The sequence below is a fragment of the Vicia villosa genome, linkage group LG3 (genome assembly GCF_029867415.1).
Source record: "Vicia villosa cultivar HV-30 ecotype Madison, WI linkage group LG3, Vvil1.0, whole genome shotgun sequence".
Taxonomy (NCBI): Eukaryota; Viridiplantae; Streptophyta; class Magnoliopsida; order Fabales; family Fabaceae; genus Vicia; species Vicia villosa.
Genome location: NC_081182.1, coordinates 16,405,693 through 16,477,781, shown reverse-complemented (window position 1 = coordinate 16,477,781; position 72,089 = coordinate 16,405,693). Strand labels below are relative to the sequence as shown.

At 35.4% G+C, this 72,089-nt stretch overlaps 3 protein-coding genes and 2 long non-coding RNA genes across 6 annotated transcripts; 2 read left to right on the top strand and 3 right to left on the bottom strand.

The window, feature by feature from the left end:
* The first annotated feature begins 28,524 nt into the window (after positions 1-28,524).
* On the top strand, positions 28,525-29,331 carry LOC131660439 (uncharacterized). Its single transcript, XR_009300840.1, has 3 exons — positions 28,525-28,651; positions 28,731-29,036; positions 29,113-29,331. It is a non-coding gene; the product is annotated as an uncharacterized LOC131660439 (long non-coding RNA).
* Positions 29,332-29,466: 135 nt separating this feature from the next.
* Positions 29,467-37,463, top strand: LOC131657637 (uncharacterized). Its single transcript, XM_058927010.1, has 8 exons — positions 29,467-29,531; positions 29,611-29,897; positions 30,001-30,192; positions 30,279-30,389; positions 30,489-30,564; positions 35,556-35,624; positions 37,096-37,369; positions 37,435-37,463. Exons 2-8 carry the CDS (start codon positions 29,737-29,739, stop codon positions 37,461-37,463), a joined length of 912 nt encoding a protein of 303 aa, XP_058782993.1. The 5' UTR covers positions 29,467-29,531; positions 29,611-29,736.
* An 845-nt stretch (positions 37,464-38,308) lies between these two features.
* Positions 38,309-40,757, bottom strand: LOC131660438 (protein SRG1-like). The gene is made up of 4 exons (XM_058929687.1): positions 40,408-40,757; positions 40,078-40,325; positions 38,839-39,166; positions 38,309-38,679 (listed from the first exon to the last, which is right to left on the bottom strand). Exons 1-4 carry the CDS (start codon positions 40,702-40,704, stop codon positions 38,443-38,445), a joined length of 1,110 nt encoding a protein of 369 aa, XP_058785670.1. The 5' UTR covers positions 40,705-40,757; the 3' UTR covers positions 38,309-38,442.
* A 541-nt stretch (positions 40,758-41,298) lies between these two features.
* Positions 41,299-43,006, bottom strand: LOC131655003 (uncharacterized). The gene is made up of 3 exons (XR_009299621.1): positions 42,891-43,006; positions 42,705-42,789; positions 41,299-41,358 (listed from the first exon to the last, which is right to left on the bottom strand). It is a non-coding gene; the product is annotated as an uncharacterized LOC131655003 (long non-coding RNA).
* A 5,060-nt stretch (positions 43,007-48,066) lies between these two features.
* On the bottom strand, positions 48,067-52,044 carry LOC131660435 (zinc finger protein GIS2-like). Of its 2 annotated transcripts, none has more exons than XM_058929685.1 (4): positions 51,887-52,044; positions 50,269-50,487; positions 49,902-49,994; positions 48,067-48,921 (listed from the first exon to the last, which is right to left on the bottom strand). In XM_058929685.1, the coding sequence occupies exons 2-4, from the start codon at positions 50,397-50,399 to the stop codon at positions 48,318-48,320; spliced, it is 828 nt and encodes a 275-aa protein (XP_058785668.1). In that variant the 5' UTR covers positions 50,400-50,487; positions 51,887-52,044; the 3' UTR covers positions 48,067-48,317. The 2 variants fall into 2 exon arrangements, with proteins under 2 accessions (XP_058785668.1, XP_058785667.1); XM_058929684.1 differs by having other exon boundaries at positions 50,269-50,662; positions 51,887-52,039.
* Between the last annotated feature and the right edge of the window lie 20,045 nt (positions 52,045-72,089).

Genomic DNA, 72,089 nt, shown 5'->3' with positions numbered 1-72,089 from the left:
TGGCGACTCTTGCTTACCGTACATTTCGATTATTAAAAAGTCAGTTCACCGTATTACAGAACTGGCGACTCTGCTGGGGAAAATTTCGATTAAGAGGGGTTACCTTAAAAGTTTAGGATTCATTTTAAATGTTTTCTATTGTTTGCTTTGTTTGTTTTATTTTTCAGGGGCGTTTTGGGAATTAACTGAAGGACGAATCCTATTCCCGGATTCAAGTACATCTAAGATAGGAAGTGGCATAGTCATGGCGACCTCCCTTGTGTATGCTTGGGATTGGTCAATATGAGAGTTCACGCTTGAGTTAGGCCTCTATGGGTGTTTACATGCTTCTCTTGTATGAGGGAGGTTCGTGTGGATACCTGTGGGTGAGTCGGAGCTCAAGGACCGTTAGTTACCTTTAACCCATCCTGGCTTTTAGGAACGTAGTGGGGGGACTACTCTTGATGTATGTTGAGAGCATAGTCGCTACCCGATACTACAGCTCAGATAGGCTCTTTCTCAAAGTATCATTGCATGGTATGTATGTATCATGTTCGAGGGTGCTTTAGGAGGGTCGACAATTCTGAGTCACTTGGTAGAACCCGTTGCTGAAATTTCCTTATCCGTAGAAATACCTTTGGGAAGGACACCTGATCAAACTCCACGCAAGCCTTAATCCAAAAATTGTGTGATTTGTGTGGATTTACCTGTGTATGTGCATCATGCATACATGCATCATTCATACATGGCATGACTAACCCATTTCAAGGAATTGGAGGTTTTTTAACCGTATGTTGTTTTGTAGGTTGTTTGAATATGGAAACAAAAGGCCGTAAACCGTTCTTCCTCAATTTCAAGAAAGTGCCAACACAATTGAAGATTTTCTGCGACAACATCTCTGGTTCTCTCAAATTCAGTGATTCTCTCAATACACTCATAAGTTTGGTACGAACTAATGTGGATGAAGTTCTTCTCAACACCATGGTTCAATTCTATGATCCGTTACTACATTGCTTCACTTATAAAGATTTTCAGTTAGTACCATCCTTGGAAGAATTCTCCTACTTGCTTGGACTCCCTGTGCTTAATAAAATTCCTTATACTGGTAAAGAAGAAGAGCCTAAGTTGGAAGTCATTGCTGCTGCCCTGCACTTGCCGAGATCAGAAATTGAGAAGGTTTGGATTAGTAAGAAAGAGTATTCTGGATTACCCCTTGATTTCCTCTACGAAAAAGCGGAGATTCTTGCTAAAGCTTCAAGTATGGATGCCTTGGAAGCTGTGTTGTCTCTCTTAATTTATGGACAAGTTTTGTTTTTCCATTATGACAAAATTGTTGGTGTGGCTGCTATCAATATATTCCTTAGCAAGAATCCGGTTCCTACTTTACTTGGTGACTTGCTACATTCTATTCATTTCCGAGCATCAAAAAGGAAAGGTTGTGTCCTAGGATGTGCTTCTCTATTACATAAGTGGTTTATTTCGCACTTACCTCTCTCCGTAAGAAAGAATGAAGAAGGATTAACTTGGGCTCAAAGAATTATGAAGCTTTCTTTCGACGACATCCTATGGTACCAAAAGAAGTTTGAGGGAACCTTGCTATTTGATAGTTGTGGAGATTTCCCTAATATACCTCTTCTTGGTGTTCGTGGAGGAATAACTTATAACCCCATTCTAGCTCGACATCAGTTTGGCTTTGCCTTGAAGGATAAACCACGTTCTTTGTATCTCAGTGCAGAATATTTCCATTATGATTCCGACAAAGAGAAGAAGAGAGACCTTTTCATCAAAGCTTGGATGAAAGTAAAGAAAGTTGGCGCAAAGGATATAGGAAGGAGAAATTACATGCCATGGGATCCATATTTCCAATGGGTTTATGATCGAGTTATGGAATTTGGGATGCCTTATCCATCTGATACACCCATAGTTCCAAGGGTAGCTCCTCCTGCTGCCCCAATTGCATTTGAGCCATACATTCCTGCTCCAAATGAAGACCTGGTTGCAACTGTTAACCGACTGAAAAGGGAAAGGGAAGACTTTGAGAGACGCTTACTAAAAGTGGAAGCTGAAAAAGAGGTGTTAATACAAGATGCCAAAGAGAAAGAGACTTTACTTGATTACTTTTCCCGCAAATGGAAGATTGAAGATTTTGTTTCTCCAGATCAGATTAATTCATGGGAAAACGAAATTTCTAGGCTTGTTCAAGAAAGAGAGGAAATGATCAAGGCACACAAGGAAGAAGTCCGAGTCCTAAAGAGGAGGCGTCGTCAGGAAGACAAAAATCCTGGGATTTAGTGTCTTTATTTATTATTAATTTCTTTATTTTAATGTAACTTTTGGGGTTATGACCTTACAATTTAATTAATAAATAATGTTTTTTTTTTTTTGTTTCAACACGAGTTAAAATTCTTTCAATTCCTTGAAAACATTGCATATGCATAATCATATCATTCATAAACATCGCATCACAGGTTTCATAAAGACAAATGCCTCATCTTTATGCTGTTTATTTCAGTAAGAAAGATGGATCTCGAACAATCTGTCAAAGCTCTCCAAACTCAGAATGCTGAATTTCAAGCTCTGATTCTGAACCTGGCCAATGGACAAAATGAACTGAAAGCCCTTCTGACTAAGAAGGAAAAGAAGACTCAGAAGCCCAAAGGAGTGATCAATCTGGGAAGAAGGTTCAAAGGTCGTCCCAGGAGGGCCGAGGATGCTGAAATCCCTAAGAATGAAGAAGATGAAGAGAGAGACGATATCAGTATCAAGAACAATCAGGGAAGCCATGTAGGTTCTGATGGGGAAGAAGAAGAAGAAGAAGAGTATCCTGAGGACGAGGATGAATCTGATGAGAGGTATAGGCAGTTAGAAGAGCGTCTGAGAAGCATGGAAATTCAAAAGGTACCTGGGCTGGATTTTGAAGAACTGGGACTCGTTCCTGGAGTCGTTATTCCGCAGAAATTCAAGACACCCGCTTTTGCTAAGTATGATGGAATCTCTTGTCCTAAGATGCATCTGAGGTCTTATGTGAGAAAGATTCAGCCTCACACTGCTGATAAGAGGCTCTGGATCCATTTCTTTCAAGAAAGTCTATCTGGAACTCAACTCGAATGGTATTATAAGCTGGAAAGTGCTAGTATCCGCACTTGGGAAGATTTGGTTGTGGCTTTCTACAAGCAATACCAATATAACTCTGATCTTGCACCGACTCGCATGCAACTTCAAAGCATGTCCATGGGTCCTAAAGAAAGTTTCAAGGAGTATGCTCAAAAATGGAGAGATTTGGCTGGAAGAGTCCAACCCTCTTTGAATGATAGGGAGTTGGTAGACATGTTCATGGGCACGCTAACTGGGCCGTTCTATAGTCACCTGCTGGGTAGTTCTTCTTCTGGGTTTACTGATCTCATCCTAACTGGAGAACGTGTGGAAAATGGTATTCGAAGTGGAAAAATCCAAGTGGGTTCTGCCTCTGGTACCACAAGAAAGCCATATCAAGGAAGAAATGAGTCTAATGCTATTCATAGTCAAAAGAGTCGTGGTAAGGAGGATCAGAATCAATCTGTTGGTGCCGTCCTTATCTCTGCGCCTATATCTCAACAAGTTCCTAGACAAGACTACCAACGCAAGACTGATAGACCAAGGAGGCAATTCACCAAGATCAACATGCCTTTATCTCAAGCCCTACAATATCTGCTGAAAGCCAATCTGATCACCGTAAAGGATCCTCCGAAGTTTCCCAACACTGCAAGCCCGTCTTACGATCCCAAGGCTACATGCGCATATCATTCTAATGCTACTGGACACAATGCCGACAACTGCTGGGCATTGAAAAATAAGATTCAAGATATGATAGATGCTGGTGAAATTGAGTTCGACACTCCTGCAACTCCTAATGTGATCACTGCTCCCATGCCTAATCACAACAAGATTGCTAATGTTATGGATGGCTAGAAGGATGAATCTTTAGATCATTAGATTTACTTTCTCTTGCAATTTCTATTCTGTTTGTTTAAACACTCAAATTATGATAGACATTATTTGTTTTAATAATCATCATCAGTGCATTGCATATGTTTGTCTTGAATAAATTATTTCGCTATCACTCTTTTTAAAATATGTCTTTACTCTGCATATGTTTTGTGATACTCAACTCCTGCTAAGCTGTAAACCTTTTAAGGGGAGGATGACGAAAGCGATACCGCAACCTCATACAGTATGCTTTTGAGCGGACTATGCTGACGATGTACAGGCATTGTTTCAATTCCTAAACAGTGGAGATATAAGGATGTTAATCCCTCGTCAACCCCTTTGAGCCTAAGAAGTAGAAGTTTCCTTCTTGTACTAATTAAAACCCTTGATCATAACCTGGGGCAGGGTAGTTCTCAGTTAATTTGGCTGTGCATTCTATTTTAAGAGAATCATTCAGTACACCTTTCAACAAAGGTTTCAATCACAAGCGTTCGTCCGTACACATTAAAGAAGTGTTGGAGATATCAATCAAAAGCCCATGATGGTTCATCAATCATTAAGCAAGGCAGTCAGTATCTTTCAAAAAGAAAAAAATGAAAAAAACATATATACAAAAAAAAGCCTGCTAAGTCAAAAATCAAAAAGAAGACTTAGGCAAAAATCAAGGCATCCCGCTGACTGTAAGCTCAAAATAGACAGTTCAGACAAAAGTTAGGGATATCAAAAAGATGAAAAAGAGAAGTAAATAAATTCCTGAACGACATAATGTAATGTTGTGACTACCAAAAGGAAGAAGTGACTGCCATCTCAAAAATTCTCTTTGCTAGTGAACCATCATAATTATCAAAGGTGCAAATTCAAAAGTCTCTTGGGACTTGAATGCATAAGTTGAATTAACTGAGCTTAGGACTGAAGAACATCACGAAGAAGGGGATGGGTATAAATAAATTTTGAGCCTTTATCCTTTGTTTCTTAAACCGTGAACCGAGCCACGTTACAACCCTTGAAAGTCCTAACTGAAGCATGGTTGGTTCGAAAGCGTACTGTCACCCAAAAGGTATCCTGACTCCTTAAGGTTTATCACAAATGCTGAGTTGATATTTTGTTTTTACAAGCATCAGGTTTTTACAAACATCTCATTGTTACAAATACCATGTCTTTATAAATATCACGCTTTTACATCTCTTGTTTTAATGTTTTTTCAAAAAAAACTCAAGACAAACGTATGCATTGCATCTCATGAATTCATTATTAAACAAATTCTGCTACATAATTTCAAATGTTAGCATCAGAAAGAACTTGCACAGGGTACAACTAACGACTAGAAGTTATCCCGATAGACAAGATTACTCCGAGAAGCAACGTCTCCTACGTATACAAGGGGCATGGCATGTGTTGCCCAAGCAATCTGGGGCAATCAAGTCAAGATTCCGAGAATCTCTCAAAGATGCCAAAAACAATCAGGGGCATGCATCCAAGTAAATCTGAATCTATTTCCAACCAACATGGGGCATTGTCTTGAGCCTATGATTACTAGGGGGATATCGCCCATAGTGTACATCTCGCAAAGTCCTCGTGAGGCGAATCTTTCTAAAGTTCCTACTAACTGGGGCAAATCTATGCAAGTCCAGTTCGACATCTTGACCAATACTCAGTGACGTGTCCTAATCAAATCCAGGAATGGTAGATACTATAATACTGGGGGCAACATTCAAGATATCCACGTCGTCTCACAGAGCCGGGTTCACGAGATCATATCCCCACAGAGTAATCATTAAGAAGATATCTTCAAATGCTCCCGTCCCGACAAAGACATGGCTCCCCAACAGAGTTTACATCTTCAACACTATCGGTTCTCCAACACTTTGTTCTTCTCCAACACGGTTTATTAATATCTCTAAATCCCCCAATCAGGGTACATCAAGTTACTGATCACCCCCAAGCAAGAAATCCTAAATCCACAGCTGAGCCTCTCCAAGAAAAGATCAAAACATCAAACTCACAATGACACAGAGATTTATCTTCTCAATCAAGATGCTTCGAGAAACATAAATCATATCCATACATCATATGCATCACATGCATATTCATACCTTGCATGCATTTATAATTCATACATAACATATAAAACGCCCTATTTATTTGTAAGAACTCCATCTCATTCATTACATACATCATGAACATTGCATGAAACTGACATTATTACCAAGTGAATATTATCTGACAGGTACATTACAAAGATTCGAATCTTATTCAAAGCCTAACGCACGGCACTCCAGACATCTACGGATGCAAATTGGGTAGTCTAACGCACGACTTATCCATCAACCTAACGCACGGTTTTCCAGACATCTGAGGATGCAATTGAGAATAGTCTAACGCACGATTTATTCTCCGACCTAACGCACGGTTTTCCAGACATCTGAGGATGCAATTGAGAATAGTCTAACGCACGATTTATTCTCCGACCTAACGCACGGTTTTCCAGACATCTGAGGATGCAATTGAGAATAGTCTAACGCACGATTTATTCTCCGACCTAACGCACGGTTTTCCAGACATCTGAGGATGCAATTGAGAATAGTCTAACGCACGATTTATTCTCCGACCTAACGCACGGTTTTCCAGACATCTGAGGATGCAATTGAGAATAGTCTAACGCACGATTTATTCTCCGACCTAACGCACGGTTTTCCAGACATCTACGGATGCAAATTGGATCTGATCTGACATACGACATATCCTTCAGCCTAACGCACGGTTTTCCAGACATCTGCTGATGCAAATTAGACCCAGTCTAACGTACGACTCAACCAGAGTCTATTCCTCAGAAACAGTCCAACATATGACACATTCTAACTCTCAAGCTTATCAAGTCAGATGGCATCTTTAAGCCCATCTCCGACAAAAGTCCCTACTCCAGCTAGGGCAAATTTCTTGGTATTCTAGTGTTCAATCATCTTCCACCTTCAGATACCGACTGGCACGCAGACCACTCTACATCTTCAGGTCTAAGACAATTGAACAGGGGCAGCTGTCATACCCCAAAATTTGCCCATGTTATTCAGAACACAAAGCTCCAAAACACAGTCTCCTACACAGAAGCTCCAAATTAGGGTTTGACTAATTCTAGGGAAAATCAGTGAATCAATGGATCAAGGTGGTTCAATAAGGTCCCTAATATCCCAAAGTATCTCCATATAAAGTTTCAAGTCAAACAGAGCAAATTTAGTCCCTCAAATCCTGATTAGGTCAACAGTCAATCCTCAAGGGCAAAACAGTCATTTCAAGTCAAGATACAGTCAAAATTCAAGATATTTGGTCAACAACATTCTCATAACCCTAAAATCATCATTTGATCAAAGGTTGATCATGATGATGCAAGGAAAGATCAGAAAAGTCAAAAGTCAAAAGTTACTATTTTTGGCATGAACTGAAAAAAGTCAACCAAACTTTGAAAATTCACCAAAAATTCATACTTCATCAGAAAAATTCCCACCAAAGCTCATTTTGAAGGGAATTCACTCCTCTATCCAATGGTACAAGAATCAAAAATCACAGGTCAATGGTTTAAGAATTATGGCCTCATACATTATAGGTCCTTCTCAAAAGTCAACAAAAAGACACTCTTTTCAAAAGGACATAAAATGAGAATGGAAAAGGATTTTGATATGAGACCAAAGACATTGGTTAGAGGACTCTCCAAGGTTTCCAAAATGTCCTAGAACACCTCCATACCTCAAAAATTGAGGGAGATACATCTTGTCAAAGTTAGGTAATTTTAGAGAGAAAAATGTGAAAAATTCGAAGTATTTTTGCAAGTAGGCCCAAGTGATTTTGATTCAAACTTGCTCCCTAATTCATCCCAAGCCCAAGAATCAATTGCCACGAATTTTATTGGATTATGTGATTTAGTATGAATTTTTATTCATATTAAAAGGATTTAAAAGTCAAAATAAATCATATAATTACAAGAAATATGATTTGATTCTATTTCCAATCAATTTCAATCACCATTAATCATGAAAATATTTCAATATTGCATCCAAATTCGTGCAAATCAAATTGATCATAAAAAGATTGAAATTAGGCCTAATATGGAAACCACCATGAATCAAATTTTTGAGATTGCCAACTAATGATTCTTGAAGATTCAAGTCAGAATTAACAACCCTAATCATTCACCTATATAAACACAAGCCTAGCAGATCATTAGGGGACGAATTCTTTGCCTCAAGAACCCTAGCCCGAGCTCCAAAAGTCAATAAAATCTCAAACTCAAATTTGGAATTACAGGCCTATTCAGGGACTTTTCTCGATCCTAATACGCTCTTTGGTGTTCATTGAAGCTAACTGGACAATCGCACGCAAACAACAACCCCAGAACTCTCTCCTATAAGCAACGGTATGTAGCTCTCAAACTTGAACCCGATTATGATCATTCGAGCATTATTTATGAAAATTAGTTGCATATATGTGTTCATGATGATGTATTGACCCTATCTGGAGCTTTAATTGCATTACTGTGCTTGTTTGATGATGTTAGCCATGAACGAACATTAGGGTTTCCGATTAGGGCTTTCCTCATAGAGTAAAATTAGACCCTATCTCCGGTATCAATGAGTTCATGAGACCTGGACGATCCGAATGGCGGGGTCGCGAAATATTTTTGGTGTTGTTCTGTGGTTTTCGTTTTGCAGGGAGCTATGGCAACGGTTTGAGTTGGCCGTAGGTAAAAACCAGGCTAATACGACGGACAGGGGAAGAAGACGACTGCGTGTCCTTTTCCCATTGGTTGGGAAGCGCGCGCTAGGTTTGTTTTAAATCCAACGATCCAATGCATTAAGGCGTACGCGCGTGTCATGGATCCTCTCGCATCCAACCGTCAGATCTCAACCTTCCTCCATCCAACGCACATCCGACTGCAGCTCCATGCCATGCGCCTTCAGCCTCACCACACACGATCAGAAGTTAAGTTTTTTTGAATTTTTTTTAATTTTAATTATACAGCCACGTTTTTTACTATATATATATATATATATATACTTTTTTATTAAATTTGTTTATATACATAAAAAACTATTTAAAAAATCTTAGAAAACTTTTCATATATTTATTTTATTATTTAAATTATTTGTTTATTTAATTAAATTAATAAATCCATATATACTTATTTATTAATTTTATTTATTTGTTTTAATTTACCTGTAAGTCTTTAAAAAAATCATAATTATTTTATTTAAACTCCAAAAATTTTATAAAAATTATTTTTATTCTCGAATTATTTTTTTTTTTGATCCCGATTAAATTAATTAGGTCGCAAGACCAATAATTAATTTAAATCGTTTATATTTCATTATTCGTACCCTAATCAGGGTTTACGAGATCATGCCATACATTGATTTTTTTTTTTTTTTTTTTATCTTCTTTTTTGCTTAAGCAGGGTTAGCCATATGATTCGCCTCGAGTGCGCGCCTTCAACAAACCTCAGAAGTTAAGTCAATTTATTTCTAAACTTGATTTAAATCTTATTTAGATTTTTATTGTTATGGTTTTCCTTGCGTTCACTTCCTTCTATTTTTTCTGCCTTTGCCATTGTTCAGGGTTTACCTCCGAGGCAACCTCCGACTCTAACCATATCAGATCAAATACAAAGCTAAGTACCCTCACCTCTTTTTAACTATCATTTTTATATTTGTTTATTCTTTATTTTAGGTTATTCTCGTTTGCCTCCGAACTGATAATGCACTCACCCATCTGTTTATTCTTTCTTTTCCAATTTTCAGGGTTTGTCAAATGCCAAAGCCACGTCATTGGTAACCCTAAATTTTTTCTTCTTTTTTATTTTATTACTTATGTTATCACTTATGTCAAACCCTGATAAGGGATCCGCTGGTTACAATTCCCCTCTCCTCCGCTGGTTTCATTTCCCCCTTCCCTTTATTGCTTTATATTATTATATAACTGCGTGGTTAGTAAAATAGGGAGTGCAACTCTAAATCAATGAGAATAACTAAACACAAGATAATATAATCTGAATTGAATCACATGATTGGTGCACACACGCACACTTTTGGGTAACCCTCTCTGTTGCCTTGTTGCCTTGTTGCCTTGTTGCCTTGTTGCCTGTTGCCTGTTGCCTTGTTGCCTTGTGTTTTTTTTGCAGAATAGCCAGTCCCTCGAATATGAGGATACCTCAGCCATGTTGCCTCGATAAAAGGTCATGAGACCCTAAAATGATGCTGCCTTCGATACACTAACATGACCTCGACCCTCGGAAGTTGCCCACGAATAAGGCTGAGGTATCTTCTGGTTGCCTACAAAAAAGGCTATTCTGATCATTCCCTTTAGACTACCTGCCTCTCTATGGCATGGGTCAGTCTTTGGGCGAATGATATTTCGACGACCCTTCAATCTCCAAACGAAAGGCTTCCTGCCCTCTTATGGCAAGGATAGACCCTTTCACTCTGAAAGGCAAAAAGGGACCTATCATCTGAGTTTAAGGTAATTGCCCCTAATTGCCTTGCAATGCTCAAACTTTTTTTTTTATATATTCTTTCTCATATTTTTTCAAAAGGGCAACGCTTATTCACAAGCTAAAGTCCCTATCTCTTTCATCTACCTTTTCTAAACAAACGAGCAAGCAAAGCAATTAAGAGCCCATGGAAAACCATGGATGCAAAGGGTGCCTTACACCTTCCCTTTGCATAAATTACCCCCCGAACTTAGATTTCTTTTAAAAGGTTTTTTTTCTGTTTCTTTTTGCCTTTCCGGATCTGTTTGGATAAAATAAAAGTCGGTGGCGACTCTTGCTTACCGTACATTTCGATTATTAAAAAGTCAGTTCACCGTATTACAGTAAGCGATGCAGAGAAACCGTTGTATGATGGTTGTTCAAAATTCACAAGATTGTCTGCGGTGTTAAAGTTGTACAACTTAAAGGCGGACAACGGATGGTCGGATAAAAGTTTCACAGAGTTATTAGCCCTTATGAAAGATATGCTACCAGAGGATAATGTTCTTCCCAATCGAACGTATGAAGCCAAAAAGATGTTGTCCTCTATTGGCATGAGCTATGATAAGATACATGCATGTCCAAACGATTGCGTTTTGTTTCGAAACGAGTATGCAGCGTTGAATGAGTGTCCTAAATGTGGTGCCCCTCGATATAAGAAAAAGTTGTCTCCTGCTAAAGTCTTATGGTATTTTCCTATAATTCCGAGATTTAGACGCATGTATCATAGTGAGACCGATTCAAGACACTTGACTTGGCATGCAGATGAAAGAATTATTGATGGAAAGTTGCAACATCCGGCAGACTCACCACAATGGATGAAAGTTGATACTGATTATCCTGAATTTGGAAAAGAAGCAAGAAACCTTCGGTTGTCATTGTCTACTGATGGAATGAACCCGCATGGTATTCAAAGCATCTCGCATAGCACATGGCCTGTGATTCTTATGATCTATAACCTACCTCCGTGGCTATGTATGAAGCGTAAGTACATGATGTTATCTATGCTAATTTCTGGGCTTAAACAACCAGGGAATGACATAGACGTATACTTGGCACCGTTAATCGAAGATTTAAAGTTTTTGTGGGACAACGGTGTGGAGGTTTACGATGGGTATAGGAAGGAAAGTTTCAACTTGAGGGCGATGTTGTTTGGAACAATTAATGATTTTCCAGCATACGGAAATCTATCCGGGTACAGCAATAAAGGTCAAAAGGCGTGTCCTGTTTGTGAAGACGAAACCGATACGACACGATTGGAGCTTTGTTAGAAGAATGTGTTTCTCGGCCATCGTAGATTCTTAAATCCTAATCATCACTACCGTGGGTGGAGAAAAGCATTCAACGGAAAGGCCGAACATGGTACAGCCCCGCCTTTTTTGTCAGGTGATCAAATTTTTGAAAAGGTGAAAGATGTGAGCACTCAGTTTGGCAAGCCTTTTGCACATTCACTTGTCAAGGGTGGGTGGAAGAAGAAGTCCATTTTTTTGAACTTCCATATTGGAAGTCGTTGTACGTAAGACATTTCCTGGATGTTATGCATATTGAAAAAAATGTATTTGACAGCGTCATAGGTACGTTACTCAATATACAAGGAAAGTCTAAGGATGGCCTTAACATAAGGAAGAACATGGTAAACATGGGGATGAGAACTGAATTGGGACCCGTGACGAAAGGAAGACGAACATATCTGCCACCTGCTGTTTACACTCTATCTAGAAAGGAGAAGAAAACATTGTGTAAGTTCCTCAGTGAAGTTAAAGTTCCAGAAGGCTACTCTTCAGATATTAGAAGACTTGTGTCCATGAAAGACCTCAAGTTAAAGAGTTTGAAGACGCATGATTGTCATGTTATAATGGAACATTTTTTACCAATAGGTATACGTTCTATTCTGCCAGAAAAAGTAAGAAGCGCAATAACTAAGCTGTGTTTCTTCTTCAGGTCAATTTGCAGTAAGGTGGTCGATCCCGCGATCTTACCAACATTGCAAAAAGAGATAGTTGTTACTTTATGTGATCTTGAAATGTATTTTCCTCCCTCGTTTTTTGACATAATGGTTCATCTAGTCGTTCATCTTGTGAAAGAGACACAACTGTGCGGACCAGCTTATATGAGATGGATGTACCCTGCTGAACGTTATATGAAAATATTAAAAGGGTACGTGAAAAACAGAAGTCGACCGGAGGGTTGTATTGCCGAACAATACGTTGTTGAAGAAGCGGTTGAGTTTTGTACTGAATATCTGTCAAATGTTCAATCAATTGGACTCCCCAAATCTCATATTGTCGAAAAAAAAGAAGGAAAAAGGCTAATTGGAAATAAAGTTGTGACAGTATCAATGGTCGAACGGGATCAAGCGCACTTGTATGCTCTGCACAATGAGATTGAGGTTGAGCCGTATGTTGAAATGCACAAGGTTGTTCTCCGAGATTTAAATCCAAATAGAAATGAGAACTGGATAGTACGAGAGCACAATCGAAGTTTCATACCGTGGTTTAGGGATCATATTTATTCAAAGTATCATTCAGATCCTGCTTCAGTAACAGAAAGGTTGAGATGTTTAGCCTATGGTCCAACTGTAATTGTGCTTTCTTATAGCGCATACGCTATTAATGGATACACATTTTATACCAAAGAACAGGATGATAAAAGTACTATGCAAAATAGTGGTGTTACCTTGGTAGCTGAAGCAATGCACATATCAAGTGCGAATGACTTAAATCCGAAATTTGCAAAATTGTCATATTTTGGGGTTATCGAGCGCATTTTGGTGTTTGATTACGCGAAGTTTCAGATTCCTGTATTTGGTTGCAAGTGGGTTGAAAATAATAGTGGCATACGAATGGATAAGTCAGGATTTTTGCAAGTGGATCTCAATAGGGTAGGGTACAAAGATGAGCCTTTCATTCTAGCCTCTCAAGCTAAACAAGTGTTCTATGTCAATGATCCGACAAGTACGAAATGGTCTATAGTGCTTTTATCTAACAAAATAGTTGATGAAAAGATTGAAGATCAATGTGATATTGGTGTTGGCATTGAATCTTGTACAAGAAACGATCAAAATGAGAATGAATCTTGTACTAGAAATGATCATAATGAGGGTATTTGGATCAATCCAACCGTCCGCGTTGTTAAGAGACGCGTAGAACACAATCCTACCAAGATAAGAAAGAGACGTTAGTGATAAAGGTAATAGTATACATATTCCGACTAATTTGTTTTATTCAATTTGTACCGATTGTTTTAATCAATAGTATTGTACTTATTCAATTTTGGTGCATATTCTCGTTTTGTACATAACTTTTGAACCATGTATCCGTTTGTTGACTTCTTTACATGTAACTATACTATTTTGACGATTCCGGAGCTGCTCATGCACTTATCTTTACATTTCGGGACTGTTTTTTTATCGGTTTTGCTTCTGCCCGTAATCAAAAGTCGGGCTTAGGGTCTGAATTTCGGAAAACCGACTTTATTTTTGAGTCCGTGGGGACGTTTTACCATAGCCATGTAAATTTCGTTCAATTCCGACAACTTTATTTTTTGACGCTTATTTTGATTTGTACCGATTTCGTTTCCGATTTACTTGTACATGCATGGTTTGACTTCCATTTTACTTGTATAGATTGTTAGCTTATTAATAGTGTACTAATGTGCTTTAGTTTGTTTGATACAAGTTAAATGGCTCCGGATAGAGATGCTCCACCTGAAAACTCACAAGAAAGAGATGCTCAAGAAAGAGATGCCACGGATACAAATGCTCCACCTGATACTGAAGCAAAAGAAGTTGCACGAGGCATCACTATCATGAAGGGAATCGTTCGACATAGAGACCAAGGATTAGTATACCGATTGGAATGGAATTCTGATAAACAAGCAATTGGTCCTAATTCTGCAAAGTTGACAAGTTATATTGGTACACTTGTTCGTATGCATATTCCGGTCTCCGTAGCTAAATGGAATCTGAAAAGCGAAGACTTGGATGCGAAAAAAAAAGCGATTTAGGACGAGCTTCAGGTATATATCATATATGGTTAATGTAATACGGTGAACTGACTTTATCGAAATGTGCGGATAGTAAGAGTCGCCACCGACTTTTATTTTATCCAAACAAATTCAGAAAGGCTAAAAGAAACAGAAAAAAAACCTTTTAAAGAAATCTAAGTTCGGGGGGTAATTTATGCAAAGGGAAGGTGTAAGGCACCCTTTGCATCCATGGTTTTCCATGGGCTCTTAATTGCTTTGCTTGCTCGTTTTCAGAAAATGTAGATGAAAGAGGAAAAAATGGACTTTAGCTCGTAAATGAGCGTAGCCAGCTTTTGAAGAATTTTGAGAAAGAATATAGAAAATAGAGCATGGCAAGGCAATTAGGGGCAATTACCTTAAACTCAAATGATAGGTCTCTTTTTAGCCTTTCAGAATGAAAGGGTCTATCCTTGCCATAAGAGGGCAGGAAGCCTTTCGTTTGGAGGTAGAAGGGTCATCGAATTATCATTCGCTTAAAGACTGACCCATGCCATAAAGAGGCAGGTAGTCTAAGAGGAAGGATCAGAATAGCCTTTTTTCCGTAGGCAACCAGAGGATACCTCAGCCTTTTTCGTAGGCAACTTCCGAGGGTCGAGGCCATGTTAGTGTATCGAAGGCAGCATCATTAGGGACCATGACCTTTAATTGAGGCAACATGGCTGAGGTATCCTCGTATTCGAGGGACTGGCTATTCTGCAAAAAAAAATACACAAGGCAACAGGCAACAGGCAACGGGCAACAGGCAACAGGGAGGTTACCCAAAAGTGTGCGTGTGTGCATCAATCACGTGATCATATTCGAATATATTATCTTGTAGAATTAGTGATTCTATGTTCAATTCAAAGGTTGCACTCCCTAGGATTACTAACCACGCATTTAAATAATATAACCAAAACAGATATAGGGGAGGGAAATTGTAACCAGCGGATCCCTTAATAGGGTTTGACATAAGTAATAATTAAAAAACATAAGAATAAAAGGTTAGAGTTTAGGGTTACCAAAACGTAGCTTTGGCGGTCGACAAACCCTGAAAAGGCAGACAAACAAAAATAGGGTGAGTGCATGACTAATTCAGTGAATATTAGAGTTAACCCTAACTTAATAAAAAAAAGTGGCAAAAAGAAATTAAATAGGAATAAGAACTTAGCTTCGAATTTGATCTGATAGGGTTGATAGTCGGAAGACGCCTTAAGGTTAACCTGAAAGTGGCAAGGCAGAGGCAGAAAAATTGAGTGTAGGCAATGTTCATGTAAGGAGACAAACCCTAAAAACAGGAAATAAAATAGATTTTTAATTTTTAGAGTCGAATACTTAGCTTCGAGTTTTTGAAGGCGCGTAATCGGAAGGTATTTGTAAAGACAATCCTGAAAAGGCACAGAAAAAAACAAACATTTTTAGTGCATGGCATGATCTTCGTAAACCCTGATTAGGGCGCGAATTGACTAAGTTTAATAGAATAAATAAACCCAACCTAATCAATTATTGGTATTCTACCTAATTAATTAGATCGGTAAAAATACAGTCTCGAGTAGATTTTCTAATTTTAACAATTAATCAAATAATTTAAAACAATTTAGATTAATTTAAATATTCACCCATATAATTATTAATAATAATTAAAATAAATATTTTTTATTTTAAATAGTTTTTATGAAAAAAAGAAAATTAGAAATAAGTTTTATAAAAAGAAACCTTAAAAGAGTTTTAAAACTAATATCAATTATAACCAAAATAAAAAGAAAATCAAATTATATAATTAAAAGAAGAATAACTCAGCTTTTGATCAGGTGCGGTGAATCTATAAGGGCGCATGGTGGTCTCGCACCTTCTGGATCCTTGGATCAGTCTCGAATGGAAATCCGGCGGCCAGGAATGAGGTTGTGTGATGAACTCTTGTAGATCATGCACATTGGATCGTGATAAGCCTTAATACAGAAAATAAGCAAAAACAATTGTATGGGGTAGGAATCGAACCGTCATCCCCATGCTTAAGAAACTAAGGCGCGTTCCACTAGGGCACTCCCTATCCGCTGTCAAACAAGCAATCAGGAAAACATATAAACAATTAAATTAATATTTAAATTAATTTTTGCGCGCCCAGCACTCATCTTCTTCGCTGGGATTCTGAAAGAAAAGGCAACACTTTTGCCCACGTTTTGCAAGCGTAGCCGAAAACCTGCAATTCATACAACTCACAATACAACGCATAAATCAACCATACAGACATGGATCGATTGCAATTTGTGTTTCGATTCCACTGGTACCATCAATCCGACCCAATTTTACTTAGAACATGGGATCCTAATTAGAGTTTTCAAAACCCTAACAATGGTGTAAACCTATTCACGTGTTCATCCTTCAATCAAACCTTCCAGAAACATTATATGCACCAAGATAAACACATATATGCAGCCAAATCATGTAAATGACGCGCGAATTATTGAAATCGAAGTTAAAAAAAAGAAACGCAAACCGTAGAATTTGTGAGTGTGTTCGTGACGCGAGGAGGCTTGGTAACAATCTGGAACCTTTCAGTGAAGCTTCAGGGACGTGTTTAAATGTCTAGAACGCCTTGAATCTTCTTCCAGCTCTCAAACCGAATTCCCTTGTTCTTCAAATTTTTTTGAGTTGGAATAGGATTCTTTTAGTCCGAGTCCTCTCTTTTTGCTGCAGAATCCTCTCCTCTTAGGGTTTGGTGATGTTATGCTTATATAGTATAGTACATTAGGTCAATTAATCTGAATCAAATCCAATGAAATCCTTGATTGGCAATCTTGAAAAATATGGCTCATGTAAGTTTCTAATTTGGTCAAGATTTCAATCCAAACTTTAACAAACTTATTTTCACGAATTTGTATTGATTGGGGAATATAATTGATGGTTAGATATGATTCTTTTAAGCTTTTGAATCAAATATTTGATTTTCCTTTAATTTATTTGATTTTATTTAATTGAATAAAAAAATCATAATAAATTAAATAAATCAAACAAATTTGTGGAAATAATATTTTTGGTCTTGGATAATCATAAGGATGAGGATTGGATCATAAATAATTTGGGCTCATTTGAATATATTTGGGATTTTGGGCCTTTTTCTTTCATGCACACCCTTAACAATCAATGAACTTGTACATCTTGCCATTTCCTCATACTTCCATATTTTTTCAAGTTATTGAACTTTTTAGAAACCTCAGAGAGTCCTCTAACCAATGTCTTTGGTCTCATATCAAAATGATTTTCCATGCTCCTTGTGTGTCCTTTTGAAAAAAGTATCCTTTTGTTGACTTTTTGAAAAGGACCTATGATGTTTTGGTCCATATCTCTCAAATGAAGCATTTTTGGACTTGGCATGTGAGAGACAAAATTGTAGAGAATCAAATTTACTTCAAAATGAGCTTTGGATGGAAAATTTATGATGTTCCGTGTGGGAGTTATGGCTGGTCAAAGTTCAGTTGACTTTCTCCTATGAAAACCCTAATTTAGAAATTTTTGATTTGTTGATTTTTTTGATCTTCCCTTGATGAACCATGATCAATTCTTGATCAAATGGTGAATGATACTTCAATATGAGGATCTTGACAAAAAATCAGGAGTTTTGACCTTACTTTGACCACAGTTGACTTTTTTAGGTCAACTAGTCGACTGTTGATTTTCTGAACAGTTAAGTGACCAGAACTTTGAGATAGGCCTTGATACTTGTCATAGAGGTACTGTAGAATATATTGAGCCATGTTAGATGTCTTGGAGCCATTGATTCACTGCTTTTCCTTTGAATAAGTCGATCCCTAGTTTCTGTGCTTTGCTTAGGAGAGTGTGTCTTGGAGCTTTGTGTATTGATTTGTATCTGTGTAAGAGAAATTGTATGGGCAAATTTTGGGGTATGACAGCTGCCCCTGTTCAATTATCTTAAACCTGAAGATGTAGAGTGGTTTATATGCCAGTCGGTATCTGAAGGTGGAAGATGATTGAACACTAGAATACCAAGAAATTTGCCCTAGCTGAAATAGGGACTTTTGTCGGAGATGGGCTTAAAGATGCCATCCAGGCCTTGAGAGAAAATTTATTGGAGATTGATCATGTCAGCACCGTTCGTAGTAACTGAATTAAATCTAAGTCTTTTGAGCTATTCATGGAGGATACTCGAAACTAAGTATCAGAACTAAATCGTCGTCTTGATTATCTCTAAACTATTTTCGAAATAATTATCACAATTAAATCTTTATCTTGATTATCTCTGAACTATCTTCGGAGGATACCCAAAATTAAGTGTCAGAATTAAATAACTATCTTGATTATCTCTGAACTATCTTTGGAGAATACCCAAAATTAAGTGTCAGAATTAAATAACTATCTTGATTATTTCTGAACTATCTTTGGAGAATACCCAAAATTAAGTGTCAGAATTAAATAACTATCTTGATTATCTCTGAACTATCTTTGGAGGATACCCAAAATTAAGTGTCAGAATTAAATAACTATCTTGATTATTTCTGAACTATCTTTGGAGGATACCCAAAATTAAGTGTCAGAATTAAATAACTATCTTGATTATTTCTGAACTATCTTTGGAGAATACCCAAAATTAAGTGTCAAAATTAAATCTTCGTCTTGATCATTTCCGAACTATCTCTGGAAGATATCCAAAATTAAGTGTCAGAACTAAATCTTTGTCTTGATCATTTCTGAACTATCTCTGGAGAATATCCGGAACTAAGTATCAGAATTTAGATATATGTGTTGATTATCTCTGAGCTATCTTTGGAAGATATCCAAAATTAAGTATCAGAACTAAATCTCCATCTTGAATGAGCGTCAGAATTAAATCTTTGATTTGATTATCTCTGCACTATATCTAGAAGACAATGTTTATTTGATTGTAGAAGTAGGCTGAAAAAGGAACATTAGTTTTATGCAATGTTGTGATGCATGTGTTGTAATGAAAGTGTTATGCATAGGCAATGAGGCGTATGTATGTTATGTATGAATTTACTATGACACATGATGTATGAAAGTGATTTATGCTATTTGGAGTATCTTGAGAAAATAAATCTCTGTATCTTTGTGATTTTGTCGTTTGATTTTGTCTTGAAGAAGTACAACTGGGGATTTATGATTCTTGCTTGGGGATGATCAGTAACTTGATGTACCCTGATTGAGAATAAAGACATTAATAAACCATGTTGGCGGAGAGCAAAGTGTTGGAGAACCAGCAATGTTGAAGATGTAAACTTTGTTGGGGAGCCATGTCTTTGTCGAGAGTGTTTGAAGATATCTTCTTAATGATTACTCTGTGGGGATATGATCTTGTGAACCCATCTCTGTGGGGAGACATGGGTGAAAGTTGCCCCCAGTATTATAGTAACTACCATTCCTGGATTTGGTTAGGACACACCACTAAGTATTGATCAGATGTCAAGCTGGACTTTCATAGATTTTCCCCTTCTAGTGAGGACTTTATGAAGTGTATATTGTAGGCGACATGCCCCTAGTAATCGGAAACTTAGGATGATGCCCCTGACTGTTTGGCTTTTGAGAGATTCTTGGAATCTTGACTTGATTGCCCAAGATTGATTGGGAAAAACGTGTCATGCCCCTTGTATACGTAGGAGACATTGCTTCTTGGAGTAATATTGTCTGTCGGGATAACTTTCAGTCATTAGTTGTACCCTGTGCAAGTTCTTTCTGTTGCTAACATTTGAAATTATGTAGCAGAATATGTTTAATAATGTATTCATGAGATGCAATGCATACGTTTGTCTTGAGTTTTTGAAAAACATTAAAGCAGGAGATGTAAAAACATGACATTTGTAAGAACATGATATTTATAACAACATGTCGTTTGTAAAAGCGGGACATCAACTTGGCATTTATGGTAAACCTTAAGGAGTCAGGATACCTTTTTGGTAACAGTATGCTTTCGAACTAACCATGTTTCAATTAGGACTTTCAAAGGTTGTAACGTGGCTTGGTTCACGGTTTAAGAAACAAAGGATAAAGGTTCAAAGTTTATTTGTACCCACCCCTCTTCGTGATGTTCTTCGATCCTAAGCTCAGTTAATTCAACTTATGCATTCAGGTTCCAAGAGATCTATGGATTTGCGCCTTCGATAATGTTGATAGTTCACAAGTAATGAGAACTTCTGATATGGCAGTCATTTTTTCCTTTTGGTAGTCACAACTTTGTGTTGTTCAAGAATTTATTGACTTCTCCTTTTTCATCTTTTTGATATCCCTAACTTTTGCCTGAACTGTCTATTGTGAGCTTACAGTCAGCGGGATGCCTCGATTTTTGCCTAAGTCATCTTTTTGATTTTTGACTTAGCAGGCTTTTCTTTGTATATATGTTTTTTTTTCATTTTTTTTTCTTTTTGAAAGATAATGACTGCCTTGCTTAATGATTGATGAAACATCATTGGCTTTTGACTGACATCTCCAACACTTCTTTGATGTGTGCGGATGAATGCTTGTGATTAGACCCTTTGTTGAAAGATGTACTGAATTATTCTCTTAAAATAGAATGCACAACCAAATTAATTGAGAACTACCCTGCCCCAGGTTATGATCAAGGGTTTTAGTTAGTACAAGAAAGAAACTTCTACTTCTTAGGCTCAAAGGGGTTGACGAGGGATTATCATCCTTATATCTCCACTGTTTAGGAATTGAAATAATGCCTGTACATCGTCAACATAGTCCGTTCAAAAGCATACTGTATGAGGTTGCGGTATCGTTTTCGTCATCCTCCCTCAAAAGGCTTACAGCTTAGCAGGAGTTGAATAAACACAAAACATATGCAAAGTAAATAAGTGATTTGAAATGAGTGATAACGAAATAATGTATTCAAGACAAACATATGCAATGCATTGATGATAATTATTAAAACAGATAATGTCTATCATAAGTCGAATGTTTAAACAAACAGGATAGAAATTGCAAACAAAAGTAAATCTAATGATCTAAAAAGTTCATCCTTCTAGCCATCCATAGTATTAGCAATCTTGTTGTGATTAGGCATGGGAGCAGTGATCACATTAGGAGTTGTAGGATGGTCGAACTCAATTTCACCAGCGTCGATCATATCTTGGATCTTGTTCTTCAACGGCCAACAATTCTCTGTGTCGTGCCCAGGACTATTAGAATGATATGCGCACCTCGCATTGGGTTTATAACTAGGAGCAGAGGTGTTAGGATTCTTAGGAGGATCCCTCAGGGTGATCAAATTTGCCTTTAGCAGATGTTGTAAAGCTTGAGCTAGCGACGTGTTGATCTTTGTGAATTGACGTCTGGGTGTAACTTGTTTGTCTTGACGACCTTGTTGAGGCGCCGGTGTGGAGCTCAGAACTGCCCCAATATGTTGATCATGGTTTATCCTTTTCTGCCCATACACAGCATTGGAATCTGATCTCCCATTGAAATGCTTCTTTGTAGTACTTGAGGATGTAGCCACTTGAATCTTACCACTTCGGATGCCATTCTCGACACGTTCCCCAGTCAGTATAAGCTCAGTGAATCCAGATGATGAATTTCCCAGCAAATGACTATAGAAAGGGCCAGTCAGTGTATTCATGAACATATCTACCATCTCTCTGTCAGCCAAGGAAGGTTTGACTCTTCCAGCTAGATCTCTCCATTTCTGAGCATACTCCTTGAAACTTTCCTTAGGTCCCATAGACATGCTTTGTAGTTGCATGCGAGTTGGTGCGAGGTCAGAATTATATTGATATTGCTTATAGAAAGCAACAACCAAATCTTCCCAGGTACGGATGTGGGTACTTTCCAGTTGATAGTACCATTCGAGTTGAGTTCCAGATAAGCTCTCTTGGAAAAAGTGGATCCAGAGCTTCTTATCAGCAGTATGAGGTTGAATCTTCCTTACATAAGACCTCAAGTGTAGTTTAGGACAGGAGACTCCATCATACTTAGCAAATGCGGGAGTTTTGAATTTTGGAGGAATAACGACCCCAGGAACGAGTCCAAGCTCTTCAAAATCCAGCCCGGGTACCTTTTGAATTTCCACGCTTCTCAGACGCTCTTCTAACATCTTGTATTTGTCATCGGGATGTTCGTCCCCATGGTAATAGTCCTCTTCTTCTTCAGAGAGTTTGGCAGAATCTTGGTTACTTTTTGCATCAGTTTTGACACTAGCATCATCATCTTGCTCATCCTCGTCACTGTCTTCAGATGTTTCAGCATCCCTGAGTTGCAAGATCGGTCCGAGCTTTTTCACTCGAGTCTTCTTACCCTCTTTGGGAGTTTCAGCTTCTTCAACCTTTTTGAGAGGACCTTTGAACCTTCTTCCCAGATTGAGAACACCTTTAGGTTTCTTGGTCTTCTTTTCCTTCTTAGTCAGAAGGGATTTCAGCTCATCTTGCCCCTTGGACAAATTCAGAATCAAGGCTTGGAACTCAGTGTTTTGAGCTTGGAGATCCTTAACTGATTGTTCGAGATTCATGGTGCTGAAATAAACAGCGAGGAAGGATGAGAGACCTATTGTAAGAAACATGTTATGCGATGTTATGAATGCAAATGCAATGCTTTCAAGGATCTATAGGAAATTTAGTTTGCAACGTTTAGACATTGAATCAAACACAACTATGTCTAGAGAATTCTGACTTTCGTCTTTGGACGTCCTTCTTTGAGAATCAAGCTCACCATATCGAGTGGGTCATCGCCTCTGATTCAGGATACTTCTGAATTTGAAGGTACATGGCTAAAGGAAAATAAATCCTCTTGCCCCTTGATAGGTATCGAGTCTCTGAATTGGAAGGTACGTGGCCAGAGGAAAATAAATCCTCTTGCCCCTTGATAGGTGCGGTGTCTTTGAATGGAAGGTACATGGCCAGAGGAAAATAAATCCTCTTGCCCCTAGATAGGAATTTAGTCCTTGATAAGAGCACCTGAAATTGTGCGCCCTAAATTCCTAAGATCCTTGAAAGGGTTAGTTAAATCATGTTATGCTTATGATGTCATGATGTTATGCGAATGCAGCTCATAAGGCATAGCGTGAGATAGTAAGGACAAACAAGTCCTTTTAATAGAACCTGCAAGAAACGAAGGTTAGTAGCAAACACAGGCAAGTCACGCAAGTCACACAATTTTTGGCTTAAGGCTTGCATGGGGTCTGATCAGGTGTCCTTCCCAAGGGTATTTCTATGGATAAAGAGATTTCAGCAACGGGTTCTACAAGTTATCCAGAATTGTCAGCCTTTCTAAAGCACCCTCGGACATGATACATTCGCATCATGCAATGATACTTTGAGAAATAACCTATCTGAATTGTAGCATCGGGTAGCGACTAGTTCTTAACATTTGTCAAGAGTAGTCCCCCCACTACGTTCCTAAAGGCCAGGATGGGTTAAGGGTAACTAAAGGTCCTTGAGCTCCGGCGCACCCACAGACACATACATAGACCCCCCTCATTTGAGAAAGGTGTGCATATGCTATGGAGTCCTAACTCAAGCGTGAACTTCATATTGACTCATCTCCCACATATGTGAAAGAGGTCCCCATGACTATGCCACTCCTAATCTTAAGTGTTCTTGAATCCGGGAATAGGATTCGTCCTTCAATTTTCCCAAAACAGCCCTGAAAAATAAAACAAGCAAAGCAAACAAATAGAAAACATTTAAGTGATTCCTAAACTTTTAAGGTAACCCCTCTTTTATCGAAATTAATCCCCAGCAGAGTCGCCAGTTCTGTAATACGGTGAACTGACTTTATCGAAATGTGCGGATAGTAAGAGTCGCCACCGACTTTTATTTTATCCAAACAAATTCAGAAAGGCTAAAAGAAACAGAAAAAAAACCTTTTAAAGAAATCTAAGTTCGGGGGGTAATTTATGCAAAGGGAAGGTGTAAGGCACCCTTTGCATCCATGGTTTTCCATGGGCTCTTAATTGCTTTGCTTGCTCGTTTTCAGAAAATGTAGATGAAAGAGGAAAAAATGGACTTTAGCTCGTAAATGAGCGTAGCCAGCGTTTGAAGAATTTTGAGAAAGAATATAGAAAATAGAGCATGGCAAGGAAATTAGGGGCAATTACCTTAAACTCAGATGATAGGTCTCTTTTTAGCCTTTCAGAATGAAAGGGTCTATCCTTGCCATAAGAGGGCAGGAAGCCTTTCGTTTGGAGGTAGAAGGGTCATCGAATTATCATTCGCTTAAAGACTGACCCATGCCATAAAGAGGCAGGTAGTCTAAGAGGAAGGATCAGAATAGCCTTTTTTCCGTAGGCAACCAGAGGATACCTCAGCCTTTTTCGTAGGCAACTTCCGAGGGTCGAGGCCATGTTAGTGTATCGAAGGCAGCATCATTAGGGACCATGACCTTTAATTGAGGCAACATGGCCGAGGTATCCTCGTATTCGAGGGACTGGCTATTCTGCAAAAAAAATACACAAGGCAACAGGCAACAGGCAACGGGCAACAGGCAACAAGGCAACAAGGCAACAGGGAGGTTACCCAAAAGTGTGCGTGTGTGCATCAATCACGTGATCATATTCGAATATATTATCTTGTAGAATTAGTGATTCTATGTTCAATTCAAAGGTTGCACTCCCTAGGATTACTAACCACGCATTTAAATAATATAACCAAAACAGATATAGGGGAGGGAAATTGTAACCAGCGGATCCCTTAATAGGGTTTGACATAAGTAATAATTAAAAAACATAAGAATAAAAGGTTAGAGTTTAGGGTTACCAAAACGTAGCTTTGGCGGTCGACAAACCCTGAAAAGGTAGACAAACAAAAATAGGGTGAGTGCATGACTAATTCAGTGAATATTAGAGTTAACCCTAACTTAATAAAAAAAAGTGGCAAAAAGAAATTAAATAGGAATAAGAACTTAGCTTCGAATTTGATTTGATAGGGTTGATAGTCGGAAGACGCCTTAAGGTTAACCTGAAAGTGGCAAGGCAGAGGCAGAAAAATTGAGTGTAGGCAATGTTCATGTAAGGAGACAAACCCTAAAAACAGGAAATAAAATAGATTTTTAATTTTTAGAGTCGAATACTTAGCTTCGAGTTTTTGAAGGCGCGTAATCGGAAGGTATTTGTAAAGACAATCCTGAAAAGGCACAGAAAAAAACAAACATTTTTAGTGCATGGCATGATCTTCGTAAACCCTGATTAGGGCGCGAATTGACTAAGTTTAATAGAATAAATAAACCCAACCTAATCAATTATTGGTATTCTACCTAATTAATTAGATCGGTAAAAATACAGTCTCGAGTAGATTTTCTAATTTTAACAATTAATCAAATAATTTAAAACAATTTAGATTAATTTAAATATTCACCCATATAATTATTAATAATAATTAAAATAAATATTTTTTATTTTAAATAGTTTTTATGAAAAAAAGAAAATTATAAATAAGTTTTATAAAAAGAAACCTTAAAAGAGTTTTAAAACTAATATCAATTATAACCAAAATAAAAAGAAAATCAAATTATATAATTAAAAGAAGAATAACTCAGCTTTTGATCAGGTGCGGTGAATCTATAAGGGCGCATGGTGGTCTCGCACCTTCTGGATCCTTGGATCAGTCTCGAATGGAAATCCGGCGGCCAGGAATGAGGTTGTGTGATGAACTCTTGTAGATCATGCACATTGGATCGTGATAAGCCTTAATACAGAAAATAAGCAAAAACAATTGTATGGGGTAGGAATCGAACCGTCATCCCCATGCTTAAGAAACTAAGGCGCGTTCCACTAGGGCACTCCCTATCCGCTGTCAAACAAGCAATCAGGAAAACATATAAACAATTAAATTAATATTTAAATTAATTTTTGCGCGCCCAGCACTCATCTTCTTCGCTGGGATTCTGAAAGAAAAGGCAACACTTTTGCCCACGTTTTGCAAGCGTAGCCGAAAACCTGCAATTCATACAACTCACAATACAACGCATAAATCAACCATACAGACATGGATCGATTGCAATTTGTGTTTCGATTCCACTGGTACCATCAATCCGACCCAATTTTACTTAGAACATGGGATCCTAATTAGAGTTTTCAAAACCCTAACAATGGTGTAAACCTATTCACGTGTTCATCCTTCAATCAAACCTTCCAGAAACATTATATGCACCAAGATAAACACATATATGCAGCCAAATCATGTAAATGACGCGCGAATTATTGAAATCGAAGTTAAAAAAAAGAAACGCAAACCGTAGAATTTGTGAGTGTGTTCGTGACGCGAGGAGGCTTGGTAACAATCTGGAACCTTTCAGTGAAGCTTCAGGGACGTGTTTAAATGTCTAGAACGCCTTGAATCTTCTTCCAGCTCTCAAACCGAATTCCCTTGTTCTTCAAATTTTTTTGAGTTGGAATAGGATTCTTTTAGTCCGAGTCCTCTCTTTTTGCTGCAGAATCCTCTCCTCTTAGGGTTTGGTGATGTTATGCTTATATAGTATAGTACATTAGGTCAATTAATCTGAATCAAATCCAATGAAATCCTTGATTGGCAATCTTGAAAAATATGGCTCATGTAAGTTTCTAATTTGGTCAAGATTTCAATCCAAACTTTAACAAACTTATTTTCACGAATTTGTATTGATTGGGGAATATAATTGATGGTTAGATATGATTCTTTTAAGCTTTTGAATCAAATATTTGATTTTCCTTTAATTTATTTGATTTTATTTAATTGAATAAAAAAATCATAATAAATTAAATAAATCAAACAAATTTGTGGAAATAATATTTTTGGTCTTGGATAATCATAAGGATGAGGATTGGATCATAAATAATTTGGGCTCATTTGAATATATTTGGGATTTTGGGCCTTTTTCTTTCATGCACACCCTTAACAATCAATGAACTTGTACATCTTGCCATTTCCTCATACTTCCATATTTTTTCAAGTTATTGAACTTTTTAGAAACCTCAGAGAGTCCTCTAACCAATGTCTTTGGTCTCATATCAAAATGATTTTCCATGCTCCTTGTGTGTCCTTTTGAAAAAAGTATCCTTTTGTTGACTTTTTGAAAAGGACCTATGATGTTTTGGTCCATATCTCTCAAATGAAGCATTTTTGGACTTGGCATGTGAGAGACAAAATTGTAGAGAATCAAATTTACTTCAAAATGAGCTTTGGATGGAAAATTTATGATGTTCCATGTGGGAGTTATGGCTGGTCAAAGTTCAGTTGACTTTCTCCTATGAAAACCCTAATTTAGAAATTTTTGATTTGTTGATTTTTTTGATCTTCCCTTGATGAACCATGATCAATTCTTGATCAAATGGTGAATGATACTTCAATATGAGGATCTTGACAAAAAATCAGGAGTTTTGACCTTACTTTGACCACAGTTGACTTTTTTAGGTCAACTAGTCGACTGTTGATTTTCTGAACAGTTAAGTGACCAGAACTTTGAGATAGGCCTTGATACTTGTCATAGAGGTACTGTAGAATATATTGAGCCATGTTAGATGTCTTGGAGCCATTGATTCACTGCTTTTCCTTTGAATAAGTCGATCCCTAGTTTCTGTGCTTTGCTTAGGAGAGTGTGTCTTGGAGCTTTGTGTATTGATTTGTATCTGTGTAAGAGAAATTGTATGGGCAAATTTTGGGGTATGACAGTTAATTGTTGTTATTATCTTGACGATAAATTGTTTAAATTACTTATACTAACACACTATGAGTATGTTTTTTTGCAGAGGACTTTTGAGATACCAGATGATCGTAGACGCTACATACTTGGTTTGGCCGGCAAAAGATATAGAGGGTGGAAAGCTTTTTTGACAAACACTTATCTTAAGGATAAAGATGGAAACTTTCTTGAAGAGGCACCGGGACGGCCAAAAAAGTATGAGATCTTCATTGGTGAAGAAGATTGGGCTGAGTTTGTAAAGCAAAGAGATGAAGATTTTCGGAAAAGGAGTGCCAAGAATAGTGCGAGAGCATCCAAACCCGCATATCCATACAAAAAAGGGCGTTTGGGATATGCACGCTTGGAGGATAAAATTGTAAGTAAATAGAAATGCGTTTTAATTAATTGTCTAAATGTGTTTTATTTGACGATTTTATCATTTGTGTCAATGCATAGTTAGAGGAAACTAAAAGTGAGGAAACCTCACTTCCTTAACATGTGTTGTGGAGGGAAGCTCGTGTGGGCAAGGATCATGCTGTCGATCCCGAAGTTCAGAGAGTTTTTACTGAATGTGTAAGTATAATACTGTGTCTTTAATTAAATCAAATGTTTTTTAATATATAAATGATTTTTTAATGTAAATGAATTACAGGAGACCTTGTCGCAATCGGCATCCACCGGTGAGGGGAGCGTACTTAGTAGAGCACTAGATGCTCCTGAGTATCCCGGTCGGGTGAGGGGTAAGGGTCATGGTGTGACTCCAACCTCTTTTTACAAGAGTCCTAGGAGAAGAAATCCTTCAAATGAAGAAGTGTTGCAAAAGTTGGCGGAATTGCAAGCACAAGTCTCTGAATTGCAAAGAGATAAAGAAGCGTATATGAGAGAAAAGTGCAACACTTCATCGGTGAAAGAAACTAGTGATAAGGCTAGTATCAACTATCAAAGGAAATTTCCCGAGGTAATTATAATTTTTTTTCCTTTTAAATTGTTCTATTTTATTAATGATAATGACTTTATATTTACTATTGGTTTAGGGCATTTCATCTTGCCAACTATACTTATCGGAACCGAATTATCGACTAGTTGGCAAGGGAAAAGTGCACAACACTTTGGGAGATTTACTTCACCATAGACCGCTCCCGGATGGACACATGAAAGTATCGGTGGATGTTGTAGTAGATCATGATGCGATGCTACCGGTACCTGACATGGTCTCAGAGACGACATTGCTGCGAGATGCAATAGGATCATTTGTTGCATGGCCCTCGGAGCTCATTACCATTAGTGATGAGGTATATTGAAAACGATTATGAATCATTTAGTTTTCAAATGTCAATTCTAAACCGTTTATTAATTATTTTTTACATTTTAATTTTAGACTGCTCCTATAAAACCCACAGTTAAGGGTAAAGGGATTTTACAGGAGGAGGAGTCCGTTGCATCACTAAAAGAGGTACATTTAAAGTGTTAATAATTAATCTGAATCTAAATCTGCATGATTTTATATTTTACCTAACTTATATGATTTTTAGGCATCCGCTCGGGAGTCACAACAAGTGACGCAGCAAGTTCGTACCGTACCACCCACTGGTCCTCCGAAGCCAGCGGGAAAAAAAGGCGGTGCTTTTGTGCCTCGGTACCGGTCGACGCTCGCAACAATGGTTGATATGTCCGATTTGAAGGATGGTGCTTTACGTGAAATCGTTATGGATGAAAGTGTCTTCGGTATTGAATTCAAGTCACTTATTACAATTGATGACTTGGAGGAGATTTTTAAGCATGATCAACTAGGCGTCACTAACATGCACTCATACATCCGGTAATATTCACTCATCCGATATATTATTTAATTAGTCCCACAATATAATTTATTTACACATTTCAATGAAAATAATCTAATGTTTATTATGTTTTTATTTAAGGTTGTTGTATGACAGAGTGTTGCGCGGGACTCCGTTGTCTAACAGATTCCGTTTCGTGTCTTCCGCCCACTGCAGCGGAATGGCAATTGCTTCGGAACCGGAATCAGTTAGACAGCGCTTAGTAGATAGTTTCATGTCCACCGGCAATACAGAAAGTCTGCATCTTTGGGCGTATAATACCCGACCAGTAGGGTTAGTTTCTCATTCTTTGTTCATCTAATCTCTGTTTCTTTTGTGTATAGCAAAATTTTCATATAACCTGTTGTTTTAATTTATAGAGCACACTGGTTGCTGCTTGCTATCAACCCTATAAGGGAAGTCGTGTATTATCTGAATTCGGTAAATGGTGAATGGACCAATTATCCGGCCATGAAGGAAATCGTTGATTTGTAAGTGGGATCGTTCTAAATATATATTCGTGTATATTTATATATTTACTTATTTGTGGGATTGATCTAAACATATGCTTTTATATATTTGTTAATTAGATCAATACAAGTGTTCCGAAGTCAACGGGACGCACAGGTATCCCGAACTAAATCTAACAACATTACTTGGATCCAAGTGCAGGTACATTATTTTTCACAATGTTGCTTATAATATATTTATGCTACTTGATAAAACAAGACAACTATAGAATCTTATTTGTTTTTCTATGTAGTGTCCGCAACAGCGAAACAGTTACGATTGCGGATACTTTGTTTTGAGGTATATGAAAGAAATCCTTCAGGCGAATCAATTAGAGATTCCGCTCACGGTATGAATTTATAACTTAAGATAATTTCATATAATTTGTTACATTTAACTAAATATATCATTCATATTATGTTTTTGTTTTGTAGTACCTTGACGAATTCCGTGCTGCTGCGTACCCGAAGCTTAAGTTGGAAGAAATCAAAGAAGATTTGTGTCATTTTTATATTAAGCGCTTTTTCATGTAGGATTTGTGTCGATTTGAACTATAATATTATTGATGTTGTAATGATGTATATATATAATTTTGGATATTATAATGGTATTATATTAGTATATATATATATTGTCTTACTGATGGCTGAAATAATATCGTCGAAAATAAATTACAGGTCGAAAATATTACAGGTTGAAAACATATTACAGGTCGAAAATATTATAGGTCGACTGGGAGGATTAAATTACAGGCTGCACATTAAAATACCTCATTTAGCAACGAAAGCGCTTTTGAAAAGCGCTCTTAAAGGCCCACCTACTAAAGCGCTTCTTTGTAAAAGCGCTGCCAAAGATTAATAAAAAAGCAAAAAAAAAAAAAAAAAAGCAACATACTAAAGCGCTTTTGGAAAAGCGCTCTTATAGGGGGGGCTATCAGAGCGCTTTTTCTAGAAAAAGCGCTCTTAAAGCCCACCCTATAAGAGCGCTTTTCCAAAAGCGCTTTAGTATGTTGCGTTTTTTTTTTATTTTTTACTCTCACAGGGGGGCCTATCACAGCGCTTTTCTGAAAAAAGCGCACTTAAAGGGGGGCCTACCAGAGCGCTTTTTCTAGAAAAGCGCTCTTAAAGGGGGGCCTACAAGAGCGCTTTTTCCAGAAAAGCGCTCTTATAGGGGGGGCCTACCAGAGCGCTTTCAGAAGCGCTTTTGTTAGCTACGCCAGCGCCACCTTTCACAGCGCTTTTAAGCGCTTTTAAAGGCTATAAAAAGCGCTTTAAAAGCCCTTCCTCGTTGTAGTGGCTAAATAGAAAAAAAATTGAGAGAAAAAAGTGAATTTTTTTTTATGAGTCCAAATCAAATGAACCAAGTCTCTATTTATAGAGGAAAAAAAATAATGAATTTTGATAAAAATAAAAATAAATAAAAAATTTATTTACTATGAAATAATTAATTTTAAATGATTAAAAGAAAATAAAATCTAAATAATCACAACAACCAATAAAATTGTGTAAAGTGTTGCATGTGGCCCCACTTTTTTCTCATTCAACATGTTGAATCTTTTCAACACCAATTAATCCACATCACATTAAACACCTCATTCAACAAACCATTGTAGACATTCAACTATTGAATAATTTTTTCAACACCCCCATTGTAAATGGTCTAAGTAGTAAAATTCAACACCCTACCCCACCACTTTTATTTTATATTATTATTTTCTTTTATGTTTTTATTTTTGTAATTATATATTAATAACAATTATCGATTGAAATTAAATTAAAATAATTAAGATTTAAATAATTTATTTTAATTTTTTTCTAATTTAATAATTTATTTTTATTTTATTTTTCTAATTTTATATTCTTAATTAATTTTTTTCTTGCAAGTAATAAATATGAAATATAGGAATAGTCATAATTAAAACAAATAAAATTACATAAAATTTAAAATGCAATACAGTACAATAGAGAGAAGAAAGTTGATTTTTTTTGTGTGTCCAAATCTAATGAAACTAGTCTCTATTTATAGAGAAAAAAATGATGAATTTTTGTAAAAAAATAAAATAAAATTTACTATGAAATAATTGACCCCAAATGATTATGATAAAATAAAAATAAAAATTACAAGAACCAATAATATTTTGCCAAGTATTTTTTATGGCCCCCACTCTCTCCTTATTCAACATGTTGAATATATTCAACACCTCATTCAACACCCCATTACACACATTCAACTATTTAATAAATTATTCAACATGTCAAATGTAAATGGTCTTATCCTTTTTATTTAGATTTTCAAACTAAAGAAATTTATGTCACACTATTATCGTTTTTCTTACCAGTATAGATTTTCATTGATGAAATTGAGTTGAGAAACCAAAGCCCTCACAATATTTGTGATAAAAAACCCTAAGTTTATTTAAAAATTGCTGCAATTTCTCTGATGACCGTCGTGACAGAAATCACAATTTTCGTTGTGGATTTTTTAATTTTTTTGTTTTTTTTAAAAGCTATCAAACATGGAACATGGATCTATCTTAAACCTCGTTGGCTTTTTTTAGTTTGAACTAAACATTTTGTAAAGAGAAAACTCAAATTCATCAACATTTTTAAATAAAATTGAAAAAAAAGTAGTCATAAATGATTCGATGTGTCTGTCATAAGTAATAAAACTCACTTGAATAATTCATAAAAACCAATAAGCAACTAATTTATGATAAGTTTCATCTATAATTCTCTTATTGTAATCTTGTCCCTATAAAGAGTTAGAGCATTAAGGCCATCCACTCAAGGCTATTGAAATAAATATTGATTCTCAACTAGTAGTTAAGTCCATCCACTCGAAGGTACCCGGTTATAATATTGGGAAAAGTCTCATCTCCATAATTAAGTCGTTCTTCGTCCAAGATTTTGATCTTTGTATAAAGCATGTGTACAGAGAAGTTAATACTTGTGCGAATGCCTTAACAAAATTTAGTATTGATTTTCAGGATGATTTTTTTTTAATGTTTGTCCCCTTATTGGGTATTGATGTTCCCCGGTTAAAATTGATGTAATATATTTTTTGGGCTTTTTTCTCTCCCTTTAATAAAAAAAAATTGTAACCAATCAATACTAAATGTTTTAAAATGTTACCTATGCTACCATAGAAAGAATTATCACCAAAAAAAATTCTAGCTCAAAAGTAAAATAATGTCTAAAGTTTTTACGAACAAGTTAATGCTCTACTAATTTTTAAATATGCCAGATATTTTAAACTTTGTATTCTAATCATTTATAAAACAGATCAAGATATCTTAGTCCAATCAAAATATTCCAAACAAATCAATAGGTATTAGCCCTAGTTTCCTATCCTTGTAAATGCATAACCGAATGGTGAAAAAATGAAAAACTACTCATTGTTCTTAAAAGATATCCAAAAGTCATTTGGCCCACTTTTGATGCCATCAAAGGAATTAGTCCATTAATTTGCACATTTCTGCAACTATGATTGTTATGTGATGTGGAATGTGTATTGATTACATAAACTTGAATAAATCAACTTACAAAGAACAAATTTCCCCTCATTTATTAATCAATTGTTATAAAAGTTAGCAAAGTATACATATTTTTGCTAATTATGTGATTTTTCCAAATTCCTGTTTATTTTTGTGATCAGTAGAAAACATCTTTCACCTGTTATTTTGTTACTTACGCCTATAGGAATATGCTTTCTGGCCTTTATAAGGCCCCTGCTTCCTTTCAGTGTTTTATCATGTTTATTTTTTTACTTTTGTGAATAAATAATGGAAAGTTTCATGGATAATGTTTTTGTTTAAGGTGCTAGTTCTTGAAATATATGAAAATGTTTACTTTGTGTTGAACTAGGAAAATGTCATTTTATGGTTAAATTTATTATCGTTCTTGAACATTTGGTGCATAAACGTAGTATTAAGGTAGATAGGGAAAGATATAAATGATAGAGAAAATGTACTCTTTTTCATTTGTAAGAGATATGACGAGTACTTAGGGCGTGTGTGATTTTACTACTGATTTATCAAAGATTTCTCCAAGCTTTCTAAACTTATGACTCGTATGATCCTCAAGAATGCATGTTGTATTTTTTACAGTTCTTGTCTTGAGTATTTGTTGTAGGTTAAAAGAAGCAAGAAATTCAATTCCAATTATGAGTCTGTTAGATTTGATCCTTTTGATTAAATTATGTGAAATGCTATCGACTATGTTGTTCGTGCATAATTAGGACAACCAAAGGATAAGAAATTGCACGTCGTGTTATACATACATGACCTTAGGTGAAGCCTAGATAAATTAGGTGATGAAAGAAAAGTAGTTAGTAGTTGTGTTTTCCATTGACAAATCACATTTGGCGTGTTCCAGAATAATATTTTGCACTTAATATGTCGTTACCAAATATGTCTTGAGCAAAAAGATGCAAAAAAAAAGGTTAATTCCAAGATTTCGATCTCGAAACAGAGTCAAGAAAGAGAAAAAAATATGGTGCTTAATCATCATACGAGGTTGTTATTATTAGAAGCATGTGAGGAAAATAATATTGTGTTAGCTTTTAATAATTATTATTCAGATGGTTGGTTGTTCGCACTTGCATAAATAAAAATGACACGGTATTTTGATTTTATAAACTATTTGACGGCCAAAGTTTTATCGCCTGATTTAAATTATCAATAAAAGAACATGTTTTTCTTAGATAATAAGTATTTTACGAGGGCGAGCCTCTTATTTTAAAAAGAGGAGTTGTGGTATTTTTAGAATGTGTGTTTTAGAATAAGAAATAGATAGCACTTTACATTATTGTCACTCCTCCACTAATAGGGTGCATGTTAGTTATTTAAAAATTGTGGAAAAGATACTTCAAGTTGGTTTATATTGGCCCTCGCATTTTAACTATATGTTATACTATTTTCTTATCTTATGTGGTTATAAAGTCAATGTATCAGAATCATGTATAGGAAAAACTAAACTCCTTTTGAACAATAATATCTTTGAAGTTGAGATCTTTAATATGCGGGGAGTCAATTTCATGTGATCATTTTTCTTATCTTAGGAATCAATATATCTTAATAGTATAGAACTGTGTATCTAAATTAATCAAGATTCTCAATAAGATATCTTTTTGAAATTTGGGTTATATAGGTAGTGACAGGTGATAACGGGTCTCAATTTATAGTCAAACAATTTGATAAACTTTTACAGAGGTTTTGGGTAAGACATGTAATAACTTATGTGTTGCACCCTCAAACGTGTGGGTGGCTAGAAGTTTCCAATAGATCAATAAAAATAATCCTTGGAAATTGTTTCCATATAAAGAAATGGCTTGGCTATGAAAATGTACAATTTGGGCATACGACATAACTTATAAGACTCTAACAGGTATGACTCCTTTTAAGTCAATCTATGTTAAGTCATATCACCTCAATGTATAACTTAAGTTTAAATCATATTGGAAAAACAAGACCTTTAATTTTGATCTAAAATTGGTTGGAAAAAAAAGAAAGCTAAATTGAATGAGCTTGATGAATTGAGATGGCATGAAAATGTCAAGCTTTATAGGGAAATAACAAAAAGTTGTCATGAGAATAACATCAACCTAAGAAAATTTAGATAACACGGTCTTTTCTTAGGCTTTAATTCAAGATTGAAGCTTTTTATGGAAAACTTTATGATATATTGTATGGGCTATTCACATTTTTAAAGTATTCACATTAATTGGAGTGGATATTTCGACTAAAATCATTGGTTTCTTAGCGCATATAAATAGATATTCAAATATTATGTGATAGAAAATCCTATTGAATGAGGATGAAGTATATAAACAAATACTGAAACATCGTGGTGTCTTAGCATTTATAGACAAACAGTGAAACATTATATGGTCAAACGTCCACTGACAAATACAAAGAGTATACTATATTCCTCCGGGAATGGCTTCAGTGACTTTGCTGTAGCAGTGACTTTGTGACTTTAGTTAATAAAATGAAAGAATAAATTATTAATGTTTATTATATTGATGTGAGAGAAAAATATATTGCCTAAAGTTACCAAAGTTACCATATACCAAAGTTACTGAAACCTTACCCATATTCCTCCTAAGAGTATATTTCTCCCCCTTTGGCATTATTAAAAAGATAGAAAAAACAATAAACAGATATGAGAGATATTTAAGCACATATATCACCAAATAAAACATACACACATATTTAAAACTCAAAATAATCAATCAAGTGTTGTAGAAAATAAAAGGCTATTATTTCGCCAACCATGGTAGCGGTAAGAATGAAGTTACGGTTAACGAAATTGGTATGAATGGAATAACAATTAAGCAATTTTAGAATAGCATATAGGTATTGAAGAGCAATATAATGACAAGGACCTTTAGAAAAGCATATGAAATATTAACATGCAGGAGCGCATTTGGAGTTTTGTGTGGCTGCTAGGGCATGACAGGTTATTAACAAATTACCAATAGAACACTAAAGGCATGAGAGGAGCAGATTGTAAGCTTTGTGGGTGTGTTTGTGAGAACACTCTTCATGTTTTCGGGGACTGCCCTAGAGCTAGAAAGATTTGGAGCAACATTATTCCAGGTAGCATCAAACACGACTTCTATATAAATGATATTAAAGATTGGATTACATTAAATATTAACCATTCAGATTCTTGATGTACTTTCTAGACCATTGGATGTCACAGTTTATGGGGATGGCGAAATAGAGAAACTCGTGATGAACACTTTTGGCATCCGCATTGTCCTAGTTCGTTTGTGAGTAGAAGGGTCGAAGAATCTGTTAATACTAGGGTTGAATATAGAAGCGTTTTTAAAGGTGAAAGTAGTTTGGTTGATGTGGCTTGGGAAGCTCCTTTAGAGGTCTGGTATAAGCTAAATTCAAACGGTACAAGTAATGTTCCTAAAGGTGTTGGGTATGAAGGAATCATTCGAAATTCCCAAGGTGAGTGCATAGGTGGTTTCTCCAAAAATATAGGGCTATGCTCTGCATTTTGTGCTGAATTATAGGGAGTTTTGGCAGGCCTAAGGCTGGTTAGGAGGCTTGAGGTGAAGAAGGTGGAGATTTGCGTAGACTCAAAAACGGTGGCGGAAATTATCAAAAGTATCCCTTCTAAAGATGTTGAAGAAGGTGTGTTAATCAAGCAAATACAGAATCTGATGGGTTTGTTTGAAGGCTCGAAGATTTCTCATTCGTTTAGGGAGGCTAACCGATGTGCATACATGCTTGCGAAAGTTGGACGGGATGATGCCCTCTTGATTTGGAGTTTCGGGATGATGCCCTTTTCTTTCTTATAGATATTTTTAGTTAAGGATGCTAATGGTATTAGTGTCTCTAGCTGTTGTGTAGTTTTTCTCTCTCTCTCTCTTGGGCTTAGGCCCTCTATTTTATCCGCACACAAAAAAAATCAATTCATTTTTAATTGAAATTAATTTTATAAAATCAATTTTAAAAAAATTTCACCTCACAACAAAACTGCACTAAAGGTTGGTCTAGTGGTGGAGGTTTGAGTCTTGAGAGTGTGCTCCTCTCAAGATCCTGAGTTCAAATCCAGCTAGGTGCTAACAACCCTTGTGTTGGATCAGTCCATACAAAACTTTGTTCTGACTTAAAACGGGGCTCTCGAGCTTATGCTCCACTTCTTTTCATTAGAAAGTTAAGATACTAGAGTGCATATGTGGAAAACAGTGAAAAATGAGTTATGTGAAACCAACTTAAGAACGCCTGTGGTAGGTTAGAGATTTAATAGCATACTGTCAGCAAAGTGCAAACTATCAATTCTTCCACCCATCTTCGCAATTGATGGTTTTTTTCCTCCTATTCTTTTCTTATTGTGTGTCTTAGTCCACCAAATTGACAACTAAATTCCTCATAATACAGCAATTAAAAACCATCTTTAATTAAAGTATGATACAAATCAACATTTATTTTAATATAAAGTAGCAATAATAGTTCAAAATTTTTACAAAACACATTTTATTTCATTTTCATTCCCAAGTATTATACTTGATAGATGATTAAATTTTGGAAGCTTCAATTGGCCTTTTTCCCTGCTGATAATACTGGAAATATATACCAACATAATCTTTCACTGGTCTGTATAATATTGGCCTTGACTCATTCACTAGTTTCTCAACTGGTTTTATCTCCTTTTCTGAATCTGGAATGCAGAACATTGCCACTGTTAGCCTTTCCTTTTCTGCATTTATCACTACTCTGTGTACTGGACTCTGGAAAATTCCATTGCTCATTATCTGTGTACCACATTCAAGTTCAACAGGCCGTGTCAATCCTATCAATTTTACATATCTCGGGAAAACTTAACTATATCTTAGAATTCAATAAGTTCCGACCAAAACATAAGTTTAAACAATCGTGCGATATAAAGAACGGAGGTAGTAGTGATTGCGTACCTCTATTTGATCACCAACATTAATGACGAGAGCATCGGGGATTATTGGAACTTTAAACCACTGATTATCTTTGAGGACTTGAAGGCCTTCAACCTCTTTATCTTGCAGCACAAAAGTTATAGATGATCCATCCGCATGTGGCTTCAGGCCCAGAACACGATCAGGTATAGGACATGGAGGGTAGTAATTGAATCTTATAAACATTGAATCTTTATCTCCACATTCTTTTAGGAAGCAGTCTTCTTCCAAGTTCAGTGACTTTGCCATGGCCTTTAAAATTACTTCATTTAACTGCCTTAAATTTTCAGTATATTGTAACACAATACTCCTGCATTAAGAAATCCATTGACATGAAATATATTGTCCATGTACAAATTAATGGTGCCACTGTTATGGTTTACAACCTTCTTTCAAATTATCGAGTTCGGCCTTATAATCAACAATAGAAATCGGTTGTTCTTTTTCTGATAATAATAATACTAAGATCTGTTTGAATTGATTTATTTGAGTTTATCTACTAGCATAAACACTTGTGAGTTGCGACATGAGACTATTTGGGAGGTTTTTGACAAACAACTTGTTTTGGGCCGCCCACAAGGACATGAGACTATTTGGGAGGTTTTTGACAAACAACTTGTTTTGGCCGCCAACAAGGCCCACATATGAGGGCCCAATTACAAGTACCACACAGAAAGGTGTGAAGAATAGGTGAGATCTCACTCAAGCACGGAACAAGTGATTCTGACCTTCTGCCAACTTCTCACGATTGGATCTAATAGGACGGTGATGCGCATGAGGCACCAGATTAGGCGGAAGCGGTTTTAACCGCTCACGCTATATAAGCTCTGCACGGGCCAGTGTCAGGTATTATTGTCGCTCCCACACTCAAACTACTTCTCACGTATTCATTGACTTAGACGTTAGAGTTCTAATCTTAAAAGTCCGTTCCGCTATACCATATCAAAAACACATTTCACGGCATCTGAACTCTATTTCACTCCATGTTCAACTACTTATAGTTCCAAAACCAAAAACAACTTATTATCATAAGCGCTTCATGATAGTTTATGAAAATATTTTCTAGTTTATACAAAAATTGTTGACATTATTTCATCTTTTTGCTAAAATAGCTTGTTTCAAAATTATAAATAGCAAAATCCTTTGGTGGGGCTATAAGAGTACTTCATATATCATGTACTTAATGTAAAAGAATATTCAGTGCTATTGAAAAATTTATACCTGAAATCATAGGGTTTTTGGGGCCAAGCATTGAAATTCCTCTGATCTTGAGGATGCACTTTGAGATAAACTCTATCAGTCCAATCAAGCCTTTGCTTTTCTGAAAATATCACATCATTTCCATATCCTTCGATACCATCTGGTTCCCTAGCACACTTCTGTTTTTCTTCCTTTGGAAGTTCAAAAAATTGCTTGGAAACTTCCCTCACTTTGTCAAGAAACAAACCCGTCATACCATGGTTTATCACCTGAATAATTCACAGAAAAAACAATAAATCGAAAGTTCAAATTGTAGTCAGAAATTAGTAGAAATAATATTGAAGAGGAAACCTGAAAGAAGCCCCAAGAAGAGAGTGCGGAATGGAGTTTTTGAAGCTCTTGTTGTGATGTGGATGGAGATGTGAGGTTGAGAATGTCAATGACTGGAATATGAATGTTTGATTCGGAAGGATGAAGAGCGTGACGAAATCCAACACCGCCTTCATCGTGGATATAGCTGTTTGGAAGATTTTCAGAACTCAGTGCGAGCTCTTGCACCGATTTACCACCGGTTATCGTCGTCGGAGTAACCGATTCTGCCATTTTTGTGATACAGAGGTCAAAGTTGCCAGCTGAAGTATCTATCATATTTTGATACTAACTAGTAATGATAAAAATAATATTTTATTAGTAAATGTTTTTCTTTTACTAATCATCATGTTATTTGAATTCCTTTCATACTTGTATATATGTATCTACTAGGATGGACATCGGTTCGGGTTCTGGCCCAAAACTTCAATCCGGTCCAACCCTCAGGTGTAATTTATTGGCCCAATTCCGACCAAATTAATTATCGGTTTTTTTGGGTTCGGTTTAAACCGGGTACGGTTAATAAAATCAGTTTTTTTCGGATAATTGGCCCATTTGAAAACTTGAGCACAATTTTTAATATTTTTGTTTGTCTGTTTGACAAAAAAAAGCCTAAAACACTAATTTTTTTATTTTTATTGGGCCATAAATATTTCAGCCCAAAACACAATGAACTTTTGTTTTTTAAAAATTGTGAATAAATCATTTATTATAAAAAAATTGAATTATTTAAAGAAACTTAATCTTTTAAATTAAACTTTCATTTTTTGCTATATTATCTAAATTAAATAATTCCTTATTTTGAAATTTCTAAATAATATAAATAAAAATATGATATATTACAATATCATAAACAATACAAATAATAAATTATCTCCATTCTCCAAAGCCTAAATTCATTAATTCTTCAGCATATTTAAATTATTTCAAATCCTGTAACATCAAAGATAGTTAGAGGATTAGAGATTGCAAGTTGAATATTAACAGCAAAATTTCTCTAAAATTGCTAAATAGAAACCATTATAACAATTCTAATAGAAATAATAATAACAATTCTAAATAGATTACAAAATTCAAAATTGATAAATAGAAATAATATTAATTTAATGCTATTTAAACTTAATTAACATCATAAAATTAACATTCATAAATTCAAAAGCATTTCACTAAGTTTATAAATAATTCCAAACAGTCATTATTTGATTTTACTCCCTATCATTATTGAAACTCATAAACTCTAATAAATCATCCATAAAAAAATATTATTTATAATTATCCAAAAAATTCAAACAACACACTTTATAATCATCTATACACATTAAAAAATTTCTTACCAAGGAATAAAAACAGAATTTTCACAGATGAAACAAAATAAATTATAACAAGTCAATTTATTAATATACACAGAATTACCCATAACTACCATATCATACCACAAGTCAATTTACTAACATGAAATCTTTAAATCAAATGGTCAATATTTGGAACAACTTACCATATGTTTTTTCTCTAGATCAGCCCCACTAAAAATTTGCAACAAACATAACCAGTTATACCATATGTTATTACTATTTTGTGTTGTGATGAAATGTGGCATATGCCATTTTTGTAGAGTTTAAAATCAAGATATTTATCCTTCATGGCTCAAAGTATTTTTTTATAAATTTTGGAATTTAAAATATGTTTATAACCACAACAACCACTACAAAACTAAGAAACTTATTTTAACCAAAACTTAAAGATTTCAATTATAACATGAAGCCAATTGTTCATCCTACAGAACTACACTAGCCCTGTACAGAAAAAATAATGGAATAAAGGCCATTAAGATATACTTGCCAAAGGTTCTTGCATCTTTCAATTGCACATGATTGAGTTTTTTGCCGCATATAAAAATTAAAATCACAAATTAGAATTACAAATTTAACAATTTAGAATCACAAATTTAAAAACACGAGATTTGATAATAGTATTCTTAATAGTAATAAATGAATGTTCTTATGTTAATATCAAATCTGCACACAAAAATAGTCTACAGAAAATATGTTATAATAGTAATAAATAAATGTTCTTAATGTTCTTATATTAATAATAGTATTAAATTATTTCCATCCATAAAACATAAGACAATAACCATAAATTGAATAACACCAATATGAGATCTGTAACAAAAGCTTTATAAAAGAAACAATAAATCAATAACAAATAAAATCAATTATCAAAACAAGTCATAAAGAATTCTATTAATCATAGGAGGAAGATAATAGGAGGAAGATTACCAAACTCAATTCCTTTGATCTGATACTTCTTAATGTAATCAGCAAATATTGGTTCTGCTGTAGTTCAAATCATCCCACAAATTGCCTATGCATAAAAACAAAAACACCATTGAACAATCAACATCCTCATCATCTAATAATAATAATAATAATAACACAAACTTTATCATAGGATCAGTCAAATACCTTCTCTAATAAAGGCCACATATATCCAAAATCCAAGTAAACCAAAACTAACTCTTCATAATCAGGTGTCTTCACCCAGGGAGGAATCTCAGGTAAAAGCTCTTGCATCCTTGAATCAAGATTTGAACCCAAAATATGTAAACAATAAACATAATCAACAACACTAAATCATTTACAAAAACTCTAACCTTAATCACAAACTATAAATTTCATTATAAATCAACAACAACCAACCTTAATTATAATCTAATATGAGATGAATGCAATTGCGGTAGCGGAGATGGTAGTGGGAGACAGGGGTTCATAGCACAACATCGTCAAACTGAAAAGAAAACCGTGTGGTTACAGTTTCAGTTTTGCTTTCATTCAAATATCTCAACACAAGTTGTTAAAAAAAAGGAAAAACTGAAAATGAAGTTGAAATTGAAGATTATAGAGTGAGAAGAAGAGAGGAAGAATGTTACCTAGTAAAAGCAAGAGACGATGGCCGAGGAGATGAATTAGGGTTTGCAACATTTAAAGGGCCAATATATAGATTTTCAGATTGGGCTAAGAAACGGATTAGAGTTTGTAAAATTGAAAGCATCAAGATATAGAATTTGGGTCGGGGATTCTGGAAATACGTTGGGCCTATCACTAACTGTTATCTTCGGTCGGATTCGGATTCCGACGGACCCAAAACCAAACTCTGAATCCGACCGTGTAGGCCCGCCTCAACCCTTTTCTTCCTTCCGCCATTACCCGCAAACCGACTAAATCCGATCCGCGTCAAGAATTTTACACCGGATCGGTCGGATTTCTTCAGGCGGTTGATTTGTGTCCACCCCTAGACTCTATCTACCAACATTATATTTCTTGGGAGCCAAATCGTACTCAACAGCCTCTTGAACTAAGTTTTAAGATACTTCTTGTAGATTAGTAAATGTAAAAAAAATGTAGTCAAATAATACATCTTAGTGGTCAATCCTATTCTTCAACATAAATTGTCATGAATAAAATTAATAGAAACTACTAGATATCAATATATCATGTTTCGATAGATAATTAGGATTCTGAGTTGATTAGTTAGTTGTTAGATGATTTATATAATTTTTTATAATGGTTTATAGAAGTAACTTAAAATTTATGGATGATGAAAAGAAGGGAAATATATTTTTAAATTTTTTGAAATTGAGTGTGTTAAAATCACATAAGAATTAGTGGAGAAATCAATAGTAGAAGTGAGCGGGGTCGGAGCTGCGACGACGACAATGTACAACAAAGTCATGTGCTGACGACGGTGTGGTGACGACAACAAAGACTATCCATGTTCGGAGTCCTATCGGTGGCAGCAACGGTTGGCTAAGAAGTGGAGATCAACTCTTATTAAAGAAATTATGCTCTTATTAAAGAAATTAGGTCAACTCTTATGTATTATATATACCCTTTGACAATAATGAGAAATACATAGAAAATTCAATTATGTTACATGGTATCATATTCCTAAAAAAATCTTGATCTACCTCTCCTACAACCCAAGCATTAGTCGACGCTATCATGTCTTCTCCCTTATCACCATCGTCATCGTTCTTGCTTCACCCTTTCATTCCACACCCCTTTACTTCCTTCTCTCTTTCAGCATTATTGGCCTAATACAATTGCACTTATCACCTCCTCTCTTAGCCCTGGTTGCTGCCAAATCCCTCTCTGTATCGTGCCGCCAATGTGCAGCCTCCCCAACGCCGCCCTACATCAACATCGGCCGCTCCAGTAATACCATCCTATCTTGCTGCCCTTGTTCCTCTTCATTCTTTCCTCTTACAACATGTCTTCCTTGTTCAACGAAGAAAGCAACATGGAGACTCCTCCTCCCAAGATGGACACCTCGACACCACCTCCCTCATCCCCTGCCATGCCAAAATTTCATCTCGCTCTTGTTGTTTCCAACATTAGGAATAGTATTCCAATTGTGCTTGACATGGAAACTTACAATTGTGGAACATGGGCAAAGCTATTTCACGTTTGTGATGTTGGACTTGAGATTTCACACACAAGAGGGAGGGTGAATTATGTGGTTTAGAAAAATGTGATTTTGAAAAACTTTGTAGATTAAAATCAAAGTCTTAAAAACGTTTGAAATAATTAGTAACAGAAAAATAATTTGCCGAAAATAAATAGCGGAAAAGTAAATAGTTAAGGAAAAATAAGACACTAAAAGATATAGAGGCTCTGTCAAAATAAAAGGACTTACTCCTTTCCCTAAGAAATAGTCTTGAGAGTTTCTAATAAACTTGAAAGCTTTTAATAGGTTGTACTCACGAACCCCCTTATACAAGGAAATATGGTTAACCCCCAACCAAACAAGACTTCAGAATATGGTTATTTGAGTCTTCTCTTCCAAATGGCTGATCAAAGTTGTTAGTCTCCTTTCCACACGTTAGATTGAAGCGGTTAGTCTTCTTTTCACAAACAATAATGTTGGAGCGGGTAGACTTCAAGTTTTTAAACCTTGCAAGTTTTTATTACGGTATGAGCTCACAAACCTTAAACCTTGGTTTTACACAGGCTAACCAATAACCTATGAGAGTTTAATAACGAATTGGTCTCGAACCTTATCCAAGTTTTTTCCACGAGCTAAGCTTTAACCTGATATTGGTTTTACCACAGGCTTACCAAGAACCTATGGAGATTTTAACACGGTTTAATCTTGAACCTAAACATGGACTTGCTCACACAATCCCCAAACCAAAGCTTTTATGAGTTTAACTTCTAACACAAACAAAAAATCCTTACATTTCTCCCCAAGAACTGATCTTAAGATTTTCAATTAAACTTAAGATATTTTAGTAGGTTGTACTTACGAGTTTACAATTCTACCCTTCAATAAATACACTTTAAATCTCGCTAGCAAAATAACTTTTCTCACAAAGGCACTATGGCTAAAGTATTAGTGAGAGAAAGAAAAAAACAAGCTTAGAGAGGGATAAAGTGAGTTGTGTCAAAACACGATTCTGGGTGAAATGAAATGAGGGAATGAACCTCTATTGATAGGCTAGAGGTTGGCTCAAAAAGGAATTTTAAATATATTTATATTATTACAATCCAATCGATTGGCATATATTTCCAATCGATTAAAAGTTTGAAATAAATTTGATGGTAAATTCTAAAAAGGAAGAAAAAGATATCTAGCCATTGCAAATCATTAAAGTATTATCCTAATCGCTAGGGACTCAATTTGAATTAAGCTAACCTATTAGACAAAAGTGTTAATCGATTAGATAAGTCAAAATTTTGCCCATAGATATTTTGAAAACTCCTAATTCATCTGACACAAGTTCAAGATGTTTTTGAAGATATTCTCTTTGGTAGAAATAATTTGAAAATATACTTTAGTGTGTGTATGCGCGCGCTTTAGCCATGCGCTTTTACGATGAGGCCCTTATGCTTTATAATTGGTTCCCTCACTACTAATTTAGGAAGGCTCATTATTACTTTAAAACTTTGTCAGATGCTTTCTCTTTTGTACACACTTGCTTGAGTTGTTTGAGATAAGACTTTAGTTACATTCCATTTCATTGCCATCATCGAATAGTCAAGTCTATCATACCTTAATGCTTAGATTTGCATATTTATCCACTTAACCGTTTACGCTTTACTTGCCATAAGTCATTAGTTGTCATCATCAAAAGTTGATATCCTTGTTAAAAACATATCACATGCAAAATAAGATTTCACATTTTCTCACCTTTTTTTTATGACAACACATCTCTCAGGAGAGGTAGTAAAAGAAAGCAACACTTATATGTTTGAAGTAATTAAACTCCCTTTGAGTTAACTAGAGAGTATACTCTACTCCCCCTTAGTTAAAATCAAAAAGGCATGTAAAGATGTATTGCAAAATATAAATATGCAAACACGGACAATTTTGACATATAGAGAAGGAAAACAAGCATTCATACTCTACCCATTAACATCCTTACGGACCTCAATAGTGAGTCTAATCTAGATCGTATCAAGTTAAGTCAATTCAATTTGAAGATCTTTTTGTTGATGAATCGTGTTTTGGGTGTTTTGCGTTATTATGAATATATCGAAGTTCAACCATTATAAGTAGGTATATTAATCAAAGATTTTAAAAGTGAGTGAAGACATGCTAATCTTAGTTAGAGACACAGTGTTAGAAATGTAGAAAGTATGTAGAAGACATGCTAATCTTAGTGAGTTTAAAATTTTAGAAAATATTTGTAAATTTTAAGGGAATTGAAACACTTTGTATTATAAATTTGAATTTTAAAAAAAAAAAATAGATGACAATTTTATCATAAACATCTGATTAAAGAATGGCGTAATATATTTAGTATTAAGAAAGAGAAGTGGTGAAAGAATGTCGACACTATAACGCTTATTTATGTCATTACAAAATGTCAGCACCGTAGCATCCAACTTGTAGGTAGCATCCAACTTGAGCTTCTCTTATCATTTCTTTCATTTTTGTTTTTGTTCTTTGAACCGCTTCCAATGTACTAATTCACCATCATTGACGGTTCTTTTTTGTTTATTTTATTTTTATACTCAAGAACTCTCTCTAGTCACGGCTTCAGTCCAGCACCTGGCTGGAAACTCTTCACTTCTCTGGTAAATTTTCTCATCCACTATATTACTATGTGTTGTTTTCTTAATCCCTATTTTATGAGCTCAAAACCCCTATTATATCAGTACAGTTTAAGACCACATGTCAAGATACTCGATTTTTTTACTCTCCATTTTGTCCAGTCCTAATATTTTGAGAATATAAAATCAATTATGTGATGTTTAGTGGATCCAATTAATTTATATACACTTACATATTCTTCAAAATTATAGTGTACTAATATAAAGACTACCCCACTTTAAAGTTGCTCAACCACTTGAATGATTGAAGTGCTAACATCGTATTAGTATCTTGAAATGAGGAAGCAATGTTTTATTATGATGGGTGTTCGTTCATATTCAAAACCGGTGTAAAGAATCGCAAATCAATTAAAGAAAGACCAAAATCTGCAACAAGCAAAAAAAAAAAACCATTTTTTTATGATATTGCTATCATAAAAAAATTGATTTTTTTATGATAAACGCAATTGAAAATATACTAAAATTGGTAATACTTTCACACCATTGGACTCTAGGTATAAATATAATGCGACATAACACAATAAACTTCAACATAGTAGCTTATTAAGTTAACAAAAACCATGCCTCTTACAAGTAGCAAAATCTTATTCCTAGCTCAAGCACAATCATAAGCACTTATAGCCCATGTATTGGCATCATGATCATTGTCGTGACTCTACCGATTGCAGAGTAAGAGCAAACACACACACTACCAATATTCAACAATCAGTCCTCAACCAGATAATCATAGAAAAACAACAATATAAATTATAACCATGATCCATAACCTTTAATCCATTAGTATCTCCTACTATGGTAGCGATCATTAGGGTAGCGATCCACAAAGCGATCACTAGGGTAGCGATCCATAAAGCGACCTGAAGGACACTCATATGCCAAGTGACCACGGCCTCCACAATTGTGACAAATCATCAAGGGGCCCATGCAGTCACGGCTCATATGACCCAACTGTTGACAGTTCCTGCACACAACATCACGGTAACCACCACCACCTGCTCCGCCAGCACCACGGAAGCTGCCTCTGCCACTGTGATCTCCAATAACGTTGGATTTTGGACATTGTCTAGCCACATGTCCAGAAACATTGCACACGTTGCAAATTGGGTCATTTGGACAATCACGTGCCAAGTGCCCTGTTTTCCTACAGTTATTGCAAGCCTTCTCATTCGTACATTCAACAGCAATGTGGCCCTGCTTATAGCAGTTATGGCACAACCTTAAGTCCCCTGGAGGCATTGCTGGAGCTGAGCACTCCCTAGCACGATGGCCAGTTTTACCACAGGTGTGGCAAATGCCCTCATTTGGACAACTGCTGGCCATGTGGCCAGGTTCTTTGCAATTCCAGCACACGGATTTTGTGGAGCATTCAGAAGCAATGTGCCTGATTAAGCATAAAAAGGAAAAAATCAGAAAATGTAGCACTGTTGCATGGCAGAGTATAAACAAACTGCTGTTTTCTGTAATCAGCTTTTGACAACACTGGTACTCAGTGAATCAAGGCAAATAATGAGTTTTTTTTCAATCTTTTCAGACAACACAACTGATGCCTCTTGAAAGACTGGGAACTTCAATAACATACTATATAAAGCAATTATTCACCATCAACATAAAGCCAAAGAAGAAGAAATAAAATGAGCAGAAGATGAATATAATATGTGAATTGCCTAAGTCAACCACAGTCCATAATGTAACACAAATGAATTGGCAGTAGATCCTAAGGTGACATTATGGACATGAGAGCAAGGTTCATTAAAGGAAAGTTTCATCAGAAAAAATGTAAGTAAAGCATGTCAGTACTAATAGGTATCAAAATCTATGAAAGAAAATGTAGCTGTAGTTCAAAATGAAATGTCCACAATGAATCTGTTAAAAACTTCAATTATCAACTTAAATTATGCAAGGTCCAAATTAAAGAGAAAGCTCAAAGACCAACTTCCGTCCCTCACCATGATAATTTAATATGGCTCTGTTTGGAAGTTTGAAGAGGAAGGAAGGGTTTCGGAGAGAAAATGGAGGAGGACAAAAAAATAATTCTTTTAGCTTCTTTGAAAGAGTGTTTATGTATAGACGTGATTAGTATATTTTTAATATTTAGAGAATCATAAAAACATAGTTTTAATTTGGATAGTTTATCAAAGCCCTCCAGAACCCTAAGATAAAAATTTTGACTTACCCCATATTAGGGGGATTATGTATTATAAGAAAAATAAACTCCTCAAGACCCTCCATTTCATCCTTCTTCCTTTGTTTCAAAGTCCTCCCCTCCCCTTTTAAACTCCCAAACAAAACCCAAAGAATGTAATACATGAAAGAATAGCATGCTAAGTAAAATAAATAAAAATGGAGACTGAATTTCCATACCCTGGAAGGCCACAATTGTGGCAAACTGCAACATTAGGGCACTCTCTAGCATAGTGACCAGGCCTCTTGCAGTTCTTGCACAAATTGTCTCGGCTGACAAAAAAAAAAGTTATAGTTACTGCGGTGAGAAAAGCCACCCACAATCAAAATGTCAAACGGCTTGATAAAAAGAACTTATCAGAGCAGCAGGTAGAGTGTGAAGATATCATTTTATAAAAAGTACATAAATTGGCTTAGGGATTTACAAACAGCACTATAAACATTTAAAGCCTCTTCTAGACAGCACAGTTTCATTCTTATCCAACCTTCTAACCAGAACATTTGAGTAGGAAAAGGTAACAGAAAATAAATAGTTTGAAAAAAAAACCTGAAACCCCGACTTGAATCTCTTCTGTAAGGAGCATCGCGATAGGAATGTCGATCAGAGCGAATCTTACGGATCCCTGGGCTACGACTCCTACTCCTGCTTCGGCTTCGACTGCGGCTGTCTGAACTCATTTTCACTTGTTATCTTTCTTAACGTCTACCACAACTGATCAGCAAAACCACCTCCACCACAACCTACACAATTAGCCACTGTCTCCTCCTGTCCACATCACAACCACATCCAAGATCATCCTTAAGCCTAGCCAAATCCCCACCTCCCCTTCAAAATATAAAAACCAAAATCCCAACAGTATAGAACATGAAATTTCAACAACCAACCCATCTCGCATCAATCATGTCACCGTACTCAGCACCCAAAACTGGATAGCAAGTCTCTGTGTCACAATGTTCATACTATTCACGTACTTCTCAAAAACCAATAATATTCCCAATATAACATTAACTCTAGGTTTGGAAAAAACATTTGAGAGTCACACCACTCTTTGATCAATTAAGCTAACGAGGAAGACTGTATACTAAGCATAAGACACAATATAGATTCACATAAAAATTCATCTAGAGACATAACTTTTAGGAATCATTTTTCTTTCGTGTTAGAAAATTTGAGAAATATATGACATCATTTTTACATCTTGTCTAGGCTATTTTAAACTATCCAAGATGATCTGATTTTTTTCCTTCTTTAATTAGGATCTTTGTAACTATTAGACATATCCTGTATATTTATTTTGTATTTGTCAATTTTAATTAAAATGTGTAGTTGAACACCTATGTTTTAGGAAATATAAGGCTAGTTGAAAGAAAAATCGAGTGTTTTCTAAAATTAGAATAAGGTTATCTACAGAGCAAAATCAAGATCATGCAATATAGCAGCATACTTCGAGATGGAAACAAAAATTGGGTACCCGCAGCCAATCCAAGACACATTGATTATTCTCATTTTCACAAACAATTGCAGATTAATATGATACAAGATATAAACCGACACAAAAAACATTACTGTTTTCTGGTGGTTCTTAACAGCCCCCGGTCACCCCACGAGGATTCCATCGCAAAAAATATAGAATTAGGATACATCCTACTTAACTGTCCATGAATGTTTCTGGTTTGGCGGTTAGAACGCAAAATTAAATAAAACTAACCACTGAACCACAACAAAACATCATCTAAAATAATCGAAATATATGCATACAATTCCCCCTAATCCACTAGATCTACAACTTATTCACATAATTAACAACATTTTATTGTGTTCAAATTTAAATCCATTCCTTTAAATAGATGTCATTAGCCAAAACTGCACTATTTTAGAACTGAAGTGCCTAGCAATAAGCAAGCAAAAACTGCAGATTTGTTTTCATAAACGCAATGAAAATCCTTCAAACTTATACGCAGATCACAAACGATTAATATGTAGCTAAAATTGAAGTAAGAATTTGAATCGGAACCCTATGAAGACCCAAACACGGAGAGAATTTAAACGTATAGGTGAAAAATTAACCCTAACTGTAACTAGCACTAACCCTAACAAAGAATCGCATCGGAATGAAAAAACGATAATTAAAGGATGAAGAAGAGAATGGGTTAAAAGAAAGAACCTTTTTTTGAGTTTCACAGCTTCGGCGACTATGAATGGAGTTCTAAAGAGGTAAAACAAGGCAAATAAATAGATATAAGGTAAGAGATCTAGAGCACCTGCACACGATTTCTTTTAAATTTTGTTTGGTTCACAAGAATTTCAAAACAGAGAAATTGGATGTTTCTGTTGTTTGGAAGAGTGAAATAAAACCTAATCAAAATCTAAATAAATCATGATGTTTGGGTGGACTTTTTTAGTTCTGGTAAAAATCAAAGAAAAACAAAGAAATTTGATGTTAATTGGTTTGGTAATAGATTACCAAAACTCTATCTGCGGGTCTGTCTACTCAAGCAATCATAATTAATTTGTATAATTTTTATCATAATTATCATGGAAACGAGAATAAGAAATTCAACTTAAAAAATAAAAAATGAAATGTCATATGTGACATTAACAACATATATGGAGAAATGGGAAAACTTAAATTATTATGAAAATTTAGTTGATGTAAATTGGATTTTTTTTTTTACACCCAACGATGTTTAGAAAATGTTTAGAGAGAGAAAATCTTCCCTCTCTCTAGTTTCTCATGTTCCCCTCTTTTGATGGGTGTCACCTCCCCTCTTGTAGGGGTTCCTCCTCCTTCATGGAAGCTATTCACCACCATTATGGTGGTCATCTCCTCTTCAATGGAGGTTTCTCCCCATTGTAAGTTTTTCCTCCTCTCCTTTCATTCATTTGAAACCCTCACTCATGTTAGATCCATACATGCTTCTTCCTCCAACATCCATCAAGCTCATCCTCCTTTCCACCATCAACCACCAATCGTTTGCAACTCCAAAAATCACCTCCACCAACCAATGGCCTAGAGTGGTATCGACATGGAAAACGACCTCCACCGGAACCGCCACCACCGAAAGATAAGGAAGCCCGGTTTTTATGTGTGGGTGTTCATGTAATAGTTTATTTTATTGTACTTGTTTTGTTGTGGTTTCTATTTTTTCTTGTTTGGTTTGTTTTGTTGGGTGTGTTGTTATTAGGCTTAGGTTGTTTTAAGTTTGTGCTCAAGGTATTTGATGAAATGCCTCAAAGAAGCTTGGACGAAGAAAACGTGTTTTGGAGTAAGAATCTTACTAGGGGTGTGGCAAATCAAACTTCTCTTTTCAGTCAACAATTATTTCATTCACAAGTTGTGAGATTAATCAATATTGTGAACTTGAATAATCGATTTGAGCGTGATAAAGCTAGTGTCAAAGCTAAAGATATGATTCGTAATTGGATAGATTTAAAGACTGGAGTTCCAAAATTCACATGTCTCTTGTGGAAGAACTTTGCTTGGTTAATTGGATTAAAGTTTTTGTGTTGTACCTTCCTTTTGGTTTCTATCCTCTCAAAGCTTTTTAATGTCCATAGCTTGTTAGTCTTAATTATTAGTGATGTTGTCAATGTGTGGATGGGAAATGCCCTAACACATTTTCTTTCTCTATGTTTGTACTCTCTCTTTTTCATCTAATGAATGAGATTGTTTTCTATCAAAAAAATTGGATATTTTTTGAAAATATTTTTGCACATTTGTTTCTAATATATCCGGTCAACTCAACACAAACCAACTCGTTGTTTCTCGGTTCAATTCGGTTTGGTTTTATTGAAAAAATATGCAAATTCAATTCAAACCAATTCATACACTTTTTATTGGTTTGGGCATCAGATTCTCTCGAAACTGAATTAAACAAGCCTGCGAACACTGTAATTAAACTAAATTTATGAAAATGTGATAATTGAACTTTTGGCCGACCCATAACAATTGCCTTGAGGCTTGCCGGACGTGAACTAGCCAAGAAGTCTTCAAATTCCTGGTCAGCCTCTATTAATGGCGTCTGACTATTACGGGAAGTAGGAAAGTCATGGATCAGTTACGAAAGTAATGGGGACAAACACATTAAATGTTTGTCAATCAATGAAACATTTTGCTAGTTTTTCCACATGCGTGTCTTTAGGTTATCAACTTAAATTACGATGTTTTCCCCTAGTATTTTCAAGTGCATTTAAGTTCGTTTACATTTCCTAGGTGAAATTGACGTTGATTCCTAACTTATCATTATTATTGATTTGGATTGTTGATTGCTACTTTCTCTATATGGGTTTTTGAGCTTTGGGATAAGTTTTTGTTATTCTTGAAAATCAGTTTTCATTTGAGAGTGTATTTCCTTCCTTTTCTCCGGGAGTATTTCTCATATCACTTATGATTCTTTGAACAAAGCCTTTCATTTCTCCGTTGAACTTCGCCTTTTTCGCTAGGTTTTACTTCTCTCAAATATCCTTCTTACCTTAAGCTTTTTCATATCTTCAATATTTTCTTTTCTATGGATAATATGAACGATAGTACCATAAGTTTGTCAAGTGATTATGGGAGTAATGATTTCTTTCCTTTAGTTGGGGCAAAGATATATCCTAGTACAAATCATCCCCCCTTAGTCCATAATCAATTAGCCCGCGAGTTAATTCTAGCATCTGATGATTTTGGTTCGAAGAAATTTTCTAGAGACTCTCAAGGAATCTTTCACTAATGGGTCCTCTTTCAAAGTTCTTTTTCATGATGATGATGATGATGATGATGATGATGTAGAATATGATCGTGCCGTCACTTTTATGCTCTCCTTCTCCAAAGTTGTAAGAACTTCAACTTCACTTGCTTTGCTGACTCCGAAGATGAAGTTTGTCATTATGAATAAGGACGATGCCAAAGATTTCATTAAAACTTACCAAAAAGTATATTGCTTGGATCCAAGTAATGTCGACATCAAGAATCATCTGGCATGTGGAGCTTGACTGGTGTCAGTTGGCTCAATCTTTTCGGGATCTTCAAAGCGATGATATATCTATAAAAAAGAGTCACATCGGCGGAGCCGGCCGACGTGAAAAAATATAGTTGGATGGATTCAAAGATAGTGGTAACCCCTCCATCTTAAGTTACATGTCGTGTGTTAGCGTGAATAAAATCATAGTCAACTGCCCTTATAACTGATCGGTCATTATGGTGGGTTCAGAAAAAAGCTTATGCAACAATTTGAGTGGTGCTTTGTTCCCTTTTACAAGTGTTTGTTCACCTGGTTGAACTTGCGGTTTCCCCTGTCCAAATTTGAGGTGAAAGCGTTGAAGTTCTTGAAGGTTTCTCCCCTCCCATCTCCATCTTAACGTTTGTGCTTTCACAAAGATATTCTAATTCTGGGTCGACCATAAGTCTTGAAAATCTTCCTATCAGTTGTTCTTTCATTTGTTTGTTGTAATCCACACTTCCATGTATAATGTCCGAGATCAGGGACATCGTGTTGTGCCAACATGTTCCTTTGTCCAACCTCTTTTATGAAATTTAGAATTACTACTACAAATAATATATTATATGACAAATCTCTTACCTCATTCAACAAACAACCGAGGTGTAAACCATAGATGTGCCACATTTTAATTTAAAAAAAAACTACATATTCTCCCGGTTGAGTTGTAAACTGGGAAGAAAAGTATCTAGGGGACATGCCTTCAAATCCCAACAATTTCATTTTAGCAATTTTTAATTTTTTTTATATATGTTGGTTTATTACATACTACCTAGGTTGAGCTGACAACCTACGGGAAAAGTATTTAGGGGACACACCTTCGAATCTCAACAACTAAATTTTAGTGGCTTTTAATTTTATAAATTTTTTTACGACCTATTACATTGGTTGAGCTGGCGACCGAGGGGAAAAGTATTCAAGGGACACGACTTCGAATTCCCACAACTGCATTTTAGCATATTTTATTTTATTTTTGTTTATGACCTATTACCTCATTTGAGCTAACAACCGAGGAGAAAAGTATTGAGGGGGCAACAACTACAGTTTAGCACTTTTAGTTTATTCTTTTATGATTTTTTACCTTGGTTAAGCTGTCAATAGAGGAAAAGGTATCTATCTATCAACCCCCATTTTAAATTCTAACATCTGCATTTGAGCATATTTTATTTATTTTTATTTTGTATTATGACATATTACCTCGACTGAGCTAGCAAACGAGGGGAATTTTTTGACCAATTTGACGAAAAAAATTAAGTGACACATCTTTGTCGCCCATTTATAAAGTAACAACTGTCAAGATATTGCCAAATTATCAATCCAATGAAACATTAGCGATCCATGTGAAATCCTCACTAACCAATCTAATGTGAATGCCACAATTATCCATCTTGAATTCAAAGTGCTGAAATACAAACTTAATATAAGGAAAATAATCATAATGAAGAAAGTTGCATGAAGTACAACAACATTCTCTGGGATGGATTGAAAGAGCAGGAAAATATTTCAAGGTTAGCTCCTTAATGTAATATTTTATCTTATAATTTCTTATTAAAAATGTTTAACATTAGTTAGGAAAACACAAATGTAACTTAACAATCACTATTATAAAATAGGTCTTTCGTAACACCATATTACAACGGTCATCCTGTTAATCGCGGTAGTAATTCTTCTTTAGGCGTTTTTTCTTTGTATTTACCGAAACATATTTTACTATGGTCATAGTTAACAACCGTAGTAAAATGTACCATGAGTGAAAGGTTTTCAATCCCTACGCGAACGATTTTCCATTTGTTGTGATAAAATGGGCTAGACCTTGTATATCACCATAGTTCTTATAATCAACTGTGGTGTAAAGTGAAATTATTTCATTACGGTTCGTATTATCAACTGTGGTGTAAGGTCTTAAATATTTATACTTAAACAAATTATTTCTCGCTTCAGTATATAACAATCGTCTCTCTCAAAACAAAACCCTAACATCTCTTTCACTCGTCTCTCTCAAAACAAAACTCTGACATTTTTCTCACTCGTCTCTCTCATATGGAAATTCCAAACTCATGCAGCAAACTCGTCTTTTTCAAAAGTTTACCTTTGTTGCATCAAATTTTGGGAAATGAATATCTTACTGATTCGTTTTCACGATAGTTTATGTTTCAAAATATGTTTATGTATTATTGTTTGCGGTTCAATAGCTTGTTTTGTAATGTTTGAATTTTCAACTTGTTTTGACTTATAGGTAGGGAAGGTGAATGAAAAAAATTATCAGGGATGAAGGTAAAGTGAGCCCTACAAACTTGTGTGAAAGACCCAAAATGACATTCATTCAAATTTAACACAAGTCAGCAGCTCTCACTTTAGCTTCATCCTCCTTTCATTGTCGATGCCACTATGTGACAGGTACGTTTCTGAAACATTTTATGAGTTGATATGTTGTTGTTGTTATGAATATAATTTGTATGTTGCATCTAGTTTATGCTAAGTTTTGATGATTTTGTTGTTTTTAATAAGAGTTGTTTGTTGAATCTTGTATGTTGTTTAAGGTTTGTTTTTTATGAATGTTGTTGTTAATATTTTTTTAAAAGATGAGTTTATTATATCTTATGTGATTTGAGTGTTTTTCTAACCCCTAATTGAATATATAACTTTTCGGATTGCATTAGAAAATTATAATATGATAGATAAAGTTATATTAGAAAACAAGTTAAACATCCAATGCTAGACAATAATTCTTCAGCACATTGTCTGCATTTCACTGTTGAATCATTAGAACTTGGTTTAATGCTTCTAGTTCTTCAACTGCCCTTTTCTCCACCTCTAATATTGTTTGCAAAGTAAATAGTATTTTGCAAAATGAACTAAAGGTAAAGGAATGAGAGGTCGAAGAACTTGGAGCATTAAACAAAGTTCTAATTGTTAGAGAGAAAAATGCGGATAAGGAGTTGGAGAATTTTTATTTAGCATTAAATGTGTAATTTGTTCTTCTACTATAACTTAATTTGTTATATTATAATGTTCTATATCAGGTTGAAATGTTATATGTTTACCGAGCCTTGGCAAAATAAGCATTCCACATAATTTGTAATAAACTTAGTGTATATATCACAACATTTGTTTAGAATAACCTTTTTTAAATGTTATGTGTTAAAGAATATCACAACGGTTGTTTGAAGTAACAGTCGTGATAGGTAGCACGCTACCTAATTTATTATTATGGTCACACGACCGTGGTGGAAAGCATCATACATACAACCACCCCTACCTCACAACAGTTGGTCAGACATGGTGGTATCCCTTTTCCAACCGTTGTGAAGTGGCTTTTACGTAGTAGTGAATGTTAGTTGTTGTTGTGTCAAGTAAAATGTTTAATATTGTTGTTGTTATTGAGATCTAATGTTTAACGATTCTATTGATTTTGTTTAGATGTTGTCGTTGTTGTTATTGTTGTTTTTTAGATTTGATAGGCCCACAAGTGCACAACTTTATCGATTGGGTATAAAAGATTGTCAAATCCCACAATGACCAACCGACAAGTACCACTATCTATTACTAGCGTCACGATTTATTTCTTTGCGTAATTGAAAAATAAATATTTTAAATTTAATATTAATAACAAGAGACCATAATAAAATTTCCCTCTACCATTGGTATTCTTAAAAATTGAAGTTTATTATTATAACAAGAAAATATTTTTCGTGGAAAAAAATTAAGTTAGAGGCACAACCAACTTTCGTGTGTCCGATATCGTATTTCAAACTTGTAATCGCCCGATTTTGCATGGCACAAGTTACAACTTTGAAATCCCTTTTAAAAAATTAATGATTTCTCACTTAAAAGTTATTTTTAGTAGAAATACTAAGTTAAAGGTACATTCTGCTTTCGTGTGTCTGTTCTCGGATTTTAAACTCGCAAAAACTCGCTTTCGCGTGGTACAATTTATAAGTTTAAAATTCCTTTTTGAAAATAAGTACTTTATAAATTAATTTGAGAAGTACTTTCGTTGTGTTCAAAAATTAATTTCTAAATTTCTTTTAGTTAGATACAATTTTCACTTTTTCGAACTGAAACTGGTATTGCGGTATTGCTACTTTTGTAGCAAATTATTATTATTATTAATAATAATAATAATAATAATAATAATAATAATAGAGTTTTTCAGATCTAAAAATTATTCTCGTTGTAATTATTTAACATATAATTTACAAGATTACCGTCGACACGACGAACCTCACATTTCAGACTCAACATGTTTAGGCTGACATGTTGAAAGCAGTAAATAAAAAACACGGGTTCATTGTAAACATATCAAAATTCAGCAGATAAATTAAACCTCGAATGATGAATAGAAACTGAAGTTTCATTAATAAAATTGCTCTGAAGGGAGACTTTACCCGATACAACAATATGAAATCCAACAACAACAATTGAAACTTGCAACAATATAACAACAATTTCTTTGGAATTGAAAATTCAGCAACAAAGAATTTAAAACTATGTAAAATTTAAAGTGCATAAACACCTAAATGTGAGTTGTTTATGCTTTTACAAGTGAAATTTAATGCTCACACAATGCTTGGATGATCAAAACTGTAAACTAAGGTCCTATTTATAATGTGAAATTTGGGTTGGAACTGCTAAAATCGTGCAGAAAAGGTGAAGATAATTCTGGAGTGGGAAAAATGACCTGTTGAAAGTGGTCAAAAATTATTGTTGTTGTTATTGAGATTTAACGTTTAACTGTTCGATTTATTTTTTTGTTATTGATGATGATGATGACGGTGATGATAAAGATTCAAAATTTATAAAAAAAAATTGATGTTTTGCAGATTGGAACGAAAAAATGGGTTAAAACAAAATTATGTAAATAAGGTGTTTCACCTCGGGTATCATTTCCAATTGATGTAAAATGTAGCACCATTTTGAAAATCCAAAAAATGTTGTTGTTGGGACTCGGACCAATGACTAGTTCCACTTTTCCCCTCAGTTGACAATTCAAATAGGGGAAAAGTAGTGCACTTTCCATGACACCCTTGTTTACCTAGGTCACCAAACCAATGTAAAATCTATTTTCTAACAGAGGTAAAATCACTTATTCGTAATAATGGGTGACTTTATGGGGACGCTCCGTGTTGGTGAGGCCTTGCATTCAGGAAGTTCATTATGCATTATGTTTTGTTCCAATCAAATCTTCTTGCCCTTGTTAGGATAGGTTCCATGTTGACCCTCGGTCGAATAGGGTCCAACTCGGTTCTCTCACTCATGAAAAAGTCACGATGAAGAAATATTTAGAGACTCTTTATTGGGGCCTGTAAACTCGGTTTTTTGAGGCGAACTGACTCCTTGCTCTTTCTTTTTTTTTTTAATATTTTTTTGCAAGAGTCGCCACCGACTTTTATTTTATCCAAATAGGAAAGGCATAAAAGAACAGGAAAGACCTTTTGACAGATTTTGGGTTCAGGGGGTTGGTTATACAAAGGGAAGGTTTTAAGCACCCTTTGTATCCATGGTTATCCATGGGCTCTTAGTTTTGCTTAGATCACTTTTGCTCTTGTTTGATTTTTAAAATAAGCTCGGCAAGACATTAAGCCTTGTGCCTACATACCTCCTCGGTGCAATGGAGAAGTCAGAGCTAATGTAGTTCCGCTTAAAAGGGAAAACGGTTTTAAAAAAACGAATAAACACTTTATCATCGTTGGAGAGAAATACTCGGCCATTGATCTTGAGCATGAGAACAAATGAGTTCTTTGCATCGCTAATGAAAGAAGGGCTCCAACTCGGATAAAATCAACGAGTATGCCACTAGCTCTCTCACGCAGAAAAGATCTCATTATATCAATTAATTTCAAAATCGTGGGGTATCGCAACTCACTACAACAATTAATCGTGTCTAAACTTTTGCAGAAAAGCCACTAAGGGCAAAAGACATTTTTAAAAAAGGTTTTAAAAAAAGGTTTTACAAACATAAGAAGATTTTGGAAAAAAAAAAGGAAGAAGATTTTGAAAATATAAGAAGTGGAGGAGATGAAGAGGCTAACCTAGTGCATAAAATAAAAGTTTAAGGAGAGAATGATCTGACCAAAATAAGAAACCAACAGTTGACCGACGCATTACCACTTGGGGATCCAGATGAACTTATTATCTTTAGCACCACTTTGCATTAAGCACATTAAAATTTTGATGAAAATCAGGCAGAGTAACGGCTGTTTTCGGGTAAAATCCTTATCTCAATGCCTTGGAATTAACCATCAAGGACTTCCAAGGAAATACCTGCATACGCAAACAGACAACAATCCAATGCCAGACAGAACAACCACAGAGTAATAACAGAATAAGGGTCCAGAGGCACTAAGTCCATAAGTCTGAATCTCCAAAATGCTAGGGATAGTAACCAGTAGTCCAAGAGAGAACCTTAAGCATTTTTTTTAGTTTTTTGTCGTTTATTAGTGTTTTAGCATAAAAGTAAAGTATGGTCCAAGTGGATAAAAAGAAAATAGCGGAAACATAAACATAGCGTCCAAATGGACAAAGAGAAAATAGCGAAATATAAACGTCCAAATGGACAAAGAGAAAATATCGGAAACATAAATAATATGTCCAAGTGGACAAAGAAAAATAGCAGAAATATAAATAATACGTCCAAATGGACAAAGAAAAAATAGCAGAAATATAAATAATATGTCCAAATGGACAAAGAAAAAATAGCAGAAATATAAATAATATGTCCAAGTGGATAAAGAAAAAATAACAGAAATATAAATAATATGTCCAAGTGGACAAAGAAAAAATAACAGAAGTATAAATAATATGTCCAAGTGGACAAAGAAAAATAACAGAAATATAAATAATAAATAATAAAATAAAGCATAAAGCAAGAAATATAAAGAACAATATAATAAAATGCGGAAATTAAAGTTAATTGTTAGTATGTTAGCACGCGAATCATCTTGAAGCTAGTCAAGTATATTGACGATGTTAGTGAAGATCGATGGTGAGTGAATGATGATCTCGGATTTAAAGTTAATGAAAATTTATCAAAAGCTTGATAGAATCATAGCGACTACACGATAAATTTCCAAAAGTTTTAAATCAACTGCATACAATCTCTGCCATATTTGATTTTTTATTCTGATTCGGGACAAAGGAAAAAGATAAGAAATAATATTAAATAATATACAAAAATAAATATAAAACAAATTAAACTTAATATTTTTTTTTTGTGATTTTTTTGGAATTGATTTTAAGTTAATTAACAAACTAATTAAACAAATAAATTGGGATCTCAACAGGTATTAAGCATCCATACCAGCAGAAAAGAACGTCGGATAAGCTCACAACTTTCAGCAATTCCATGATCATCCAGTAATTGTTTATGGACTTCTACAGCAAATGAAAGACCAAACAAACAGACAAAACAGAGAACAACAGAGAAATAATCTCGAAGTCTCGGATGAAGTTAGAAAATTCAAGCAATGTGTGCAAAATAACCAAAGATAAATTAGATAATTTAAATGATTAATTACACTAAAATTATATGAGAATATCAAATTCAAATGAAATTAATCTAAGAAAAGACATTTTTTTGTGATTTTTCATGAAGGAAGAAAATAATTAGAAAACATAAAATTAAATATGCATCTAAAATATTTTTGTGTTTTTAATATCTTTAAAAAAAACATACTTCTAAACATATAAAAAATATTTCTAAGAAAACTTAAATCTCACAACATATTTTTGTCATTTTTAATAAGGATTAGAAAATCAAAACTAAATCCTATATTAAAATAAAATACTAAGTCTTTTTATGCAAACAATTTCTTAAAGAAAACTAAAAGAAATAGTTAAAAGAACTAATAATTGGGCCAGAGGTGTAGAAAACCTGAAAGGGGGTGAGAGCCCAAGACTGAATTAAAATTAAAAAAAAAAGGATGGGCCGGACCGGGTCGGGTCAGGATGACCCGGATCCACCTTCCTCTTAAAGCAAGCTGGGTTTTGAGAAAACCCTAAAAACCAAACATAGAGGCAGCGCCTCTTTCCTTTCTCCCTCACGTTACTTTTCTGAAAAAAGCCAAAGAGGAACAACAGCCATAGCTACTTGCCTCACTCTCTCGGTTTCTCTCGATTTCTGCTCTCTCTTGCTGCGAACAAACAACAACAAAACAAATCTCTCACTCTTGCTCTCCATCTCTCGGCGAAATGAAAACAACAACCGTAACACTTTGATTTTCCGGCGGCCATGGAATAAGAAAAAAAAGTCCGGGTATGCTTCGAATTTGCGTTCTTTTGTTTTTATTTGATGATAACTCAGTGATAACTTCTCTCTTTCTGTTTCAATTTTTTACCTACAGCGAACAAACAACAATAGCTTCTGGCCTCTCGGTTTCTCACAGTTCACGGTTAGTTTTGTATGAGTTTGGTTTGGAAGAAGTTGTTGAATCGATGGTTGAAGTTTGTAAGTGATGAAGCTCTGATATGAATTGGAGGTGAGCTTTGGTTTCTTTTTGTGTGTTTTCTGAGATTTTTGCAGGTAAATGAAGAAGAATTGGATGAAAGTTTGAGCAGAATTTTAGAGTTTATGAAATTTGGAGGAGAGTTTAGATTTGAATTTGGCAGAATAACTCTGCATTTTTCTCCTCCCTTTTTACTGAATCATGAGGTGTTTATATAGGCAACCGAAATGAGGGTAAAAGAGAGATTGTGATGATCAGGGGATAAGAATGAATCACTGATTTTGTGGGATAATCCGTGTGAACTTTGCTGAAGCGTGTGAGTTGGTGAAATCGTGACTCAAGAATTTTGAGAAAATATCTGTTTTTGTTTTATCTGCTAATATGAATGGATTTTACTGATGTCACTTGGACTCTTTGCCTTGTTACTGATAACATGACTTTTTGATGCAATTACAAATGAGCTGCAACGTTTTTGGCTTAAGGACCGCTGGACCAAGCACAGATTGGCTTTAAGATTTTGTATCAAATGGACCTCTTTTTGAATCTCATGACTTCATCAAATAAAATATGGACCAATGGACTAGAACTTTGGGCCTTTGATTGAAGTAAATGGACCTCATTGCTTTATTTGCACCACCTATTAAAATGAAACATAAAACAAACAATAATAGAAAAACTTGATTATAATTTTAATAAGAAATCAATCTAAAACAAGATTTAATCTCCATTAAAATTACAAATCAAAGATGGTTAGTACAAAATGAACATAAAATCGCACAAGATGCATAAATGAAAGTAAACATGCATATATATTTTTTGATGATTTTCAGATGAAATGTAAATGAATACATAGGATGCGGGTCAAAAATTGGGGTGCAACAGGGCCTCGACTATAAATAGGAGTTTTGCGTTACTGAAGTGAAGTTTTCCTTGCAGAGGAAGTGGCTCATTGATAAATGCGCCCTTGAGAGCATGTTCAATCGTCATGAAAGGAAAAAGATCTTCGGTGAGGATTAAGTCATCCTTTTCTTAACATGGGTGTTTATATCAGCAGATAAAATGGATTTTCTACAAAAGGTATATGTTATTGTTGCAGAGGGAGCGGCTCAGGGCTAAAAAGTGGTCCTTTGACCCGAGGTATTAATCCCTTTCCCGCTATTATTGTAGCATTTACTACTGTTAATGTTTCTCCGGTCACTCCCAAATTTGACCAACCTTCTCCAAATGATATTTTGGTGGTTTTTGAGGTTCAACAATGGTCACCTATCATCCAGACAAAGAGGGACGACGATCTAGATCAAAGTCCTCACTTGGAGGAAGATTCACCATATCTCTTCTTAAGCAGCCCATCATCCTACTTATTTGGATTCATCGCACTTCCTAAGGAACATTTTTCTACGGATACCTTTTACACCTATTGGGAGGCATCTTTATTATCCCTTATTGCTGGTGGGCGGAGTGGTGTCTTACCCATGGGTAATCCTTCCAAGCTGAGAGATACCTGGAAATAGAAGTGCGAGGTTATGGTCCGTGGAGCATAAATGGTCCAGACTTCAGGAGGAGATGTTTTCCTTTCGGGAAAATTTTAGCCACGTTGAGGCTCTTCAGGAGGACACGTAGATTCATGGCTTTCCTTCTTTTTTAATTACCAAAATTACTGAACTTGAGTCATCCCTAAAGACTGATAAAAAGCATAAAACGAAAATCGTTGTTGTCGCAAATGCGAAGTCTCGTGTTAATGATGCTTTGAAATCTCTTCGGGAGGAGAAGGAATCTTATGTTAAATATTGGAAGGCTTACAATGGTCAGATGGATGAGCTGACGAATAAGGTTTATGAGTCTCTTCAACAAACTCTAAAGAATATGTGAGGGGATTTCAGTTGACGAGGTCGAAAGGCTTAGCCCAGGTGCCTCTCTTACCCATTTGAAACCAGGCACATTCAAGGTTGTTCAAGACGGGGCTTTGGTGGCCACATCCCTGCGAGTGACTCCATCAATGGCAATAACAGAAGAGGATGGTCGGGTGTAATACGCCAGAGTCGACAACTCATACTAGAGAACTTTGTTTGTTAGGATGGTGAGGTAAGTGTAATCCTCGTATGAAGTAGATGCCTGATTATTTTCTAGGGTACAAGCTCCGGTACAACCAAGAATACAATATCTAAAACAATTAGAGTACACAACACACTTCGAGAATCACAAAGAATTTCAACATCAAAGGTGGACCCCGAGGAAGTTCCTCTTGAGACCGTGGCAAATTCGGATTAAAAGACCGGTTAACCTCCTAGCCATCCCGATTAGAGCACGAGTGTTATCCAACATTGGAATGTTCGAGGACCTGCGATCATCAAGATAGCTCGAGCTCCCCTATTCAGTTTGTGAATTATTTCCTCACTCTTCATTGAATCTACATATGGTAATTGTCAAATGTTAAGAACATTGTAGGTAAAAGTAGCTAACATTGAATGATAAAGACATTGGAACTTTACCAATTATGACTTTAGTACCCTCCTTCGTAGTGAGATCCATCAACATGCGTATTTCGATGAGCCATTTTAAACGCTTGAGACTTCATCTAGAGGGACAACACCCCCGACATAACCCAATTATTAAAAAAAGTGATTAATCGCTACTTCAAGTAAAGCTCCTATTGGGACAAGTCACTCTCCTTATAGACGTATGACTCGTTCCCTGTTAAAAAGTGGAAAGGCTCCATAACTTACAAAATACACATGTGCATTGGTATTCGGGTTCAATCTCTATAGCACATACTTTTGCACGAGTCTCGTCGTTGAGAAGAGTAGAAAAAAAGAACCGATATTTGAAATATTTCACACCATCATAATACATTTCGAAGTAACGGGTGACATGCATTAGTGTAAATAAGCATTGGCCCTATTCACGATTCGATGAGCTACGTTCTACATTGAAAAAATGAAAACAAGTAGCTGATGGATTTCCTATCTGATAATTACATCAGTATTGGAAGACTTTGATGTGGGATTATTGACATGGTTCAGTTGTAAGGGGACAATCATCAGATGATTTAAAGCTTCTACTTCAAAACTATTTAAGGGAAACTATACCTCCTAAAATCGAAAAGGCGCACTCTTAAAAAGGATAACACACTTGTCATATTCACTACAAATCCTTTTGTTTTCCTCAAGGAGAACTACTCCCTAGTCTCAAGAAGGACCCGCCTGAAAAAAAGCCTTTTTGAGACTACCTTTGCGAGCAAAGATAGAAACGGTTGCCAAAATTGTGGGGTCTGCCCTAGCAACAAAAGTATCCTCCTTCGTTTTTTGATACATGATGGGTACCACTTCCATCAATTAACAATCATGTCGTGTTGTAGGAATGAAGATGACGAAAGAACAAAGGTAATACACAAAGAAACCCTATAATTATTCTACAAAAATCGTGCAATGCCTTACTAAAAGAAAGAAAATGGACCCTATCAACGGTCCAAATTTCCTCAGAAAACACTAAGGAGATTTTTTTGACTTGTTTAGATAACAAATATGGAGAATTGTTAAAATGATGTAAATTTATGAATTATTTTATTCAAGTTAAATTTTAGGAATTTCAAATGACACCAAAAAGTAAAGAATTTGAAATTACTCCATAATTTATATGTTAAATTGTTTATTATTATTATTTTCAAATTTTGCAAGATGGTACTTATATGTTATGAAAATTTTTAATTCACTCCAAAAATTTTCAAAAATTACAAATAAGTTCTTAATAATTTTTAAATTTTACAAATTGGTCCCTATTTTTTATATTTATCATTTGGTCTAAAAGTTTAAAAAATTATGAAAATGACCCAAAAAATTTAACAATGAATCATTTTACTACTACATCCAAACAAAAGAATTTAAAAATGAATGGATTTCAATTGAATAATTTGAAATGCTTAGAATTTTGAATTCCTTAAAAATTATAAATTACCTCATCCAAATACACTCTAAAGTACTTTATTTCCCAAATGGCATCATGATAAAGCATGCAAAAAGGCATCCAAAGCATAAGGCGCAATTAAGGTGCAAATTCCACACGATACTAACGTCATAACTTTACTTTTGACTTCGATCGAACTACATAACTGGTAGAAGAGAACAAACGCAATAAAGTCCTCACTTTACAAAATTGATGTAAGAACTTGAGGGTTAATTGTTATGAGGTGTTATCATAGTATAAAATGCTGGTGATCTAATAGTTATAATAGTTACATCCCAGAGAACACAGTGATTCATTGCATCACTCACAAAGCAGAGAAGTTATCTTAGTCTAGAGTGTAGGTGATCTAAATCTAAGATCCATTAGACGGATCCCCGCACAACGCGCTTGAAAATTAGCAAACAATTATAACTACCTGTAATACGGTGAACTAACTTTTTATCGATCGAAATGTCGCGGTTAAGCATGAGTCGCCACCGACTTTTATTTTATCCAATTGGAAAGGCTAAAAGAACAGGAAAGACCTTTGAAAGATTTTGAGTTCGGGGGGTAAGTTATACAAAGGGAAGGTGTAAGGCACCCTTTGCATCCATGGTTATCCATGGGCTCTTAATTGCTTGGCTCACTTTGTTTGAAATGTTTGAAAAGTGTCGTGTGTGAATAGTAAAAGATTTCGTTAAGGACTTTAGCTTGTAAATAAGCGTAGCCTTATTTGAAAGTATTTGAAAATAGGAGGCGTGAAAAGTAAAAACTTTGAAGAAGCACTTTAGCTTGTAAATAAGCGTAGTCTTTTGAAAAGTATTTGAAATTTAATGGAAAAAGAGTTTGAATTTGAATTTTGAATTGAGCAAGCAATTAATAGCAACTTACCCTAAGTTTAAAAATTTATTCTTTTAGCTTTTCGAGGCGAAAGGATCTATCCATGCCATAAGAGGGCAGGAAGTCTTTCAATTGGATGTGCGGGTCATCGAGGTTTATCGTTCCCCACAAGACTGTCCCATGCCCTAAAGAGGCCAGGTAGTCTAAGGGAAGGATAGAATAGTCATTAATCTTTTTAGGCATCATGCGAGGATACCTTAGCAATAGGGACAAATCATCATTTTACCGAGGCAACATCGAGGGACAACATTGATGATAATGAACTGAGGGCAACGTTTGTTTTGCTTAGGTATCCTCGGAATCGAGGGACTTTGACTATTTAGTACAATTGAAGGCAACATGCAACAGTAATAAAGGCAACCAGAGGGATTACCCTAAAGGTGTGTGGGTGCAACAATCATGTGGTTAACTTCGATTACATTTATCTTGTAGTTAGGTGAGCTATCGTTTAGTTAATTAGTCTTGTCACTCCCTATATTTACTAACCACGCAGTAATACAATAATATAACATCACAATTTAAGTGCCTTCAAGGCCAATCAATACAAGCCAGGAACAGATACATAGTAATATGGGGAAGGGAATAAGAAACCAGCGGATCCCTTAATAGGGTTTGACATAAGTAATAAAAAGTAAGGTTTAGGGTTACCAATGTCCGTAGCTTCGGCAGTTTGACAAACCTTTGACTTTGATTGATGAAGGTTGATGGGGCAGAGATTTGCCTTGAAGCATGAAGCATTGACCCTGACCATTGGAGAATTGACAACAGAAAAAGAAGGCAATGAGTGTATGGCTAATTCAAGGCAAAATAACCAAAAATAATATTCAATCAAAATAAATAATAAAAATAAGAAAAAGTTTAGAAACTTAGCTTCTTGATTGGCATGGCACGTAGTCGGAGGACTTTGGGGTATTAACCCTGAAAATTGGGCATAAAGAAGAAGAATGTTATCGCATTAAAGATCGACAAACCTAATTGATTAAGATAAACCAGGTTAAAAAAAACAAGGCAAAAGGTTTTGAAGAGAGGGTAAACCTGATTTTTAAGGAATGAGGTTTTACGAGGAAAAACACTAAGTTAATGGGCGACATCTACCTAATGCTACTAGGATTTCTAGATGAGTCGAGATTAACAAACCTAAAATTAAATATTGGTTTTTTTCACCTAATTAATTTTAAAATTAGTTAATCCTAATTAAATTCTTTTTATAAACTCTAATTTATTTGCCCATAAACCCTAAATTAACTAATTAAATTGTTAATTAAAATTCAAATAAATTGATTATTCTAATTATTCTAAAAATGATTTTTATAAAGAATTAACAAGCTAATTAAAATTATCATCTAATTGAAATTAAAGTAATTAAATTTATTTAAAAGAGGAATTGCTAGATGGTAAAAAAAGAATTTTAAAAGAAAACAAAAGGTTTTGTAGTAAAAGGGAAAATAAATAAAATCACTAAAAAAACAAAGGGGAATTGAAGAACTTAGCGTTTATGATCCGGTGTGCTGCGGCTAAGGAGGTTCATGATGCTCCTTCACTTCTGATGCATTGGATCAACCGGGGCAGTGATCCTATGGCTTATCGTTGAGGGTGCACTGTGAGCTTGCTTTGGGTATGCATATGTAATCCAGCGGAAATCAATATGTAACCCAGGCTCTACTGGTTTGCAAAGAGACGTCCTGCCATTTGCACTGGCTTGAATAGTTGATAACATTCTGCAATAACATTAATATAATATGAACCAAATGAACTAAAAATTTTGAATCAAAAGTGCGCCCAGACTTATCTTCTTCTTCGTTGGAACGTTTCTGGAAAATAGCAACGCTTTTGGCCACGGTTTTCACGCGTGGCCATAGCTTTCCAAACTCAAACCTGCAGAATAACGTGAATCAAGGCAAAATAATGATCCAGATCGAATAATTGTTATCCCCTGAGTACGAAAAAGCGATTGATTTCGACGAATTTAGTCCCTAATCGCGTGGCCCCAAATCACGCATATGGAACCCTAGCCATGGCAAAATTTCGTCCGTACACCTACAATCTAATTCAACCATCCAGAAAGTATCAAGGCAAAGTTATTAATACGAAAACGCAATCAAATCCGGTTAATGATGCATATATGTATGAAATCGCGACTAAAAAGAAAGGTTGAAACCGCGAATGACAGTGTCGCGATTCTGGACGCATTCCTGTATTGTAAACGGTTAGGATTGATCAGAGGGCCTCGATGAACACGTTAGAATACTTCTTTTGGATTTAACTCTCCTGACACCATGGCTGCACATTGCTTGTTGGACGCGAATTTGTGAAGTTCTGTTCGGGTTCTTCCGCCGCCAAATCCCCCTTTTCGTCCAATTACCCTTAGGTTTATATAGGGAGTAGATTTTAGGTTAACAATCTTGAAGAAGATCCAATCAAATCCTGCATTTTAATAGTGAATATTTTGACTGAAAATCTTCATCCAAATTTGCTGTTTAAAGCTCCACGTGATTCATTTACCTTTGGTTAAAGAATCTCATCCCTCAATCATCTCTTTTGGTCTTTTTATTTTATTTTAATATAAAAAATGAAATAAAACTATGGCCATGTATCAAAGAAACTCTTGTTGGGCCTTATTTTGTTCTTGGGCCCTTAGAATGATTAAAATAAATCCCCATAGATTAATTCAAATATTTTTTATATTTATTTAGTTTATTTAGACTTTAAGTGAATAAAATCCGAATAAAATAAGTAAATATTATGAAAAACAAATGAATGACATTACGGGTCTTTAATTGGGAGAAGATTCGTATGCTTTGCTTCTTGAGCAGTTGGAGCCGAGACCACTTGAGCCAAAATATCTTGAGATTGTGGTGGGCAAATTTTGGGGTATGACACTACCCTACTATATAAAAGGAAACACACAATTTTCTCAGGTATGATTTGAATTCAAACTTCATCCACCCATCTTACTTTCATACTGACTTGAGTGTTTGGTGTGCTAAACTTGCAGGTCAACATTTTCTTTTACCGCGCGGAAACTAGGGGTGGCAAAACGGATCCGACTCGTTGGACATGCCCGTTTTGGCGGCACTTTAGTGCGAGGTAGGGGTGGGAATAGGCCAGGCCGGCCTACAGGGGCCTACGGCCCAGCCTACATAGGCCTAGGCCAGGCCAGGCCTATTTAATAAAGAGGCTAGGCTTAGGCTTTTTTAAAAGCCTATTTTATTAAAAAGGCCAGACTTAGGCTATTAAAAAAGCCTATGAAGCCTTATAGGCCGGCCTATATTTTCATATATACTAGAGATATGTTAAATAAGTTGGTTCATGTATGCATATATATTAGGAAAAAAAAGCTAAATAGACTACCCTATATATATATATATATATATAACAAATGCTAAATACGTTCACTTATATATGTATGTATAGGCCGACCTACAAGACTTCTTAAGTAATATAGATTTATTGAAAACTTTAATGAGATACAGGCTTTTTAAATAGGCTTTCAGGCCAGGCCAGGCTTTTAAAAAGGTCAGGCCAGGCCAAAAAACTGAGCCTATGATAGGCCTTAGGCCAGACTTAGGCCTTTTAAGTTTATCATAGGCCAGACTCAGGCCTTCTAAAGCCTAGCCTAGCCTAGCCTATTTCCACCCCTACTGCGGGGCGAGCAAAGGATTTAAATCTTCACCCTCTAATGTGACCGCCCCACCCCGCTTTTTACGTGGGCTTTTGCGGGCACATGTATTTACATGAATTTTTGCATTTTTAGGCGTAAAAAGAGTAGTGCTCGCGGCCCGCCCACACTTTTAGCGCGAGACAGTTCTAGATATTAGACCCGCATCCTTAAGTATGCCCGCCCCACCCCATTTTTTGTGGACTTTTGCGTGGCGGACCTAAACGGGACGGGCATGCCCGTTTACCACCTCTACCAAAAATTCAAACCCACAATTGCGGCCCACATCTTCCATTCATTGATTGATTATATTCTAATACCTACCCTGAACAATTTTCATTTAACTATTTCTTATAATATTTCGCAATATTAATTTTAAATAAATTTTATGTTATTAATTTCAAATAATATTTCGTTCAATTGAAAACTAACCGATTGCCATGTCTT

Bases quoted from the DNA above. Each gene is read 5' to 3' on its own strand.
- LOC131657637 (XM_058927010.1), top strand. From the start codon at position 29,737: ATGGTTGATATGTCCGATTTGAAGGATGGTGCTTTACGTGAAATCGTT. The intron at 30,390-30,488 runs GTAAGTGGGATC...TTTGTTAATTAG, and splicing joins ATGAAGGAAATCGTTGATTT to ATCAATACAAGTGTTCCGAA. The intron at 35,625-37,095 runs GTAAGACATGTA...TGTACTTTCTAG, and splicing joins AACTTTTACAGAGGTTTTGG to ACCATTGGATGTCACAGTTT.
- LOC131660438 (XM_058929687.1), bottom strand. From the start codon at position 40,704: ATGATAGATACTTCAGCTGGCAACTTTGACCTCTGTATCACAAAAATG. The intron at 39,167-40,077 runs GTATAAATTTTT...TTCTTAATGCAG, and splicing joins CAAAAACCCTATGATTTCAG to GAGTATTGTGTTACAATATA. The intron at 38,680-38,838 runs GTACGCAATCAC...TGTGGTACACAG, and splicing joins ATGTTGGTGATCAAATAGAG to ATAATGAGCAATGGAATTTT.
- LOC131660435 (XM_058929685.1), bottom strand. From the start codon at position 50,399: ATGAGTTCAGACAGCCGCAGTCGAAGCCGAAGCAGGAGTAGGAGTCGT. The intron at 49,995-50,268 runs GTTTTTTTTTCA...TTTTTTTGTCAG, and splicing joins GATTCAAGTCGGGGTTTCAG to CCGAGACAATTTGTGCAAGA. The intron at 48,922-49,901 runs GTATGGAAATTC...ATGCTTAATCAG, and splicing joins CACAATTGTGGCCTTCCAGG to GCACATTGCTTCTGAATGCT.